The 72,089-nt window shown below is 43.2% G+C and overlaps 1 long non-coding RNA gene across 1 annotated transcript; it reads left to right on the top strand.

Annotated features, from left to right (window-relative positions):
- Positions 1 to 13,271: 13,271 nt before the first annotated feature.
- LOC142838778 (uncharacterized) lies at positions 13,272 to 59,176 on the top strand. Its single transcript, XR_012908630.1, has 4 exons — positions 13,272 to 13,354; positions 56,073 to 56,162; positions 56,942 to 57,195; positions 57,992 to 59,176. It is a non-coding gene; the product is annotated as an uncharacterized LOC142838778 (long non-coding RNA).
- The last annotated feature ends 12,913 nt before the right edge of the window (positions 59,177 to 72,089 follow it).

Below are 72,089 nucleotides of genomic sequence, written 5' to 3' on the forward strand. Positions count from 1 at the left end.
TAGGTGCATTTGAGCATGATGTGACAGCTTCCAGTTTCATTGACTATCACACCAGGGAAGTAGGTTTGCTCTTTAATCCTAGAACTTGACAAAAGAGCAGGGGAGTGGAAGTAAAAAGTGAAGTAGGGTGATTAAGGAGTATAAAAGCCAGTCAAAAAGAAAATCATGAGACCCCAGGAAGATGGAGAAAAATAAACTTTGTCTTGTCTACCCTTTTCTGCCCAGAACCATCTCTAAAAATGCCCAGGAGAGCCCCGTGTCATCTGTGAGTGGAAGAAAGTTATTTATAGAGGCCAGTTGGGACGAACCATGCAATTAAATAAAAATATATATTAAGTTATTACTTTTTTTCAAATAATAATCTTGCCTTTCTTCTAAGTGGATATACATCCATACTTTGGGAGTCTGACCAGGAAATTTAACAGTAAATAAATTGAGTTTAAACAAATAAAACTTTCAGGAGGTTGGGTGTGGTGGAACATACCAGTTAGCTTAATGTTTAGGAAACTGAGGCAGGAGGATCATGATTGACCAAGTTCTAAGCCAGTCTTGGCTACACAGCAACATCATAAGAGACAATCCAAGAGAAAAGGGATGAAGGAATGGAAGGATGGAAGGAGGGAGGGAAGAAGAATAAAAGGAAGAATGAAAGAAAGAAGGAAAGAGGGAGGGAGGGAGGGAATAACGGAGGGAGGGAGGGAGAGAGGAGAAAGAGAAAGGGGATGAGTAGGAGGGGAGGGGAAAGGAAGAGAAGGGTGGAAAAACTTTTCAACAAAGTTTATGTGATAGTTTTAAAGTCGTTGCTGAACTCTATCTCCTGCTTACAGAGCTCCACAGTGGTTAATGTGGTCCAGAGGAGAAAAGCCTGTTGCTCCGTGCTTCCTGGCCATGATCCCCTGTCTGACCACCACTCAGCACTCTGTCGCCCACTCAGAGAAGAAATGCCTCCTTATCTGAAACTGCTTCCCTTCACAGCTAAGGTGGGAGTTAACTCACCCGCCATCCAGACCTAAAAAGGTCAGTCAGACGCGCTCTCAGTCTGTATGTGGTATGTCGCCAGCAGTCAGCTTGGTCTTGATCCAACCTGATTGATGGCGTTTGCACGTGATCGGAGGAAAGAGCTCCAGAACTGACGGTGAGTTAGCCAGCTGCCAGATTCTCCTGTCTTCACTGAAAGAAACCAGGGCACATCTCTGGGATCCAAGTTCTATTTGTGTATTCACTGTGAATCTTCCTGGTCTATGTCCCCCAAGAGTAGCCTGAAATCGGAGAGACTCTGGCTTCAGTAGGACGGTCGCTAGTCAAACATGGATGCCGCAAACTGTGATATAGCTTGTCTTAGTCTATGTTCCAATGCTGTGAGGAGACACTGTGACCACGGCTGCTCTTACAAAGGAAAACATTTCGTTAGGGTAGCTCACAGCTCGGTTTAGTCCATTATCATCATGGTGGCAATGATGGCAGCGTGTAGGTAGACATGCTGCTGGAGAGGTAGCTGAGACTTCTACATCTGGATTGGCAGGCAGCAGGAAGAGACTGAGACACACTTGGCCTGGCTTAAGCTTCTGAAATCTCGAAGCCCGCCCCAAAGTGGCAAACTTCCTCCAACAAGGCCACACCTACTCAAGCAAGTCCACACCTCCTAAGAGAGCCAGCTCCCAGTTGACCAAACACTCTAATCTATGAGCCAATGGGGCCGTCTTTCCCAAACGACCACACAGCATGAGATATTTGTTTCTCTCTCCAGGATGGTGACATAGAATCATTACACTAGGGCAAGGGGCACACAGAGAACAGATGGAGAGAAACAGAGGCTGTCCAGGAAAAACCCTTCTTCAGATAGCCTGGGTAAAGCAGACCTCTAGAACTTCACCCAATGGCAGAGCATCAGGCTCTCGCTTGCTCTGCTCCCATACATAAAACTTCTTCTTCTACCACACATTTGCATTCGTATTTTGCATGGTAGATTCTGACAATCTTGTAGAGATATAAATTAAGTTTCATTCCTCTGACTGGAGGGTCCCAGTGGTTCGTATTGGCACTGACTCCATCTGATGCTTGCGTATGAATCCCTACATAGCTAAGCAGCAATCACAACCCAGAGAACAGTTGAGTAAACTGATTATCCAGTGTGCTTTGTTAACAAGGATGAATGATGTAGGCAATTGATAGACTAGCAAATTCACGGCGCTTCACAGAAGAACTCTTGATCTCTGCTTACCTACACAGATGGGGATTTGAAAGAGTACTGCAAAAGAGTGCTGCTTATGAAAGAAAAAATGTTTTAGACTATTTTACCTGATTTATATTGCTAGAGAACTAAAATAAATAAAAATAGAAAGTATAATAAGTTTTTTAAAACTACAGTGTGTGTGTTGGGTGAGTGTGTTGAGTGTGTGTGTGTTGAGTGTGTGTATTGAGTGTGTGTGTATTGAGTGTGTGTGTTGAGTGTGTGTGTTGAGTGTGTGTGTTGAGTGTGTTTGTGTGTTGACTGTGTGTGTGTTGAGTGTGTATTGAGTGTGTATGTGTTGAGTGTGTGTGTTGAGTGTGTTTGTGTGTTGACTATGTGTGTGTTGAGTGTGTATTGAGTGTGTGTTGAGTGTGTTTGTGTGTTGAGTGTGTGTTGAGTGTGTATGTTGAGTGTGTGTTGAGTGTGTGTGTTGACTGTGTGTGTGTTGAGTGTGTATTGAGTGTGCGTGTGTGTGTTGAGTGTGTTTTTGTGTTGTGTGTGTATGTTGAGTGTGTTTTTGTGTTGTGTGTGTGTTGAGTGTGTATTGAGTGTGCGTGTGTTGAGTGTGTGTAAGAGAAAGAAAGTGTGTATGTGTGTGCTTCTGCTGCCTACAGAGACCAGAAGACAACTGGCAGGGGTCAGTTTTGGCCTCTACCAAGTGGTCCTTAGTCTTAGCTACAAGCGTTTTTACCCCCAGAGCCATCTCATTGACTTTAAAACTGCTTTATATCATTTCAGATAGGAAATATTTGAAAATAAAATGGGCAATAATTACAAACTTTCCAAAAAAAATAAGAATACCAAAGCGTGTCCATAAAGTCACAAAACCCCAACCAAAGGACCATTTAATGTGCTCCAGGGGAGAGAGAGACATCACGCCGACATTTGGGCACATCTTACGGGGCAGGACTCCTTGAAATTCTTCACATAGCATGCCCAGGCTACATTTTAATTAAATGTCATGCAGAAGAGCTCAGCCTTTGAATCATGCAATTTCCCAGGACAATAAGGAAATTTCCAGGGAGAAACTGGAGCTGCCGAGAAGCCATTTCTGAAATTGTCCTTTGCTCTGTATTTCATGATAACGAATTATCTTGGCACTCAAGAAAGAGCCACTTAAATATTCCATCTCTGATAACATCGATGGCAAGCTTTGAGAGCATAATAATAACCGATATTTGCATATGGTAGCTATTTGAAATGATTTTCACATACTGCATCTCTTTGGAGCATAACATCACTGCAATGACGTCATATCACATGGTTTTCTGATAAACGAGAGCACTAAGACTCAATGTAATTAATCCTGAATGCTAAGGCATGGGGCAAGAATTTTAACCACAATTCCAAAACTTACTCTTAAACCCAAGAGTGCCATTTAATTGGCTTATGAAAACTATTCTTTCAGAAAAACCAGCAAAATTTTAGTGTTTTCTGTCACAAGCACTGGTGACAATTCTTTTATCTCAATTTAATTATTTTCCCTATGTACTTTAAATAAGAGTTCACCAAAAAATATCATCTATGTCCAGCACTGACAGATAAACTCCAAATGAAGAGCCAGAGAGGCATTGAAATAAAAGCCAACAAGTACTATATAACCATAAAAATATTACTTTTAGTGGGGAGGGGAGAATGGAAGTATTTTGGTGGTGCAAGGATTTGTGTTTTAAGAAGATGAAGCCTTAGAACTGTGTGTTGGTGAAGATTACACAGCACACATACACTTAATATGGATGATGGAAAAGTTTGTGTTTACTTCCAAACAATTAAAATATTTTTCAAGATGACTAGGTATTCATCCTTTGAAAAGTCTGAGTTCTGTGTAAATTAAGATTAACTATTAAGAGTCTTAATTTTGTATAGGTAATTATTTATATTTGGCTTGCATAATTAAAATGTGCTTTCTTTAAAAATAACAACATGAGGAAATATTCATGATGTGATATCAGAGTAGAGGAAAAATGCAAGCCATAAAAGAGTATGAAATCATGTCACAGAGTCCCCACTAAAATTTGCAGAAGTCCTAAAAAAGGGGGGGAGGAAGGAAGGAAGGAACTACTGTAATTATAGTTCTTAATAGTTTAGAAGCCATTAACTGGAGGCCTCAAAAAAACAGGATAGGAGCAGGTTTGGTCTCTAGTAGACCAAATTAATCAAGGGTGATTTTTATTTCCCTTTTTATACTTCTCTACCTTTTCAAAATACTAAATTATGAGCCTGTGGTGCTGTCTACAATGTTAACTGGCACCATAACTGCCCTATAATCACAGAGCTCATACATATTCTGCAAGTGATGCTTTTCCTTCATCATAAAGTTAGTAGCATGTGACTGTCATGCCACAGGCTACCTCCAAAAGCTGCCCAAGGTCTGAGAGCTGCCCCGGGGGCAGACGGACTACGCTGAGTGAGAAGAACACAGCCAATGCCCCCACCGTGCCTAACGCAAAGCCCACCAGGGAACTTCGCAGGTGTGCCCTGGAGTTCTCTTTGAAAAATAAACTAATATATCTAGATGTCACCAACTACAAAATGAGATAGGGATGTTACGATGTTTAGAAGGCTGGCAGTTTCTGACTGGAACAATATTGTCCCTTGGAAGCCATAGAGTCATTGTGTCCTTGGGACTGGGCTCTCGGCTGGGTTTCCCTGGTGTCCACCTCTCTGAGAAGAGAGAAGCTCTCCAGTGCCGGTATTCTTCAAATGACATAATTCTGTTTTTCTTCATGACTAAATAAAGCTCCATTGCATGTATCGGGCATGCTGTATATCTCTGCATCAGCTTATAGAGCTCTAGGCTGCTCCATAGTTGGCCATTCTGGAAGAGCTTCCTTAAACTCAGATGTGCACGTTTGTCTGAAGTGTGATGTCCTAGGTTGCCTTTGGAGTTCAAAGTTCATGCTGTCTTCTGTCCTTTAAGAACATAGCTCAAGCCAAGTTTGTTTTACATTTCCTGACTCTTTCCAAAAACGCACACCGCTCCCTATAGACTTCCATCTGTTTCTTTATTTCCTTTTCAATCTTCATTTTCTACTTTCAGAGTGTCCAAAGTGATCCTATTTTAGAACCGAAACGTTTGTGTTTGTCAATCAATTTTTTTCAAAGGTATTTTTCTAAATGCTTGGTTCCATGGAAGGAAAATTCAACAGGAATGAAAATTTGTCTTTCAGTCATCTTGGGACCAGGGGACATTTAGGGTTTCATGGCGATGCCACCAAGTGACAAGAGAACTTTCTGTTACTTCTGCAGGGGCCCGATGTTCAGTAAGAGCCAAGAACCAGCCAGCAGCTCTCTGACTCAGAGATGACCAGGCTCTTACTCACAGGACACACTCTTCATGTCACAGCAATCAAAATAGCAAGATGTTTATCTAGCGGACGAGGAGGGCAGAGTCCTGGCACGCAAATTACAGAGTTCTTACTCTTCAAGGGGCATATAAAGAGACAGCTCCAGAAATAGCTCAGAGCTTCATTACGCCCTAGCATTCTTTGGTTATATAGAACCTGCTCTAATTAAAAAGGATTTCGGGGAAATGCCCCTGTGGTCAGAGGCTCTGAAGAGAATTGCATTAATGGAAATAAATTAAAGCAGCAACAAACCAAAGACGTGGTCCAGTTCCTCTTCTGCTTCGACAGGTCCTTTCCCTTTGACCTGGATGAGCTTGCACAGTTTGTAAAAGAGCTCATGCTGGGAGAACCTGTTTCTTCTGTCACTGCACAAGCGAACGAAGTGCAAGGCTGTGGAGTCAAAGAAGCAGTCTGCTACTCCAGTGGGCATGGGGCAGGAAATGCCAAGGCACAAGAACCGGCTAGTTGGGGCCCGAGGGGCCCGAAGATCTGCGTCGGGGCATCATGAACTCGCTCGTATCTCAGAAGTCGATCTCTCGAATGTGTTCCATAGTCATTTAGCAGCCTTCTCTCAATTTCTAGAGATTTAAAACAAAAAAAAAATTCACCTTAACACTTTGAAAAGACAGGTCTATCTACTAAGCACGCTGTGCTTTGGGGACATTCTTTTCAATTAATCTTCACAGAGCTGGCCCAGTGGGGCCTGTGTTCACTGGCAAGGATCCGGAAGACGCCGGGCTGACCCGGCTACCTGGGATTGTTTGCTCCGTGGCTTGATTACTTCCCCCTGGCAGCCGCAGCTCCAGCAATTACAGCCACCTGTTTAGTGGTGCGTCCCTTATTCCCTAAGAGGCCCAAACTCCGCGTGTAGCTCCATTATCAGCTCACTGCTGTCTGTGGTTGAATTAGCATACAGGAGGGGGACCCCAACCCCAACCATCCGAGAACAATCCTGCATTCCCAGTGTGCTTTGATTTGCACACACTATGAGCCGAAAAAAGCAAAGGTTAAAAAAACTGGAATAGCATATGGTCTTTGATCCCGCAAGAGACTTGGAGCCTCCGGCTGCATCCTTTTATGTAATATGAGTGTTTTCAAGGGCCCTGCATCTCTCAAGGTAATGGTAGGTGCATCCAATGACAGGGAATGTGTTCTCTCAATAGCAGAGGAAACCTTCTCCGAACAAACCTTCCTTTTCCAGTGGTACAAGCTCACCAACAGGGCAGCAAAGCAAAGACAAACCGGGCATGTCATTGATCAGTCGCTGCTTTGATTGTGCCACACTGTGTCATAGTCACAGAGACAAAGACATTTCCTCCCCATAGGAAACAAACTCTGCCTCTCCGTTCAATCCACGTTCTTTACATCCACACCTGAAACGACGGATTTCGCTCCCAGACGTCAGCTACTCAAGCACAGCTGCAAAGCTCCAGAAACATTCTCTCCTTGGCCACAAAATAGCTTCAGTGTTTAAACCTTTCTTTATAGCTTGATGATTTGCAGATTTTTTTTCCTCCTTCTTCAGGCTGTTTCATCTTTTATCTTTTCTGCCAGGGTGTGGGTAGCAGAACCAAACCGTCTGTTGCAGCATAAAGGAAGTGGAGAAGGAGCCTGTACCTCACCTAGAAGATACTGTATTTAACAGAGAAAGCTGTGCTTGCTATTCCACCAAACGAAGCTACAAATTCAACCATAGTAAAAGTTACCCCAGAACTTGGTGAGCATCTGGGATGTCACTCCCTCACCCCCAATCTTATGTAAAAGACCTTGGGTCCATGCACCACCAACTGTCATCTGAACTATGGAAGTAAGGGCTGGAGGATTACTTTGGTTTTAAGACCCAAGACTAGAAGCAGCTTCTGTTTCATTTATTAAAACAAAAGCCCTAAGAATAAATGTGTGGGGAGGGCAGAGGCCTAAATGGGACCTCTGTATCATGCCTGCTGCCCCCAGGCTCAGAGATTAACGTGGGGGAAAGTTTGTGGAGCCGGAAGCAGAGAGAACTGGTACCTTCTGGACATGCCAGAGCCATCACAGCCACTAACTCAGCACCTGTGGTTCCGTGCACAGGGCCTACTCAGGGTCAAGCTAATTCACAGCCCAGCATGACTGGGGGAAGGGCTTGTGAGGCCCCACCTCTACTCAGGAGCCATTGGCTGTCAATAGCTACTGGAGGAGGGAGAGTCATGTATCTACAGGTATGTGGCCCTGCTAAATTGCTTATGTTTCAAGGAAGGGCTCCAAACCCATTCACAAGGACAGCACTGAGCTCAGTAGGTTTAAAAAAAATTAAAAAAGACATGAAGTTAGGGGTGGGTGGGCAGTAGGGGTTAGAGGAGACGAATGGAGATAGCTATGATTAAAATACATGTATACATGTATAAAATTTTCAAACAATAAATAAAAGGTATTGTGTTGAACAAGGAGAACAGAGACTTCCATGAGTTTCCAGAAAGAAAAGAAGATGTGAGAAGACAGTTTTGTCTTTGCTGGAAGTCTCATTTCCTTTCCTGCCATTATGTTTTGAAGACACCCAGGAAAGAGCAAAGTTGGGTCCAGGTTAGATATTATCATATCATTCATCTTTGATGTGATGGTGGAAGATTTTCTGTGTGTGTGTATGTATATATATGCTTGTGTGTGCATGTGTGTGTATGTATACATATATATGTGTGTGTATATGTGTGTATGTATATATGTGTATGTATGTATATGTGTGTGTATGTATGCTGATCCCATTATTTCCATGTCATAAAATGAGGAGGTTCAAATTTAGAAATTTAGAAAATTTAGAAAAAAAGAGAAATTACAGAACCAAGGTTGTATCTCAAGATGTTTCTTTGATTTTGTCTGTTTTTCTGTGACATGTCTAATTAGCCAGATCTTTTCACATGTAAAATTCAGGATGCTGGTTTTTATTATAGCCAGCCTTTAAGAGCACAGGATGCATGACCCTGGGCAGAGGCTGCTAGAAGACTTGAGAGTCTTAACCTCCCACTGACCCAAGGCTCCCTTTCTGTCATATGTGTTTTGTAATTCTTTCTTGGAAAACATGAAGCAAATTCCGAATGAACCCTCATACTCAACAAGCAAAACTAGATCAGAAAATGGAAGTAGTTGTATTAGTCAGTGCTGGGTAACAAACCTCAAGAACTGGTAAAAGTGAGCCCTGGTTTCTCATAAACTCAGGGTTAATGAGAACACTCTGCTGGAGTGACTGCACTGTGCGCCCTCTGCATCCTCCCAGCCCGTAAGATGCAGGCTCGGAGCTGGCCCTGCATCGCCCTGCCCAGCTTCACTGGCTGGAATTTCACTGAGTTACCAACTCCAGGGACAGAGAAAGATGGTTCCTCTCATGATGAAAGATGCTGAGTTACAACAGTGCGTGCACTCAGGCAAGGACGGAGAAATGGCCCACTAACTGCTTGCACTCACTAAGTGAACTATTATGAGGCCTTCAGGACCCAGAACCCATGCCGTTACCCCTCTATATGCAATTGGAACCATGCAGTGTTTTGTTTGTTTGTTGCTTTCTGCTGTCTTGATCATATACCACAGGCTAGATGGCATAAACAATTAAATACATTTCTCGAGCCTGGGTGCCAAGACTCTATAATGAAGGTGTTGGCATGATTGGTCCCTTCTGAGGACTGGCAACACAAATCTGTCCCATGCCTCATCCCTAGCTGCTGGTGCTTTTATGCCCTTATTGGTTTTCTTCCCTTGGCATACAGAGCTCTCACCCCAGTGTGGCCCAAATCAGCAGGAAGGGCCTTGAATGGCTGAAGATGAGAAATAAAGAGACAAAATCAATAGCAGGGCCAGGAAGTCTTGCATAAGCTGATGACTTAAGCCAAGGAAGTTTATGTACAGCTTCATATACACTATTTGCAGGGGTCAGGGGATGACTGACGTCAGTAGAGACCTAAGTCAGACAATGCTGGCCAAGAGAACAGGGGATACGGGGGCACCTCAGATACAGTTGCCTTAGGACTGATAACCACAGCACGGGGCAAGGGCGTAGAGCTTTGTTCCCAGAAACTGCACCAGAGACTCCTATGAGACACTGGCTACAGTGTCAAACAGGTCTTACCGCATCCATTCTTGAACAAGGACACACAACTAGCTTCCTTTTGTTCCTTTTTTAAGGCCTGGATTGATCTGGCTCCTTACACCAACATCTTACACTATCTTCAGAAAAATGTTCTTTCTTCCTCTGTTGCCCCTCTCCCATATATCCAAATTACCCCTTTTCATAAGTAAGCCAGCTCATACCGGATTACCAGATACTAGATCATACTCCAGTATGACATTAGCACAATCATATCAGCTACGATCCTATTTCTAAATAAAGTAACAGTCTTATGTCTTGGGGATTAGGAGCTTGAAGTTGCTAATTTTATGTTAACTGGGCTAAAGGGTGCCCAGACAGAGTGTTAAACCTGGCCTCTTCCTCCTCAAAGTCTACTCTTCCAGGGCATCCTACCAACAAACCGGCAGTATTTATCTTGAGAATTTCGAATCCAAACTGTCAAAGGGCTTTGGTTATACAGCTGCACATTTACACAGCTAGATTACAGGTCACTGGAAAGAGTTCACCTGTCATCTCTTTCTGTTCCCCACGTACCCCATTTCAGGGGATCATTACCAATTCAAAACTTAGTTTGCTTTTCATCAGGGCATGGTGGTGTAGACCTTAAATCACAGCACTCTGGTGGCAGAGGCAGATAGATCTCTGTGAGTTCAAGACCAGCCTGGTCTACATAGTGAGTCCCAGGACTATGTAGAGTTAGCCTGTCTCAAAATCAAGAATGAAAAACTAGTTTGCTTCTTAATGGTTGGTGCTTTAGTCCTTGGATTTTTTTTTAAATCAGGATAATGTTTTCTTTGAAATAATATAAAACAAAGCTTTCTATCCTGGCAAGTACACTGTGAGTCAGAGGGGGTGCTTCTTCTTACGTTTCCTCACCGATTGGAAGAGCATGCTGTGTCCTCAGAGCTCTTCCAGATCTCCGACCCCCTTACAGGAGGGGGCCTTATTCTCCAGTATTTTAGGGATTCCCCCGCTTAGATGTGAAAAACAGCATGTGAACAAGATAGGGGCAGCAATTAATCGGGTTATCTATATTCCAGAAAGCTTTGTCACGGACATCCAGAAAGTAATTACTCAAATTGAAGAGATTGGCAAGATTAGACACCTCGCCTGCAGGTATTGTAGCCTTAATACAAGTGTGAGCAGCCTTAATATACACCCCAAGTGTGAGCAGCCTTGATATACACCACAAGTGTGAGCGGCCTTGATATACACTACAAGTGTGAGCAGCCTTGATAAACACCCCAAGTGTGAGCAGCCTTGATAAACACCCTAAGTGTGAGCAGCCTTGATATACACCACAAATGTGAGCAGCCTTGATATACACCCCAAGTGTGAGCAGCCTTGATATACACCACAAGTGTGAGCAGCCTTGATATACACCCCAAGTGTGAGCAGCCTTCTTCAACTATCTTGGAAATCTTACCCAGCTGACATAACACAGTTCTCGAGGACTGGCCCTGGAGGTCAGCCCTGCTTTTTGCTGCTCTGAATTTTTTCGAAGTGCTGGGCACCTGGGGATAAGCACAAGAAAGTACTGGAAGATTTTCTCTCCTGAGTCTGCATCATCATTCCTCCACCTTCAGGGCTTTGTTCAGCCGCCCACGGAAACCACGCACGTCCAGGTGTCTGCCATGGAGTCACTCTGGTGACCACGCATGTCCAGGTGTCCGCCACGGAGTCACTCTGGTGACCACACATGTCCTGGTGTCCGCCACGGAGTCACTCTGGTGACCACGCACATCCAGGTGTCTGCCACGGAGTCACTCTGGTGACCACGCACGTCCAGGTGTCCGCCACGGAGTTACTCTGTTGACCACGCACGTCCAGGTGTCCGCCACGGAGTCACTCTGGTGACCACGCATGTCCAGGTGTCTGCCACGGAATCACTCTGGTGACCACGCACGTCCTGGTGTCCGCCACGGAGTCACTCTGGTGACCTCTGTCATTGGGGGATTTTCTGAGTCTCATGTTCCCATAAGAAGTAGGAAAGAGATTTGCCTAAAATGTCAAAAAAATTGCATGTTGAAAGGATGTGAGGAGCTACTTTACCTGGTTTCTCAATTCTAAGTGAAGAAACTGAAGTCCTTGAAGACAAAAGGACTTGGTAAAGACGCATTTGCTGTGGGACAATGGTCTGTACCCTGTCACTTGTATTTTAAATAAACACTGATTGGCCAGTAGCCAAGTAGGGAGTATAGGTGGGGTGACCAGGCAGGAAGTAGAGGCAGGGCAATGAGAATTCTGGGAAAAGGGAAGTTTCAGTCTGCAGCTGTCACCCAGATGCAAAGGAAGCCAGATACAGAGCAAGCAAGATGTGACTGCCTCACTGAAAAAGGTACCAAGCCACATGGCTAACACAGACAAGAATTATGGGCTAATATAAGTTATAAAAGTTAATAAGAAGCCTGAGATGCTAGGCCTATCAGTTTATAATTAATGTAGACCACTGTGTGATTCTTTGGGACTTAATGGCTGCAGGACTGGGTGAGGCAGAAACCTCTGTAAACCACATCCATGTATGTTGTTTTTCATACTCTACCTATATGTGCAAGAGAATTGCACTATTTACCTGTGTCATTCACATGACCTCTACCCCTAAGGGATATTGATTGCTTGATCTAGATGTTGCTAGCCCATGCTACCACAAGCTGGCCTGGCCAGCCACCACCAACAGCTTAGAACTCTCAATCTCAAAGCAGGACCTTCTCTCAGCGACATTTCTATTAAGAGCATAGCACAGACACTTTCAAGAAAGGAGAAATGAAAGTTTAAAGGGCTGAGCTGACTTGGTGAGTGAAGGTGCGTACTGCCAAGACAGATCATCTGGGTTCGATTCCCGGGACCCTCGTGGTGAAAGGAGAGAACAGAATCCAGCAGTTTGTTCTCTGACCTCTGAATGAGCAAGCACACACACCCCTCCTGCACATCTACTAGATAAAATAAAATGCAATAAAAATATTTTTAAAACACTTAAAATGCTCCTTTGAAATATATCAGTTTGTAAGTAATCTTAAGACTGAAGTGAGGCACAAGGATACAACATATTTGTGTTCTTCCCCATTTATTCCTAAGGTTTCCTATTGCTTTACACAGAACATGTCCACTGAATAAACCAATCAATTAATGAGAACATTTCCTATTACAGGAATCTGCAATAATAGCACATATGTTACCTCCAATTCCGGTTGGCTTGGAATTCCCCACCGCAATGAAATGAAATGCAGGTTCATTTCTATGCATATCCATCTCTACAGCAAAAAGGAAGAGCTAGAAAAACTAGGGATAGCCACTGTTCTCACGGGTGCATCTTGGTCTCCCAGTAATCCTGCTGCTCACGTGTCTCTCCTTGGTCTGTGGACCACTGCACAGCCTCAGAGAATGCTCATGGGGAAAGCAGCAGAAGTATTTGGAGCCACCTCAGAGGGAGCTCAACGCTTCCAGGAATTAAGTCACACATTGACAGGTGCTTCCTGTTTTCTCAAACACCTTGCCCATCTTTTGCACAACAAGCAACAGTTCAATCTGCAAGCCGTGACCCCCACAGGAAGTTGCCCACAAGCTCAGGTAGTTCTTCAGGCTCTTAAGAAGTCTTGAACATTCTTGAGAAACACCAACAAAAAGTGCAGTCATCTGTGAAGAAACAGATCTGGAGGAAAAACACCTTGGACTAGCACCGAGAGGGTGAGAACACTTTGCCTTGAGAGAGGATTTTACAAAGTACATTTTTAAAGCAAATAAATGTGTATTATTTAAATTTAGTGTTACCATGGGTGGAATTAAGAGGACCAACTACAAGTGGGTGATGTTTGTCATGCTTCTGATAAGAGGTGGAAGGGAGGGGAAAAGGCTTAGATCTCCTAGGAAGGGGGCTAAGGGGTAGGATGGGCCAGGTCCAGTCAGGGGAAGGGATTGCTCAAAAGATGTGCTTGTTTATGGAAGCTCACATATCCTCCCTGAGACTTCAGAAATAATCTGGAAATAAGTACAGAGAGCCTCTATCCAGCTGTTTTAGTAAGCTTTAGTTGAACAATTCTAGTAGCATGATCCCAGGGAGACTTGTTGGACTGGGCCTGGCAGGGGCTTTGTTGTCAGTTTGCAAAGGGATCTAGTCCCTTTAAAGATGTCCTTTATGTCAATGATGCTAACTCTCACACCATAGTTCTTGGACAAGTGACTTATCTTTTTAATAATAGAATAATGACAGGGGAAATTGTAGTTTCTGATAATGCTATAGGACTAGCTCCAGTAGGTGGTTTTTGTTTGCTTTTGCTGTGTTCTATTTTTACAATCCATATTGCCTAATGAAGGGAAATTACATGAACTTTTGTTTAGAAAATTGAAATTAAATTAAAATCAATATTCTTAAAGTAAACTTACCAATTGGCTAACAAAAGGGATACAGGGTAGAAGTAATCTCTTCCAGGTTCAAACATTGTCTCTGTGACATTCACCCATCTGAAATAGCTCCCATAAAGCCCAATAAGACCACCCGTAGCAGTGGATCAATGGGAGCTGTTAAGAATGATTGGTTTTGTTTTGCTTATAGCCACAAACCTAGAAACACAAACCTAGGATCATCTTCCAGGATAAACAGAAGCCTTCTGATCCTCACTTCAGACATAATAGGATTTGAAAAGCGTTCATGATTATTATTGTTATTATTATTTGAAGTTGCAAATTGTGTACACAGTGTTTCATCCTCTTTGACCTCTCTTGTGTGTTATGCTCAGTTTGTCACATGACGGTGCGTGATTATCTCATGGTCATGTGTGATTTTCTATCATTGTATTGGTACTTGGGTTTTAGGAAGACCCAGGAGTGAAGATAGTATGAAAAGGTACCATTGGCTCTCTAAGCTGATTCTGAGAAGAGACAATGGGTACGCTTCCATGGATTAGAAAGAGTTTGACAACAGGGCGGGGGTAGGGGCCCAGCTTCTCCCCAGCTCCTATATAAGTTCCCTCCCCTGGGAGTTGCCTCAGTCCAAACTCCACCTCCGAAAAAGCCCGTCAAATAGTGACCCCTCCCCATGGAAGGTCGGGACAACTCCTACAGGCCATTCACACTGCCCTCCAGAGAAAGAACACACAGTCTCCTTTCTCTCTCTCTTCCCCTCTCCATGTTTCCTTGGGGCCACCTGGGAGCATTCCATTAAACATGGGCACCTTTAATTCGGTTTGACTCGGTCTGATTGGGATTATTTGCACTGGCAGAGAGGCTCGCCTAAGAGAAAATACCTAACATAAAGATGTGGACTAAGCTGGGAAATGGGCAGAAGCTGAGAAGGTAGAGAGAGAGAAGTTCACAGATGACAGCGAGATACTGGGTACTATATAAAAATGGCCAAACCAAACAACTTTTGGGTGTGCATCAAAGCCCTCTTCTTTTCTCATGAGGAAGGGGGATGATGATGGGTGCTTGGATACCGACAGATAGATTGATACTCTCTGCCAGCCAGCAAAACTACAGCCTCCTACCCCCTGCTCTCTGCCTCCAACCTCATTCTCTCAGTTTCCCAGAGTCTGTCCTGCCTCCATGCCAACTCCGGCTCCAGGGCCAGCTTTCCAGATGCTTATCCCGCAGCTACCCTGTGTCTGTACCTCAACTAGACTGCATAGGAAAATTCTCAAAAGCACTGACAAAGCCAGAGCAATAGCATTTCAAATGTACAGTAATCGTACCAATTGTGTATAAGTTAGACAAAACAATGGTTGCAGTTTAGAGATGTTAGCCTAGAACCATAAGAGAACAGACTGATTTCCCATACGCTTTATTTATTTCTGACTTCACTGCAGTCAAGTCCCTCCCTGACTTCCTATGCCAGATGTGGACTCTCCCCCGGCCTCCTTATCATCAGAGCTCCCCGGTCTGGCCATGTCTCCATGCTGAGCATTAGCAGAGGTGGGACACACTTGCCTTAAAGTTTCACCACCATCTGCATGATTAAGACTCTCTGTGCTAAAAAGAGATTAGAACACTCTCATTCAGCATCTGTCCTTTTCAGTTCCTGCTATCAAGAGGGACAGCAATGGCAGAATCATGCTTTTTGGCTTTAAACCCCAGCTAAGCTACTTAGTTGGTTCCTTTATTTCTCATCCTTTGTGAAGCAAGGTGATAACAGCGTACAGTCCTCAGGACTTTAAGAGGAGGAGAATCATGGGTTAGCATCTGCAGTGCTGGGGGATGTACTATTACACAGTGAACCCCCACAGTCCCGCCTTCCTAACGCCATTGGAGGGGAATCGTGGGTTAGCATCCGCAGTGCTGGGGGATGTACTATTACACAGTGAACCCCCACAGTCCCGCCTTCCTCATGCAGTTGGAGGGGAATCGTAGGTTAGCATCTGCAGTGCTGGGGATGTACTATTACACAGTGAACCCCCACAGTCCTGCCTTCCTCATACAGTTGGAGGGGAATCGTGGGTTAGCATCTGCAGTGCTGGGGGATGTACTATTACACAGTGAACCCCCACAGTCCCGCCTTCCTCATGCAGTTGGACTTCTTCGAATCGTGTTCGTCTGTGACCTGTCCTAGAAGCTGTGAAATCATCTCCAATCTACCTTTATTCTTGTGCTCTATTGCCAGTGTCCCGATTCTTTCACCAGCTCTTTATTGCCGTATTCCACGGCCTCCTGGTTGTCCTGTTCTTATTCCTACATTCACTAGATTTATTTAAAAGCCAATGATGCACTGAGTGGTATTCCAGATGGGAGCAAATGAGCCTTTGGGACAATAGACACATGAAGAAGGCAATAGAGTGTGTGCATACTGTGAGAGGAAGTCACCCGCAGGGTTCACTGGTGGGACAGACAAGGAAGAGGTCAGACGCATCTCCTGATGTGGGAAACAGGAGAAATTAGCCTAGACCTGGACCCAGAGCAGCTGGGACTCCTGTTCCATTCCTGCCTCCTCTGAGCTCTAGGACCTTGGTACATTTGTTTTCCTTGTTGGTGTCTTTGTTTTCCTACAACTATACTTCAAGCACAGAAGTATATATATATGCTTATATATATATCAAAGTACTCTGATATCTTGCACTTATCTTCATATCTTGCTTTGATCATTCAACATTCATTTTTTGTTAGTTGTCCATGCAGATACAAATAATTTTCACTTTATTATTTTCACTTCTGTATAGTAGAGTAGACCACTGAATATTTATTCCAGAATATGTCCATCTTTTATCTTGTGATAGTTACTTGGGTGTTCCCAATGTTCCTTTATGTTTAACAGTGTCCTAGGGCTCCTACTGTTGTGAAAACACCATGACTAAAAGCAACTTGGGGAGGAAAGGTTTTATTTCAGCTTATATAACCTGATAACAGCCCATCATGATGGTAAGTCTGGGCAGGACGCTGGAGACAGGAGACTGTTTACTGGCTTGTTCTTTGTAACTTATGCAGTCTGCTTACTTATATACACCAGGGCCACCACCCAGAGTAGCACCACCCATGATGGAATGAGTTCTCAAAAACTAACCACTCATTAAGAAAATGCCACACAGCTGGGCGGTGGTGGCGCATGCCTTTAATCCCATAACTCAGGAGGCAGAAGCAGGCAGAGCTCTGTGAGTTTCAGGCCAGCCTGGTCTACAAGAGCTAGTTCCAGGACAGGCTCCAAAGCTACAGATAAACACTGTCTCAAAAAACAAAACAAAAACAAAAGAAGGAGGAGAGGAAGAGGAAGAAGAAGAAGAAGAAACCATACAGGTTTTCCCTGTTGGCATCATTTTCTCTATTGGGATTCCCTCTTCCCAAACAACTCTAGCTTGTATCACGTTGACATAAAACTAGCTAGCACAAACAGTGTTGCAATAATGCTTTTGGCGGTATCAAATGACCTTTAGATCTATGACAGAATAGATACACTTCAAACTGCACAAGACATTGTGCTTCCCCAGGGCTGTGCAAGAGATGCCATATCTTTGGGCATGCATGCAGTACTTTCACCCAGGGGTCTTAGCAATGGAAAGTTTTTTTTTTTCTTGGAGTTGATGATTGGTGCCACAGATCCCTACCAAACACACCATCCATAATGATGATGGGGATATCTTTACCTCCCAAGCATTGAGAGGCATTCCATGGAGGAAGGCATTCTCCCACTGTAGGCGAGATGCAGCGCATAGGGTGAATGGAGCAGTCTAGGGACTGAAGATGGGTTCAGTTACACCTTCATATACTCAGCAATCTCCTTACCCTTCTTCAGAACAGAGTCATGGCCCCCAGGAGAGGAAGCTTTATAAGATAATGAGTTAAATGAATGCTTTATTATCTGGTTTGGGTATAGAGCAAATCGGGCACAAAGCACAAAGCATCCAGGCTCATTAGCAGCTATCAAAGCATTATCTCAGAAGCTCATTGAGAAGGGCAATAGGCAGGTGATGCCATGGAGGTTTTATTCTCTTTCATGAATTCCTATTACATCTGCTATAATAAGAACCAGAAGTTTATTGATTAAATCAGCAAATCTAGAGTGTGTGTGTATGTGTGTAGATATGTAGATCTATATATGCATGTATGTGTGTTTATGTATATATGTATATAGGTGCGTGTGTGTATATATATACATATGTATGAGTATATATGTATGCATGTTTATATGCATGTGGTGCTTTACCCCAACTTGTCAAAAACCCCACCCCATTCATACAACTCCTTAAGACTAGGAGAAAACTGTGTAAACTTTCAAAACATTTGGGCAAATGTTCATGAAATGACCACGCAATGCATCTTAGCAATTTGTTAAGTATTCTGAATCTGAAAAAAAGTAAGGTACTCTAATACATAATCTTAGAATATAATTTTGGATGTAAAAAAAAAAGGACTCACACGTATGTGTGTAACACAAGTAACACTATGCATTCCAGAAGTTTAGAAAAATGCGCAACCATCCCTCACTCAGCAAACATGTGAGCAATGCTCCCTTTGCTGGAGATGACACGGGATCTGTAGTCCAAGAATGCCTGATATCTTCTCCTAGCAAGCGTTTATGTGGCACGTGTAAGAAATTTAAATACAACATGGATGGTAAGGTTAGTCCAGGGCCTGGAGCTGAGGCAGGAGGGCAAAGTGGGGCCACGGGGAGGAGCTCTGCCTCTGCTCAGAGTCAAGCATCCCTGAGCAACTGGGCTAAGCCGGAAGAGACATTTTTATTCTTAAGGCTCTGAACCAAACTCTTTGGTGAGCCAGAGCTGAACTCTTACTAGTTTTACAACCAGAAAGTTTGATTTTACACCATTACCCAGCAATGAAGCACACGTTATATGAAGTTCTTGCTACATCTGCACAGCTTGCTGTTCTGCTTCAGGAAGACACCTCTTCCAGCTCTCCTGCTCATGTCCCCTCTCAGTTCCCACAGTTAACGTTGGGCTTGGTGGTTTGGATGAAAATGGTCCTCTTAGGCCTGTAGAGGTGTGGCTTTGACAGGGGAAGTGTGTCACTTGGGGTGGGCTTTCGGGTTTTAAATTCTCAAGTCAGGCCCAGTGTTCCTTTCTCTTCTTGCTGCCTGACAAACCAGATGTAGAACCCTCAGCCACCTCTCCACCATGTCTGCCTGCATGCTGCTGTCGTCATGGTGACCCTTCACAGCAACCAAAACCCTAAGACAGGGTGAGAGTCAGGCAGGAGGAGGGAAGGAACTGCTTACTTCTCCTCTTTTGCTAGCAGAAGAAACAAAGAAGCTCAGGGAACCTGAACCTTGGCCATTCAGAGTAGTTAGTTCTGAAAGACCTTGATTTAAAAGTTTGTTTGTCCATTTCTTACCTTGTGACCTTGGCAACTTTGTTCCCTTGTCTTAGTCAGGATTGCTTAACCACCACAAGGCATAAATCAGAGTTTAAAGCCCTCACACAATCATTTGTTTTTGCTTCGCTCAAGAAAACATATTAAATTAAACAATAAAATAAGCTGTAAAGATGTCGGAACTAAAATATCAAGTAGAGAATTAGTATTTAGTGTGTGTAAATATATGTATATACTTCATCAGAGGACACAATAATAGAAAACCCCTTATTTACAATAACAGTGATGAAGATTAAATACTTGGGAACAAACTTCAAAGGAAACTTGGGGAACTAGTGAGGAAAAACATCCTTGAGAGATAGAAACATGAACTTGAACTAAGGCAAAGATGTTCCTGGGCTATGGGAAGCATGACTTTGTCTCATGAATATTCATCTCCCAAATCAGTGCATAAATTAAACACCATCCAAAAAAAATATGAGCAATAAATAGGCACATTGTGTATTCAAAACACATAGAGAAACCAACCAACAAACAAAAGTCTCAAAAACAGCAAAGAAAATACTAGAAAGAGCAAACCGAGGAAAGGCCAGCTCCACTTGATATTAAAACATAGTACAAAATCCTTGTAATTAAAACAATATGGTGCTGCTGGAAGACTGGATAAGCACACCCAGAGAATGTATCAGAAAGCCCAAAGCTAGATTCCTGTACATTTGGAAGCGTAGAACAGCAGATGATAAAAAAGGTATCACAAATTCACTGGCAGGAAACAAATTAAGGGGAGCTCTGAGTAGTTCAATAATCATAAAAGCAAAATAAATTTAGAGCATACTCCATGCCATATATAAGTGTGGCTCCAAATGAAACTGAAATATAAATAAAATTAAAATTACTGAGAGAAAACATGAATAAATTCCTTTTGAGCCTGGTTGCAAGAAGTACTTTCTTAGCAATAACTCATAATTTAGACACGTTATAAAAACATTGATCTGACTAAACAGAAATAGAACTTTCCTGAATGGCAGAGAAGATCGTAAGCAAAATCAGACTTGCAAAGTAAATCCACCCATATATAAAACACAAATATTAGCGCTACACAAAGAATTCTCAAAAGTACAGAAGCATCTGTCTTTTGTCAATCTACTCTAACACCAAAAAGAAATTTGACAAACATCATACCCAAATTAGTAAGTTTCCCAACCCTAGAGAGGTACAAGTTAGTAATTTTTAAGTTAATTCATGTAGATCCCATGATAAGGAAAGTAAATAAATAAACTAGGTAATTAGAGGCAGATTTCTTAGCTTCAGGGTCAGTCATCAAGAGCCCCATGGTAGCCGGGCGGTGGTGGCGCACGCCTTTAATCCCAGCACTCGGGAGGCAGAGGCAGTCGGATCTCAGTGAGTTCGAGACCAGCCTGGTCTACAGAGCTAGTTCCAGGACAGGCTCCAAAGCCACAGAGAAACCCTGTCTCGAAAAAACAAAAAAAAAAAAAAAAAAGAGCCCCATGGTGTTAAATTGAAATCAAATTAATGATGTGAATTCATGTTGGTACATTATCAATGAATAGATAATAGATGAGAAACAGATGATAGATAGCTATAGACAGATAATGGTCGATAGCCATGTATCAATGATATGTGTGTGTGTGGTGTGTGTGTGTGTGTGTGTGTGTGTGTGTGTGTGTGTGTGTGACAGAAGATGGTAGCAAACAGACAGACAATAGATAATAAATGGATAATAGATGGATATAGGTAGATGATAGATAAGATATATAGGTCATATATATACATATATTTAGATTGCATACATGTGCACATGTTTTTTAAACTTTCGTTTGCTTGTTGTTTTTTATTTCAAGACAGGGTTTCTCTGTGTAACAGCCCTGAATGTCCTTGCTTTGTAGACCAGGCTGATCTTGAACTCACAGGATCCACCTGCCTCTGCCTCCCGAGTACTGGGATTAAAAGTGTGAGCCACCACCGCCCAGCTTTTTAGGCTTTGTAAACTTGTTGATAACTATGTTTGATGAGAAACTGAAAGTAATAACTACAGTATCAATTAGCATAGCAAGCATCCAGATATTAGTTTCTAAATACTAAATATTACTTTTGAACAGAAGAAATAAAGGATCCTTGGAAAAATTACTAGTTTCTGTGTTGGAACAGAGAAAGAATAAGATTATCCTGGTATATCTGATGGTATAAACAAAAGCAAGCAAACAACTCCCCAAAAAACATCCAAAAAGATGAGGGCCTCACATTCAAAGGAGTCACACTGGAAGTGATACCTAATGATTAAATATGGGCCAATTTAAATGAAGTCAATGGTAACTGTGATAAATGGTAACATACAAAATAAGCATTTGGGACCACATCCTAATATAGAAAATTAGTTAATTAATGAGAGTAAAGGGGGCTCTTCTTACAAGAATTCCAGTTAGTGGATATAAGAGATGTTATCGGGCAGAAAAGTCATCAGTTGGAGATGATGCTAGGCCAATGTGCAAGGAAAAAATACAAGGATGGTGGCATAGTCATAAAGTGTCTCTCCACAGGTATTAACCAAGTAAAGAGCTAAAAATACCTATTTTACTGAAGGCGAAGGCAGAAGTCACAAACAATCCCACACTAGTTTGGAATTATGATTAATAGAATGGTTATTTATTTAAAGGGGAAAATCTTACAGATCACCGTCCCAGACAACAGCCCTCTGCACAATCAGGAAGGGAGTCTAGTCACCGGAAGCTGATCAGGAAGTAACAGAGAGAGAGGAGGGAAGTGGCTGCTTTTTTAAAGAGAGAGACCACGCCCCAATGGGCTGGTATCTCAGCGGCTATTGGCTGGAGGAGCGGAAGGACCTCCAGCAACATTTTACCATGAAGATAATCAGCAGGTGAGTGCTCAACATTAACATCACCAACAGTTTAAAAAATCAAGAAAATGGACCCATTGATAGGATGTACTGAGAAGCCCACAGTACAGCTTCTGAGGTATGTGTGTCAGCTACACTTACTCACTGCTAACTTGTTCAGTATCTACATCCTGGACAATACAATGGGCATTAATGTGCCAATTATGGTGGTGATTTCATAAGAGGCACATGTAGTTAGTAGTGTGATGTTAATGATAGCTTTCTCACTGTCAAAAACCTCATTGGAATTAAGGAAGACACTGCCATTTGGAGTTGGATGACAGATACATAGAAATTCTTTGCTCTGTCTTTATTTTATTATAGGAAAAATGATGGAGGAAGGTCATTGGTTAAATAAAAAGAAGCTGCTTGGCTCTCATTGGTTAGGAGATAGGTGGGAGGAGTAAACAGAACAAAACGCTGGGAGGAAGAGGAAGTGAGGTCAGACTCGACAGCTCTCCGCTGGGGAGCAGACGCTTCAGAGAGAGACTCCACAGCTCTCCTCCCAGGCAGACACACACGATGAAGCTCTGAACTAGAATCTTCCCGGTAAGACCGGTGCTCACAGATTGTTAGAGATGGGTTGACTGGGATATCAGAATTAGCCAGTAAGGGCTAGAGCTAAGGGCCAAGCAGTGATTAAATGAATACAGTGTCCGTGTAATTATTTCGGGGCATAAGCTAGCCGCAGCCCCGCCGCCCATATTACTACAGAAAAATACTAGAAAAATTCCAAAGAGTGGAAAGACTTCTAAGAAAGAAATGCCTTCTTTTGCAAATTTTGATTAGTCTGAAACTATTTAAAGATAAAAAGTTAGTACAAAGTTTGAAAAGGATAAAGAAATTGGAATTAAAAAAAACTTCCTAGGTACTGTTAAAAATTTTTATTGTAAAAGGACAACTTAACATCTGTCCGTGGAAAAGGATACCTCTCGAAATAAAAGGTTTAGTATGCCCTGTTTATGAAAATCATTAAAAATACACAGAATAATATATCTATTACATAATTATTCCCCAGATCAGTATGTTTCCTTTCTGACTCATTGACTTAATTTTCAAATTATTGCTTATATTGTCAGAGGATACCACCCACAGAATGATATGGTGTTTGGCAAATTAACTGAATGACCACTTATTATCCCAGGAAATTTTGAGCATCTTAGTTTAATCTTACATATTGTACATTTTTCTTGATGACTGATTTCAGAAATCTCCATTTTTGCCGGTCACCAGATGTGCCAAAGAAGGCTTGACTCACAGGTAGCAGGGACTCGTGGAATCGTGAGAATTTCCCTCTCTGTTTTAAGAAGACAAGTGGAGAAATGAGGCTAGGATTAATGCCATCCCTACTCTAAAGAGTTTGGGTCGGTCCTGCAGACCACACACTCTCACTTGTCTACGATTCCCTACCTCAAGTTCTTAGTATCCACTATATATATATATTTGGAGCTCTGATCCCCATACGCTCTTTACGTCAGACTCTAATTATGATGAATGCTGCCCTACTTTTTATAAGCACAAGCCCCTCAAAAAAAAAGCATGCCTAGCTGGCCAGAGTGTGGGTGTCTTTAGCCTGGTGTGATAAAGTGACTGGACTCCCATTCAGAATAACCATGTGCACCTCCCAGTGCCCACGTCCTGCTAGACCCTGCTGGGTTCCTCTCCAACGCCTCCTCTTGGAATTATCCTGCCTTACTGCATTTCCAGTGGAATCCAGTGGGGGAAGAGATGGTCTTGGTTTTGTTTCTAGTCCAGGAATTACTTGATCCTGAAAGTCTTACTCAAGAAGACACAATGAGAAATAGAATCAACACATCTGCCCATCGTGACAGGAAAAATCAGAGAGATGTTGTTATTTAATTTTTAGTGAAATGTTTTACTCCAGACTCCCAACAAAAACAGCAGAACTCCTGATTTCACCACCAGAGGGCAGAAAACATTAAGATATGGGGCAAACAAAGCCTACTTAGTGTAAGAGCCTCTCAATAGTAGTGTGAAACTTTAGGTGCAGGTTTCAGGCAATTAACTCACTCAGAAACCTGTGTGAATGAGGATGTTAAGGGATGGGAAACCTCCTGGATTTTTCAGGTCAATAAAATCCTCCACCATGCTTTCATGGCTCACTTTTATACATTTAATTACAATATTGATTTAAACATTTAAATATAATGTCAAGTAAAATTGTGATGATTCCCTCCAAGTGATATATGATCCTTGATATATATGATCCGTGATATATGATTCCAGAATCAAAGTGGCCATGATCTTGAGTCTGAGTCACATATGGATCAGTGAGTGTCTCTCAAAGCAGGGCCACAGTTCTCTCCCTGACCAGCAAATGGCCATGGAGGGTCCCAGGGATTGTCATGGAACAGAATAGTCACACTGCAGATCCAGCCCTGCCCTGGAACAATGAGGCTAAGAGCGTGTCCTACTGTGGTGTGTGTGTGTGTGTGTGTGTGTGTGTGTTTGTGTGTGTGTGTGTGTGTGTTTGTATGTGTGTTAGGGGTAGAAGCTAGTTGGAATCAGATAATACAAATGTCTCCTGTTCCATTTTTCATCATGTCTTTCTTCCTTTCTTTTTTATTTTGTTTTGTTTTTCAAACAGTCCTAAGTCCTGGCTATCCTGGAACTTGCTCTGTAGACCAGGCTGGCCTCAAAGTCTCAGAGATCTGCCTGCCTCTGCCTCCCAAGTGTCTAAAGTATTCCACCATTTCATTTTTATTTCCTAATGTCCCGAATTCCAGTCTCTCCTCCACTATAAAATGTTGTTTCTTTCTTTAGACCCAGGTGATGCTGAGGATGTTGTATTTGTGTAATATGTGTAAACAAAACCATCTTTTGAATCTGTTCTTATTATTGTGACACCTTTGGGAACCAAATTCTCCCTTAATGGAACTGGGTTAGTACAAAGGAAAAACCTGATTATAATATGTTTTGAGCCACCCAGGACCTGCTCAGCACAGGCCCTCAGAGACTGGTCCCATCATTTTGCTGTAAACACCAGTTAACCCAATTACTTACTGAATTCAAGTCAGAAGCATTTTGTTCTCTTCCAAACTTGAATGTCTCTCTGACTCCAGTCGTCACAAGGTCATATTATTTGGGAGAATATGTGAGGTTATTTGAGTGTCTACAGCATCCTGAATTTCCTGATATCCATGATGAAGTTGAGGTACACTGGGAAGATCCCGGCCCTAGAGATGGAGTTCTATTAGGACTTGGCCTGTGTCTCACAGGTTGCATGCGTGCAAACTTAATTACCAAATCAAATCTAGAAAGAAATGCAGTCTCTCTGCTCTTAATCAAGCTGCTTTTCTTCGGACATCTCAGGAGGATGAAGGAAACCTTGACCCTTGCCAGTACTGGGTAGTAAAGCCACTTTCCTTTACGTGGCCTCTCCTAAGATATAGATGCTCTGAGACAAATGCTCAGTCTGTCACACTTCCTCTCTCTCTTGCTACCAAAGATGGCAAGGTTGTGACTGGCTTCAGAATGCAAAAACAGCAAGAAGCAAGAGGTCCATCTGCAGTCTCTGGATGCTCAGCAGGTGATCTTGTCTCCTTCTCTGATGTAGCTCCGAGTCTACCAAGTCCTTGAAATAGTGTAGCCAATACTCTGGTCCTTAACATTTACTTCTGTCTGTGTCTTTCCACACTGCTCTTCTTTGCCTACATTCAGAGGGCCACCAGTTACCTGGTCTTTTTTATAACCAGTTCATCTGTTCAATATAGCTTTGAAGGAATTTTTCAGGGACTAGGGAAATCAAACTCCAGCTTCAACTATCTGGCCAGCTGCCAAGGCCATCCTTTCACCGTTACCTCCCACGATGACAAACAAAGCAAAACCAAACAAACAAAAACCCTTCCAACATACTCCTTGCCTCCCAGAGTTCTCAGCGGTGATGGGACCAAATGTGACTCTTATTCGCACTTCTCTGAGCTGGATCCATACACCGAAAGCCTGTTTGGCTGATGTCCTCTCCTGTCCCTTTTAAGTGACCCTCTGACTCAGAAGAGTAACCACGTGGTTCTTTCTGAAAGATTTCACTCCCTTGGAGCTGAGAGCTTTCATCCGCTCTTGGAAAATGGGCGACAAACCATTTCTCACATTTGCTTTGGTTTTTCCAGTCTCAAGTATTTCACTGGGTATGCGTGTGTCAGTGCACATGTGTGTGCCAGTGTGTGGAGGCCAGGGAACAACTCTGAGTATCTTTCCTCAGGAACCAGTCACCCCTCCCTAACTTTTTGAAATGGGGTCTTTCTCTGGCCTGGAGCTAATTTATGAGTACGCTAGTCTAGAGTGTTAAAGGCCCAGGAATCCAACTGTGGCCATCTCCACGTGCTAGGATTACAAGCATATGTCACCTTCTCTAGCCTTTTTATGCGGGTTGCAAAGACTGAACTCTGATTTTGTGTTTTGTTTTGTTTTGCTTTGCTTTGTTTTGTCTTTCAAGACAGGGTTTTTTTCTCTGTAGCCCTGGCTGTCCTGGAACTCACTCTATAGGCTGGGCTTGACTCAAACTCACAGAGATCCTCCTGCCTCTTCCTCCTGAGAAACACTGGTTTTTATGCTTCTTACAAGCAAGTTATGACTGAGCTCAATTTAGGCCTGAGTTAGTCAATTGGAAACATTTTTGAAAGAGATACTTCTATGTTTCATTGAGGCCAGAAGAAGACTCCCTGATGGTGCTTAAGAAACAAGCTCCATTGGTTCTGTGGCCGCAAGGAAATGACTCTCTCCCCTGTGTAATGTTAGAGGAGGACACGAAACTCAAAGGAGACCCGAGTCCAGGATGGCGCCTTTATTGAAGGTCTTCAAGACCCCAGCAGACCAGTGAAGCTATACCTGGCCTCCTGGCCAGGAAATCTGAGATCATACGCGTAGGCTGTTCTAATCTCCTAAATTTGTGCTGATTTCACGTAAGGTAGTATAAAAGAAAAATGCCATTGGAATTAGAACCAAACCACAGAGCACCAATATTCCCATTGCAACAGTGTAAACAATGAGTAAAAATCACAGGCCCCAAAGTCCTGCTAGGAGGATTTATGTCCTAGCCCCACCACCTCTCTGTGGTATGATCCTGGGCTGCTTATGTTTCTATGCTTTCATTTCCACATGATGAATTGAACTGAACCCAAGGGTGCTCATGGAATTAGTTCAAGGATTAATGGGTTTTTGCAGGGTCACTGGAAGAGCAACTGACACACGATAAGCACTCTGAGTCGTTAGGCATCCTTGTGTGAGCCTCCTCAGCTCAGCACCAGGGGCCCTAGGCATATTACAAGCTCTCTTTATGTCCCCCCAAATAAACATGAGTCATCACAAACACTCAAAACATTTGACAAAGGATCAGCTTATTAATGCATTGCCTTTCAAAACCAAATTCAGGTTAAAAAATGGATAAAGTCACAGAATAAGCCCTGTTTCTATTTTAAACTGCAGAGAGAGCAAGCAGAAGCATGACCACATCTGCAGATCTCACTGCTTCTTGCTATGGTTTAGATATGGTTTGAGTGCGTCTCTCGATGTTCATGCAGGGCAAGCTTGGGCTGCCTTGCGGTGGAGCTGAGGTGGGAGAACGTTACCAAGTGAGACTTGGCGAATGATAACTAGGTCATGGGGCTACATGGAGGTTAGTATTCTTCTCTCAAGGGAGGTCTCAAGGGTGCCACCCTCATCTCTCCAACTCCCTATCTCACCATGTTTTCTCTTTTGCACATGCTCATGACATTGTGGTACCATCTGCCATCACCAGACTCAAACAGATCCTGATGTTGCCGTGATCTTGAGCCTCTACAGCCATGTGCAAAATAAGACTCTGTTCTTTCTGCAGTACTCAGGACTGGGTTGTAGCCCCATAGCACAGGGGATGCTTTATTAACACTCGCAAGGCCCTGGAGATGCTTCATAAAGTACCAAGATTCACCTAGGATGATTTTATAGCGACATAAAATGAACTGAACCAATATTTCTTCTTCCCCAAGAATCAGTCATAGTCATCACTAAAACACTCATGAACAGCTTCCAAAATCTAATATTGTAATTGCTGTGTGTTAGTCCCAATGATTGTGCAACAAAATAAGATAGAATAAAAATATTTTATGATATATTATAGAGAGATAAATGGTCAGCTAGATGACAGGCAGGTGATAGATAGATGATAGGTAGATAGGGACATAGATAGATTGGTGAACGATAGATAATAGATACATGATAGATAGATAGATAGATAGATAGATAGATAGATAGATAGATAGATGATAGATAGATAGATAGATAGATAGATAGATAGATAGATAGATAATATATAGAGAGATGTATCTTATGATTCTGATGTTAAATTTGGGGAGAGTAAAATAAAAATAAATTGATTTGTTTTAAATCTCTATATTAAACAGTTTAGAAGATGGCTCATTTGTAATGTGCTTGTCATGCAAGCATGAGTTTAGATGCTCAGCACCCTGTAAAAACTGGGCTCATTGGTAGTGTACATCCATAATTCCACTGCTGGGAAGGCAGACACAGGGGGAGCCCTGGACATCGCTGGCCAGCCAGCCTATCCAGTCACCCTCCAGGCTCAGTGAGACATGCCATCTCAGAAAGTAAAGTGGAGGGAGCCTGGGAAGATATGTAGACTCCTGGCCTACACATGTTGACCTGCACAATATACATACACACACATACACACCCACACTACAAACGACAACAAAATTCTCTAATAAGAGTTAGTGCACGCATTCTGTAATAACAAGCAGATTCCTAAGTGTCAGTAGGTAATGATGAACAATGCAAATGAGTGTCTGTTCAGAAAACAGCTCTTGGCAAGGTTGAAGGGGAAGCCCTTCTTCACACAGCACCTAGTTCAGTAACCCAGACTCCTTCTACCCACGGCTTCCCCAGATCCTAGGGTTTCCCTGTTGCTTGCTTCTGTGAGATAAGAGAGAAATAGCGTCAATGAACACTGAGGGATGTGGTCATTGACAAGACAGAAAGGAGCATGAGTTTTCCCTTTCATCCCACTTAAGAGTCCCATGGTCACACCTCCCTGCAAGGGTATCTCTGCCATGAGCACCCCCAAGAGATTTCCATATATATGTGGCTGAAAGCTGCCATTTAAACACATGACTTCAAAGTCCATGTCATCTAGGTTCCTGCTTGTTTCTCCTATATATGCCTTGACTTTTTTCAGTTTCTCTTCTTTTCAATGAGGGTTAAAAATGTTGTGCATCTTGAGAATCATGTGACGCTCAAACCAGACGCTATGTTTGAAATCACTAGAAGCATAACTGTCATTCGATCAGTATATAAAATGCTTTAACTATGTTGTTTGTTAATCTGGGGAGCAAAGCAGCCATTCATTTCTGCTAAGCACTCAACCATATGACTGTTAGGACGAGCCTTGTGTTTCCATTGAGATTGGATAGACAGTGAAGGAAGACTCTTAAGTAAATGGCTGATGTTTTGCTGTCATGGAAGTTCCTTGGCCTAGGCTGCTGTCACTATGAGGACATTGAGAGATCTCTTTTATGACAGCTGGCTCCTCTGTACCCTAGGCTTTAGCACATCCTTAGTTAGTGTAAAGATGCCCTAAGAAAGCATTGCAGAGCTCCGTCTCAGCTGAGACTGTAATTCCTCAGTAGAAGAATACCTAAAGCTCAGAGGAAGAAAAACTATTTTAATTTTCAAACTAAAACTCCAAATGTCAAACAGTTGAAATGATTAATACTGTAGGTCTCAAACTGATAGTTGCAAGAATTGACAACTATAATGAACTCAGGTGATTTAAAAAAATTTTAGGTTTAAGTTTTGTACCAAACAAATGTGTACCACTTTGTTGGAAGAACTCCGAGCATCCCACAATGGGATCTGAGTTGCTTGGAGCTGTTGGGCATTGGATGTAAACAACACCACTGCTGATAAGCTTAAGGCTTTGACATTAACAACGTGAGTGTACACTTCACACAGTCTAACCCATGCATAAGCAGAGGGCACACTTGACCGGCATGCCTCAAAGCCCAGGAAAGCACAGTCTTCTTCTAGAAACAGATAATGTTCAGGAAGCCACAAGACTGTATCCATGGCTCATGCCTCCCCGGACTGCAATGAGGGATTGCCTTACTCTGATCTCCAGCCCTCTCAATTACAAGTCCAGCACGCCCTGTGCCACACACACATGCGCACTTCCCCTGAGCCAGTCACGCATATTTTGAGCTATCCTCCCCAGCAAGTATCTTACAACATGTCCTTTTCCATCTGGCTTCCAGGGTTCTACCCAAGTTTACCCCTTAGGCCTTTTCATGATGACCCCTGACTGACCTGTTATCCTGACCAGAGCCTGGCTCCTCAGAATAACTTGACAATGGAACAGTCCCGCTCTCCCTGTTGACTCTTCTAAGTGCTTGCCTTAGCTACTTCTCACCAGGAAAGTGAGACAAAGGGGACATTTGGGTACCCTCTGCATGACTCATGGAGTGGATTTACTTACTGCTCTAGGACCTTGAGATGTCCCTTCAATATTCCACTTCCCCTTTCCACCTCTACACAACAGGAAAGGCGACGGCTTCCTATAGTTAATGATTAGTGGTTATTTAACTCAGCTGTCCGGGTGGTACAATGTTTATTTAATTCTTTGCCATATTCTGGGTCTCTGCCAAGTGTTAAGTCATATTTAATCTTCATGGCATCCCTGTGAGATATTTATAGATGAGAAAATCAATAAAGAGTTGTTAAGGAGCACAGTCAGATGGGGTGTAGCCCCTGGATCTTACAGAGCCATTTGGGAACTAGTGTGGCAGATGGTTTTCTTGCTTCCTAGAGCACAGAAGTGATAGACCTGTCGTGACCAGAGGCACATGGAGAATAAACTCCCAAATCCCACACTGTTCATCCAGGTCAGCATTGCCTCTGTGCTGATTTTGGTGCCTCGGCCTGTTTTACACAAAGTCAATACTGTAAATTTACATGTGACCTAGTTTAATCTAACTGTGGGCTGTGGTTCAATTATTCAGCAATTGATTACTAAGAACTTAAGAGAGCTTTTGACAACTGCTGTAAATGCAGCCTTTCTTCTGTGGTCTGTCTCGCAAACTAACCTTGCTACTTCACATTCCTATGATACCCTGGAACTCTCCCAAATACCCTAGAGATGCAGAAGGAGCGACGCCCTGCAGATATGATGGGTATAGAAGAGGATCCTGGGTGAATACTGAGCTGATGCTTTGGCTAATTTAAGTTCCAAGTGCCATCCTTAGGCTTATTTTATGTAGTACCCTCCAGAAGCATTGGCACCTTGATTTTGCTTATCTATAACCTGCTTTCTTTACTTTCCATTTAATGGGTAAGCTCACATGAAGAAGTAAGCAGAATGATCTGGTGGGCAAGGATTGAGAGAATAGGCAGACCGTATCACACTGAGATCCAGAGTCATTTTGTGGTTCCTTCCCTGGTGGTATCATAGAACTCAAGAAAGAGGTTCAAGGAGGCTTCAGAGGCAGCCACTACGTCACGAGTGATAAGACCCACCGCCACATAAGCTGCTACATTCTTGTTCAGCCTACAAACCTAAGAGTGCTAGGACTAACGGGGATGGCGTAACAGTTTTCCAATCAAGCCTGGAATGTTGCCTTCCAGCTTGCTGTCTCTACTGCTCTGGAACGTTAGAACACATGGTCATCTGCTTAGCATTTGCAAGAACTGATGCTTCTTCATGTGGGGGTGCTAAATTCATCACCACAAAACACAAAGTGCACTCTCTGCTCCTGCAGTGGCAGTGTGGGAGCCTAGCCCGTGCGCCCTGGCATTATCCTTGACTCCTTTGCTCTATCTAGTCACCAGACCGAAAGTTTAGGTCGTTTGGTTTTTGTTTCTTTCTCATATTTTTTTTAACTCTACATGTCAAGTGTCTAAGTCACTTTAACTAAGGGTCTAAAAATAGCAATGGGTTTCTTAAAGATATTTTCCTATAAGTCTTCTTTGTACTTTGGCCATATCTGCCTACACCACCCCCTACACCCTTTCTATTCATTCTCCCAGAATCTCGTTTCCTTCCTCATGATAAGAACCTGCTGTTTTGACTAATAAGGGAAGCTGGTTTCAGTCTCTTTCCAGGACTGGGTAGATAAATTTGCAAACGATCCACCTTTATACTCTGTCCCACTTGGAATAGACCCTCCCCATCCCACAGCATCCTCGCGTGACTCTAAGTTCAGTACATGAGAGCTATCATGGATGGGGAGGTGTGTGAGTGGATCAGTCAGAGCAGACACCTTGCCACTGAAGAGGAAAAAGGACCAAGGAAATACTGCCTCTGGTTCTCCCTGTACCAGAGAAAGAAGACCAGCGGGAGCTTGTGTAGTCTTGCCTCTGCTAAGAACATTTCATGGGGAATCATGTCAAAACGGTTGATCTCATTTTGGGATGGAGACTCTGGACTCCTCCCCTTGCTGTTATCTTGTGAGCTCAAATTCAACTAATGCTAGTTGGTATCTATTTATACACCACTAGCCATACCTATTGTTACCACACCACGTGCATAGAGTATCCCCAGTGTGTGAGATGCACCGAGGGACCAGGAGGGCCATGTCACCGAGCACAGAAAGATGCGCGATGACCAATGAGAGCTTTGCTCTCTCTTCAGTGTCCCTCATTTTGATTTTGTTCAGAACTGTCTTGGGAAAAGGAAGAATTACAAAAGACAAAGCAGGCAAACTAGATGAAACCAGAAGAATGGAGACAAAATAGAACTCTCACGAAAGAAAATGGACAGAAGTGGAATGGCCGAGCCTCCTCAGTGCAGGTAGAGATGCTCCTACCATGGTGCTGGCATTGATTCAGAGCCGTGTGCACAGATGAACATGATCAATGTCCTATTTTATAAGGCTCATTGGTAGCAACACTTCCTCCCAGTAAGCGAGCAGAAGTTGAGGCTATTGGGTAACATTACCACCACAGGGGTCACCTCCCTTCCTACCAGCAGCTGTGTCTCAATTACAAAAATCTCCCTCCCGATTTATATTCAGTTTTCTATTAGTTCTTTGAGAGTTTCAATGTGATTTGATCACACTTAAGCCCCTCATCCAGCTTAGCAGGTCCACCCTTCCTTTCTTGCTCACGCAGATTTGTCTTTCTTCTTTCAACCCTTCAAGACTGGTTTGTGCTGCCAACTCTTCTTGGTGGCAGGATCTTCCAGTGGAGCATTGTCAGTTTATTGGGACTACATTCTTAAAGAACACCCCCCCCCTCTCTCCCAGAATCTAACAACTGTCAATAGCTCCAAGACTATTGGTAGGACTGTGTGCCCAGCTCCCCTACTCTATGCCGAGATTTGGACTGGCTAGGACTTACAAAAGCTTTGTGCAGCCAGGCAGTGGTGGCGCACGCCTTTAATCCCAGCACTCAGGAGACAGAGGTAGGCAGATCTCTGTGAGTTTGAGGCCAGGCTGGTTTACAGAGCAAGTCCCAGGACAGCAAGGGCTATTACACAAAGAAATCTTTCCTCAAAAAAGAAAAAACAAAACAACAAACTAAAGTTTGTGCATCCTATCACAATCAGGGTGAGTTCCTGTGTGCTGCCGCCCTATGGTGTCCGGAAGATAAATTCTCCTTGTTGTCACCACTGCTTCTGGCTCTTCCACTCCTCCTATCCCCTCTTCCAAAATGGTCCCTTGAACCTTCATATATATATGAAGCCTGTAGACATTAACTCCTGCTGAGCTCTCACAGACTGTTTGTGGGTTTAAATTACAATTCTCTTGTGGGTCTCCAGTCTATCAACCTTCCCCACTAACTTGTGGATGCACCAAGCTTCCACAATCACAAAACCCAATTCCTTAAAGCAAATCTATTACAACACACACACACACCACCACCACCACCACCACCACCACCACCACCACCATCACCACCACCACCACACCATCCTGGTTCTGTTTGTCAAGGAAACACTGCCCCTAAGTGATACACCAATTAAATGTAAAATGGCAGCCAAGTAAAGTGAGTCCCACTCCTTGTGGTTGGATAACTTGTGCCCTGTAGCCAAAGCACAATAGGGGACGAAAGGCAGTTAAGAGGCAGGTGTGGTGGCACATTTAATTCAAGCACTTGGCAGGCAGAGGCAGGTGCATCTCTTTGAGGTCAAGGCCAGCCTGGTCAACAGAGCGAGTTCCAGACCATCTAGGGCTGGTACACAGAGAAATCCTGTCTTGAAAAGCAAAAAAACAAAGCAAAGCAAAAATGACAGTTGTGAGCATAGGCGCTGAGAAAGCATGTGGGAATCAACACACTCAGTCTCGAACAAAGCCAGGGCCCCGGAAGCCTCCAGCTCTTCTTCAGGCCCTGTTGGGGCCCAGACAGACAGACAGCATGGTTTCTGCTGATGGTGCAGACAGAAGCTTCCTGGCAACACTGGCTTATGTGTTGGCATTCTTAAAGTAAAGCCACAAGAGACAGGTGAGAGAGCACTTGCTTCTGTAGGACAATGGCGATCAGAGGGGAGGAAAGAGCTCCATCCCCGAAGGATAGAATCTATGTGGGGTTTACAGAGGAAAGCCCTGTGTCGAGGTCCCAAGGGCCTTGCTACTTTTCCTTCCCGGGATGAAACAAGCCATTGTGAGCAAGTGACACCTGCCTCCTGGTGTCACAGATGCTGCTTTGAAGTAGAGTTTCTACGGTGTCTACAACCCGTTTCCCAGGAGCCAAAGCACGGCCATTTCTCCTTGACCGCCTTGTAGCTTACCCACTACTGCATACGTGAGCAGTTTGTATCCAGCTTCCCCAGGAAGAACATGGTGCTTACCATAGAAACACAAGAATGTAGACCAAGAAAGGGTCATGTCACCAAATCAGTAAATTAGATAGAAAAGAAATTATTTATTATACTGTCTTTAAAAACCAAGTTTGAGATTCAGTTCAACCATCATTAAAAGCAAAACCCCTTCTTCAGCTAATTTCTCCTCCAGAACAGTATGGGGCTTTCAGAACTGACGATTACTAGCTATGGCTGTTTCTATTGTTGCTGTTTTCTGATGCTGGGAGTCAAACCCCAAGCCTTGAGCCTGTTAAAAGAGTCCCCCTACCATTGAGCCATACCTAGACTCTAAGCTAACTTTGCTAACTTCTGGGTACCTCTATTTCCCTGTCTGCAAAATGAAGATAAGAAAATAGATATGAGAGGTCTTCTCAGAAACTGGTGTAAATTCTCCTCGCTACCTTTGTGGCTGACTCACTCCTAATGCAGGAAAAGTGTGCAAACAGAGGGGAAACCAACATTAGCTGTGTAACTATGACACATCAACACTTTACACCTTATTGATTTATTCACTAAGTTGCAAGAAATACTTCTGATAAGCTCCTGGAGATGAAAGAGCATCATGTGGACCCCCAAGGGGCAGATGAAAAGTCTGAGTGGTGGTGATGGTTGCTTTTGTCACCTTGACACAATCTAGAAAGACTTGGGGAGGGAGTCTCAGTCAAGGATTGCCCAGACCAGGTGGGTGTGTCTGTGTCTTTTAGTTGTGGTGAGCAGACCTGCTCCCATGGACTACGGGCCAGGTTTGGAATGAGTTTGAGGGGCCGAGGCCACTAGAGAGCTCACTGTGGTAGAATGGGGACTACTGATTTGAAGAGAATCTGAAAGAACCCTGCATCTCGGGGCCTCGATTTTAAGTGCTGGAACTTGAGATAAAAGGAAGGGGAAGGATTTTCAGAGCAGAACTGGGAGACTCCCATAAAGAAATGGGTGTGGGAAAGAAAGAATTGGCTCAAGGTACTCTCCAGCCTCTGGTTCATGCTTCCGGCTGGATAGTGGAGCCATTTACACTGAGTTACTTGAAGGGTCAGAATCTTCATAGATCTAGAAATCTCCCACAAAGTTCTCTTTGTGAATCCTGGCCAGAAAAGACTAGAGAGGTGGTTTACATAATAAAGTTGAAATTTAATGGCTAATGAGTTTGTCTTTCTGGAGATAGCTTGCCTTATTTAAATCTTGTCACTCACAGACTTAGTTAGGGTTCCTAGCACTGACAAAATACCACGACTAAAAGTAATTTGAGGAGAAGAGGGCTTCTTCCACCTCACGCTCCTGATCACATTCTATCACCGAGGAAGTCAGAAACTAAATAAAGCAGGAACCTGGAGGCAGGAGCTGAGGCGGAGGCCCTGGAACAGGGATGCTTATTGGCTTCCTCCTCATGGCTTGCTCAGCCTGCTTTCTTACAGCACCCAAAACCAACAGCCCAGGGTGGCACCACCCACAGTGAGCTGGGCCCTCTCATCTTTCACATCAATCATGAGCATGGACACAGGCTTGCACACAGGTCCATATGTGGAAGCGTTTTCTCAATTTGGAGTCTCTCTTCAAAAATGACTCTAGTTTGTGTCAAGTTGACCAAAAACTCACTAGCACATTGCCCATGTGACTTTCCTCGTCTACGGAGTTCCGGGCTCTTACAAGCCTCTGCTTTCAAAGCAGCCCATCAGATAAACTCTATTTGGTTCCAGGCCAAGCTTGAGCTCATGGTCTATACTTCGTTGTGTTTGGCTCTTCCTTTTTCCATGTGCAGATTCCCAGCTTTTTCTTCAGACGTTCTTTCCCACCAACTGCTCCCCCAGACACCACTGACTCCAGCCAATCCCATGGACCATGTCTCCTGCTTGTGTGCGCCCATGGTTCTCCATGGCTGTTCCCACTGTGGAAGGCAGCAGAACATGGTGTAGCACAGGGCTGTCTTCTAGGCAGAACTTCCAACCCTGGAGAAACCTGACCTTGTCTTACGCTCCAAAGATCCCAGAATGATGCCATAGTTCAAGGTCAGGAAGAAAATGTTAAATTTCATTGAATGTAACTAGATTAAAAGAGTAATATCCCTAGGGAACTCATCTGACCATTTCAGTCTCTTGCTTAATTAAGAGAATATGGATATGCAGATACAGCAAAACATACCTAAAGAATATATTTTTAAAAATCACCCTAAATGGCTATTTAGGCCCAAAGTTAACCTTAAACCAGTCATGCCAAACATAACACCTTTCTTATCTGCCTCTCACCTCTCCTTTGCTCTTCCTGAGTAATGTGGGGCCCATGCTTTTCCGAGGAACAGAGGAAGGGGCTGGGGAGGAAGATAAACTCCTACAACTTTACAAAACTCCCCCTCAGCCCTTCTGTTACAGCCTCTGCATGAGCATGCATGCTCAAGTCAGTCCCTCACCACACAGCCATGCAGAGCTGATCGGAGCAAACACGGGCAAATACTTCCTCCCCTGCACAACTTTCATTGTGAGATCCATGCTTTGTTAGATGCCCAGAAATAACACCATCACGTCTTGCTCACCTTAGTGTTTCTGGAGCCTTCCATGTCCAGGAAGTGTGTGTTTGGCACACTACCCATGTATTTTAAATGAAAGTAACTTGGTGAAGTAACTGTGTGAAGCCCCGAGGGAAACCTCCAAGAGGACTTTTCACTCCATACTCGAGACAAATGGACAAAAGCAGGAGCCATTTGACATGTACACATGGAAAGCTTTTCAATCCAACCACATCTGGATGCAAATCTAATCCAATCACTGCCAACTTCTTCAACCTTCATGAAAGACAAGAATGAAGATGATGGTGATGAAGATGCCGACACTCATGTGCCTACGGCTGTATGCCATCCTCTGTTCTGAGCGTTTTCTGTAAATCAGTCTATTTTATTCTTAAATAAAACAAAGGGAAAGAGGAAGACTCTACCATCACTTTGCAATGAAAGAACGTGAGGTATGGGAAGATGTAGCAGTTATCAGAGTTGGAAAAAAAGTATAGCCAGAATCTAAACCCAGGTAGTCAAGCTCCAGACAGTTATGCTGTGCTCTGCATCCTCTCCCAGGGCTCAGGAGCCCACCGTCATACTTATAATCTCTATTTCCTGGGCTGTAACAGGAGCCCAATAAGGTCAACCTCAGTGAAGCCTAAAGGAGATTGTGTAAATAAAACCCTGGATACCAAATAGCCATCTAGACTGAAGTGCCTTTAATTTTCAGCTTGCACTTATCAGATTCCTAAGAAAATGTAATAAAATCCTGAAGTATTAGCCTTCCCAAGGACAGCTAATACACAGGCATTCTAAATAAGCTAGAGCCATGGGTATGTACTTACTTGAGCTTTTCATTGATCTACAAGTGGACTTAGTCAGTGGAGACTTCTATCTCAGCATTGTCAAGTACACTGGTTTTTGTTACAGGAGTTCAATAGCCAACTGGAGTGTGAATCAAAAGTTGTAGTGCCCCAGAGGAAACCAACTCTTCAGATTTGAATAAGCTACTTGGAAAAGTCCTTGAAGGGTCACTAGAGTAGATCCAGTAAGAAAGAGGACGCTCAGTCTACTGAAGCATCGGCAAAGCCACCAGGCTTTGAGAACTTAGCCAGGACCAGAAAAGCACAGGTTCCAAGCAATGGTGGAGATGAACGGTACCTGGACAGCTGAATGGGGAGAGGCTGGTAAGGGCGCTGACTGTCACTATAGAGTGTAGGATGGATTCTCTGTGCGGTGGAGAGCGCTGGAGAATTTCTGAAATAAAAGGACTGAGATCTGAGCCTTAAAACATAATTGCTGCAGCCTTTAGTGGGGGTGGAAGTGGGGGTACAGGTTTCAGGAAGGTGGTGTGGACATGGAGGGCGCAATCATTCACTGGTTGCTGGCATACTTCTGTAACAAAAGCTGTGATTTATTTAATATTGAGCTAGCACACTTCACTAACCAAAACTGCCCTTAGATTGAAACATTCTAAAAATATAATACGTTCTACATTGATGTATTAATATATGCATCAAAATACTCCAATGTGTTAAAGTCCTGAGAGGTAAGGGCTCAAAGGTGTTTGTAACTGAATGAAAAGTGAGGTCCTTACAATTTTTAATGGAAGTTAAGATCGGAATTGAGGGCCTAACTGCCGTATATATTCCAGACATGTATAGACATATCTTTATCAAATTTTATAAATATTTCCCCTGAAAAAAAGGAATCTGGGCAGATGGAGCATAAGCAGTATATACATGTTAAGAAATGCAATGTCTTCAAGAGGAGCAAGTCGTTTTTTCTTTGTGTTTCCTTAAGAGAAGTCGATAGTGAAAATTCTCAATTGAAGTGACAGCAGAAAAAACCAGCCCAATATGAGCAAACAGGCAGATCTTTGTCAAAGCATCGAGTAACTACTTTCGGCTCACACCCCTGCAATGAAGTCAGAGGATGTTTCAAGAGACTAATAGGACATAGCCGAGCACATCCCCACAGTGCCATGCCATTACAGGGAGCAGAAGGGAACAAAGCTAATATTATAGCTCCCATCATGTCTTCCTCCAGAGACCATTTCTTCAGAGTGACTCCCAAGTCCATCTCTGCTCAGATTGACCACCCTTGGCAATAATGTAGGTTGATAGTCTCCTAAGACACATTTTTCAAAATCACACCTTGAATATTACTGTAAGCATTGTTCCCTCCTCTGATTTAACTGCACACATTTTTAAATGAGAATATTTAAAGCGATCTCTGTAATTTGCCCATCGTGTTTTTTGGGGCATATAAAAATCAAAACCACAAAGTGATGGTACTAATACCTAAGGGTCTTTATGTTCACCATGTGTTCAGCATTGGTTTGAGAGTTTTACATGGATTGATGGATTTAATTGTTGTAACTGTTGCCAGAGGCCATAATAATTTGTCTAGGTTTATGCTTGAGGAAACAGAGGCATTAAAGGGGTAATTATCTTTAGCACAGGTAATCTTCTGACCTCAGCTAGTCTTACTTCAGAAGTATGCTTCAATATATTCACTGGTCTGTGTTTTAAATTGAATTCGTCTCAAAAAGAAAAGAGTTTTGACTCCCGGAACTACAAAACATTGGCAAAAACAACCACAGCTAGTAATTGGCAGTTCTGCAATCCTCACACTGTTCTGAATGAGAAATTACCTGAGGAAGGGATTCTGCATTTAGCGATGGTTGAACTGAATCTCAAGCTTTTCCTCAAGGTTGCTGCAAGATTTTGTGACTAGAGAAGCATCATTCACAGCTACACCAAGGAATATATGGCTGCCTTTCTCTGCCACAAGACAGATCTGAGGAGTCAGAGAAGGAGGAGGAAGGGCAGGAGGAAGAGGGGAAGGGGGCAGCTTCAGTAATGATGTAAGTAAGCAGGTGAACAGCTTTAATTGTTAATTGGACACATCCTAAAATCACTTGAAAGATAGTCTCAGTAGTGGATTATCTACATTGGTTTGGTTTCTGGGGATTATCTTAATTAAGTGGTCTGGTAAAACCTAGCCCACTGTGGTGCAGGAGACTTGTCTGTATTCTGTCAATCATGTTTTAAATAAATGCTGATTGGCCAAGTAGGAAGTATAGGCGGGTCAACCAGACAGGAAGTAGAGGCAGGGCAATGAGAACAGGAGTATTCTGGGAAGAAGCAGGAAGCTCCCTCCCCACTCCTGCCCAGACTCTGAAGAAGCAACATGTGATTTGCCCCACTGTGAAAGGTACTGAGCCACATGGCTAACATAGATCAGAATAATGGGTTAATATAAGTTACAAGAGCTAATAAGTAGCCTGAGCTAATGGGCCAATCAGTTTATAATTTTATGGAGTCCTCTGTGTGATTTTCTTTGGGGCTTGCCAGCTGTGGGGTACCGGGAGGGACATTAACCCCAAAGAGCCGGCCCTCGTGTTGCACCACTGTGGGCAACTCCATTCCCTAGGCAGAGGTTTTTAAACTGTTTATGAGTGGAGAAACTGAGCTAAGAACAAGCTAGTGAGTGTGTGTATGCATTCATTTCTCTCTGCCTTTGATTGTGGATGTCTTGTAAACTGCCCTCTCTGCCCTCCTGCCTACTGTAAACTTCCCTGTAACTGTGGACTATAACCTGGAATGCTGAACTAAAACGAATCCTTTCTTCTCTCTTGATTTGTGTTAGAGTGTTTTGTAACCACAACAGAAATGAAACCAGATCTAGCCCAAGTAGAAGAAACATCCCAAGCAAAGCATCAACTCCCTGCTGAAATGGCAACTCTTTTCTCACTTCCTCAGTCGCCACTGGGTGTTGCTGACATACTCAAGGAGAAGCCAGCTAAGCTAGATGGTGCCTGTAGAGTACTTATTTGAGCTTTTCATTGATCTACAAGTGGACTTAGTCAGTGGAGACTTCTATCCCAGCATTGTCAAGTACACTGGTTTTTGTTACAGAAGTTCAACAGCCAACTGGAGTGTGAATCAAAAGTTATAGTGCCCCAGAGAAAATCAACTCTCCAGATTTGAATAAGCTACTTGGAAAAGTCCTTGAAGGGTCACTAGAGTAGATCCAGTAAGAAAGAGGACGCTCAGTCTACTGAAGCATCGGCAAAGCCACCAGGCTTTGAGAACTTAGCCAGGACCAGAAAAGCACAGGTTCCAAGCAATGGTGGAGATGAACGGTGCCTGGACAGCTGAATGGGGAGAGGCTGGTAAGGGCGCTGACTGTCACTATAGAGTGTAGGATGGATTCTCTGTGCGGTGGAGAGCGCTGGAGAATTTCTGAAGTAAAAGGACTGAGATCTGAGCCTTAGAACATAATTGCTGCAGCCTTTAGTGGCACTAGTCAGATTTCTGTCACGATAACAAACACCTGAGACCATGTATAAAGGAGCAAGTTTGTTTTGGCTGACAGTCTTGAAGGTTCTGGTCCACAGTCATTTGACCCTATTGGCATAGGCTTGCAGTGAGGTAACCCATCATATCACAGTGTGTATAGGGTTAAAAATCACTTGTCTTCTGGCTAGAAAGTAGAAAAACCCACTAGTCCCTTCAGAGACAAGATGTCAATAATCTAAACACCTCCAAAAAAGGCTCTACCTCTAAGGTTTTGGCTACCTACCAACAGCAGCAAGTTGGGTGAAAGCCTGTAACATATGGTCTTTGGGGGTTATTTAAAGTCTGAACAACAAAGCAAGGTAAGGAAGTTAGTGTATCATACTTGTATGGTATAGATACAATTTCTAAACAATCATTATTAGAGTCTTAAATTTTTACCTACCCTTTCATTACTGATACTGCTATCTCTATTACTACTGCTGCTTGCTGCTTCTAGGATACAAAATACTTGCATGTACACACACAGTCACATACACACACAACACATACACACACACAACCCATACATATATACACAACACACATATACACACAATAAACACATAAAACTTGTATACACACAGATACACACACAACACACATGTACAAACACACATACATACATACCACAACACGCACATACACAGTACACATAACACAACACATAGACACACAACAAACACATACAGAAATATACACACATAGAGATATACATAATACATACACACGTGCACATATATACACACATAGATACACACAGCACACATACACATAACACATAGACACACAAAAACACATATAGAAATATACACACATAGATATACACAACACATACACACAGATACATCTACATAAATACACACACAACAGATACACACTCATACACATACATACATACACAACACACATATGTAAACAATACAATACACAACACACATATGTGAACAACACAATACATACACACAAACACATATACACACAACACAAACATACACACATATACACATAATACATACACACATAGACACACACAACATACACATACACACAAAACACATACATATACACACATACATACCTCTCACTCAACTGTTCCTGTGGTTTGGGGAGCTTCTTTTACTGTCCACTGTAGCAATATCCATATTTCCGGTTTCATTGGCTCAGTTGGTTCTGCTTCCCCATACCCAGCCTCATGCCCTCTGCTCCTCCAGCCTTGAAGAGTAATGGCTACTTCCTTTGTTACCTTAGCAACTAAGCCGCCATTTTCTGCTAACTCTGGATGCGAAGGGACTCAGTGTTCTGTTTTCATTTAGGCTACTGTGATAAAACGCCCTGAACTTAAGAGAAGAAAGGGTTTATTTGGCTTACAATATCAGGTTATAGTCTACATAGAAAGTTCCAACCCTGCCAGTGCTACATGGTGAGACAGTCTATAAATAAATGAAAATAAACTGCCTCATAATTTTCTCTCAAACCCCATATTCCTACCTTGATAAAATATCTATTTACTTATATGTGCAAACCAGAAACACCCACTTTTCTCCCCACCTACATGTGATTCGTGAGAGTATCCTGTGGAGAGAATCCACACTTTTATCCATCTTCCATCCATTCTATTCTCTATACACAGAGGTACCATTATTTTATCAGCAACAACTGTAGACAGACTTCCGTGAGACCTCTCAAGAGTAGCCAAGTCAGTAGCTTTTCCTTTGCACTGCCCTTGGCTTTTCCTCGGCCCATTCCCATATCACCACCAAGAGGAGACACAATCTCAACTGGGTAGCTTAATTTGAGACATGCAAGACAATCAGGCACAATGGCATGACTGTAACATGTGATTGTGTGTGTAAGTATGTGTTCGCAAAGTGTAGTTCTTGCTTACGAATAAAGTAAGCAACTCCTTGTCTGCCCCAGGCCTCCTCTGTTTTAGAAAGAGAGCTGTGCATGCTAACTCCCAAGAAACCCACGTGTCTGCACGCCTGGCTAGAGAGCAGTGTCTGATGCTGACTGAGAGTTTCAGGGAGGCTGAGCTGGGGTTTCTGCTTCACTGAAATGAGCTGGAATTATGCTTTTTCCCCTTGACAAGTAACTAATGGGTTCAGATTAACTGGAAAGAGGTGACCAGCCCAACTATTTTACATGTTGTAATGAAGTCAGATCGCCCACAGTTTTGACAAAAATGCCAATTCTTTGCACTTTAAAATATTATCTTTCCTTGGCTTCCAGCCACCATGTTACCCCAGTTTTCCTGTAATTTTAATTTCTTATCTCTTTTGATGTGTCTTCTATCTCTCCAAACGCTGGAATACTCCAAATTTCTGTGTCTGGCCCTATTGTTTGCTCAATCGAATAGCCACTAAATGAATGACTTCATTGTCTAGCTGACCAAATTCATGATCAAATACAAACAGAGCTAGAACTCAAGGCCAGGGAATAAAAGCCTATGTTCATTATTTTAAAAACATTTGCTATGAGGAGTATGGTCATGCCACTGACTAGGCATCAGGCACAGGAGCATTTAAACATGCACAGGACTCTCCCATGAGAACTGGATCACAGAGATGAAAACTGAACCAAGAATAACATAAGAGAAAAATTGGAAAGATTTATATTTTCTAAAGACAGATACCACACCCCCCAAATACACAAGAAAATTATCAAGCCATGAATACTGACCAAAAGAATTAGATATATGTTCCCCACTGAAGAAAAGTAACAAAGGAAACAATGAAATTTAACACTGGTGGGATTCTCACAGGAACAGAAAGCCGGGAAATATGTGTCTGCCCTACACCAAATATCATTGTTGTGCCAGTGGGTGCCCACTGTAGCTCCAGAATCCATATCTCTCAGTGCTTGAGGACTGTGTGTCTTCCTGCCCAGCCAACCTCTGTTTGAAAAAGCAACGGGTATTATGAACTCAAAGAGAGAATCTTTATTGTTTATGCTATCCAGCCACTCATTTATTAATTTGCCTAGGCTGTCATAACAAATCAAAGCTAGGATGCCTAACTGGTTTGATGACTGAAGGGCAAGGATCATGATGTCAGCAGGTTTGACTTTTTCTGGAACATTTTTCTGAGTTAACCATTTTTTTTTTTTGGTTCTAAGTTGACCTTGCGTAAGTACATCCTTGCCACCTCTCTCGTCTGTAAGGAAATTGGCCATATTTGATTAGAGTCCTACCCTATGGCATCCATCAAACTTTGTTACCCTTTTAAAGGCCGCCTTCTAATAATAGCCATTAGGTAGAGCAGGGCTCCAACACAGGAATTGAAAGGGGCCATGATCCATTAAATCACCTCTGGCAACTGTTCCTGTTTCAGAGAACTGTACCGTCATTGACCAACTGCGCAGGCTCAACTTGGAAACTTCAAGATTCCTTCCCTGCCCATCCTCCTCTTCAGCACTCTATCCATGCTTGTTATATAAACTTAGAGATGTGCACACACATCTGTGCACCCAGAAAAGCCCCAATGATGGAAACAAAGAGATGACTTCATCCAAGTAAAGGCTGGGAAACCAGGAAGTTTAAGTGTAGTTGCTTACAAGAACATGTCCAACTTCCTTGGTAGCTATACCAAGGAAGGAAAAACGCCCTCTCTTTGTTACCCAAAAGTCCTTGTGGGAAGGCGGGGTCTTACATAGTCCCCCGTACTGTAAGATGGAACGTTGGGAGCCTAACCTTACAGGGTTCCCTTGTGCATAGAAACAAGTGCAGACAGTTCAACAGGACAATGGCCAGGTGGTGCTCAAGGGCACTCTACAAGAGCCATCCCTACCAAGCCCTGTCTCACCACCCCTGCTGTGAAAACGCATCCTCCATCACCCCCTTCGTACTGTATGATAATAGTCTCTTAACTGGTTTACCGTTTCCTCTCTTTTTCTACCACAGTTGTTTCCAGGAAATCCACTAGCCTCGTCCCGCAAAGTCAAATAGAGCCTGTCACTTTCCTAATGCAAGGGTCCGACTGCTTCGTTTTCTCGTAGCCTAAAGTCCATGTCTGTGCTACAACATTGTGTAGAATGGACTTGGAGCTACTGAGAACTGGCTTCATGCGGCTTTTGTTTGTGTTTTCATTGATTCGCTGCTCAAATGTAACTTCTGTGATGATGAATTTACCCGAGTTTTCTGTTTAAAGTACATCCCAACCCCATTCCTGTACCCTTCTTTATTTTCCCTCAAAGCATTTGCGACTGCCTATGTGTGCCCATATTGCATATGTATGTATTTGATGATCATTAGTCTTCTTACTAGGCTTTATATTTTATGAAGACGTTTTGTTTTCTGATGTACCTCTAGCAGAGAGAACAGTCTTTTATTCAGAGTCAACAAACACTAACTGGACAAAATCAATTGCGTCACTTGTAACATCCTAGTTTGCCACCTCTCCTTTTTCTGAGCTGTGCAATGCCTTCTTGTTGCTCTCTGGGTAAAACCCTCCCTCTTTTCAACTTCTCCCCTGACTGATTCTATCACAGCATAAGGTCCATCCTACACTAAGCCTTTTACAGCCGGAACAGTGCTCATCCCTATTTGACTCTAGCACAGTAGCTAAGCAGCCATAACCAAGTGAAGGAATTGCATGAATCAGACCGTGTACAGAGTCTTGACTTTACACCGGACCTGGTTAACATGTGGGTTAAATGATGGCAATACAATCAGTAAGATTTAGCTCACAGATTGTTTTGTAAATCGAGTTAATTTAACAAATATTCACACAGCGCCTATCCTGTACTTGACACTCCCTTAGATTGTGTGGATATTTTAAATGACTAAAATTACCAACGATTCATATTCGTGGGATGCATGCTCAAATAAAGGGAAGATTATGCAGTAGTAATGAGTACGGTTGAGAAGATGGAGCCAGAAGGAGAGTGGGTGTGTCTGGTGTCATACATACGTATGATGTATGTGGAGGTCAGAAAGACCCTCATAAAGATGATGACATGGAATGGAGACTCATCAGGGTTGAGGAGATCTAAGGACAGAACATTTCAGTCAGAAGCAACAATGAAAGAAAAGTCTCTGAAGAAATGCTATCTACAATGTCCACACAATGACCATAGTCTAGACCATAAAATCACTCTCAAAAACTTCACATGGGGGCTGGGGAAATGGCTCAACAGTTCAGAGGACTTGCTGCTCTTCCAAATGACCCAAATGAGGTCCCCAGCACCCATGCCAGGCGGTTTACACTGCCTGTAGCTCCAGCTCCAGGCATCTGATGTCCTCTCCTGGCCTCCCCTCTCACCTGCACACACGTCACACATTTACACGACGCTCACATATGCGTTCACATACTTAAAAAGTTATTTTTATTTTTAAGATCTGGAAAGGCTCATACCATGCACTCTGTATTCTTTATCACCAATGGATTAAATTAGTATCAATTTAATAAAAATGAATAATAGAAACTGCCTGTAAAGAATTTTTAATCATTTGGAAATAAGATAACATACTTCTAAACAAGCCATAAATAAGAGATGAAATCAAAAGAGAAATTAGGAAGTATTTTGAGTGGGTTGAAACTGAAAATGCATGCAAAATCCCCAGTATTTATAGAACTGCAGCGTTCATATTCAAAAACAAGAAAGGGGCGAGGTGTGAGCACAATAAATGATATAGAAAAATGTCAACCTCGCTGTAAACAGCTGGATTTTCAACCGGAAGTGGACAGTGGGAAATCGTGGCAGGATTTTGAGCAAGTCTTAGTAATCCTCTTCATTAAGAACATACGTTAGCACATTAGGTTAGAAAGAGGGAGGACAAACAGGAATGGAAACATAAGCATTCTATAGATGATGAACAGTTCACACCACAGTCAGAATTGTGCTAGGTGCCCTGAGGGGAATGTAGCGAAGCCCACCCGAAGCACAATGGAGTTGTATCCCTCCTTGTTTTTATTCCCTTTTAGTTTTATTACAAAAACCAAAGGAGTGGAACTTTAATGTAATGTGTTTGGTCCTAGCTGATGGTAGGGCCACAGATAACACAATATCTAGTCTCTTTTCAAAGCCATGGTCTCCTCTGAGCCAGCCACCTACCATGGTCTCCTCACTGATGTTACGCAGCTGCCTTGCATAGCTCATGAAGGGAGATCCAGGAGAAGCTCTGCCTTGGCAGAGTCAAAACTACTGGAAATGATGTTTGGGCCACAATTTACAGGCAACTGAAACCTTCTAGAAACGAGAACCAGAAGAGTTGAGGAAAACAGAGCTGATGCGGTACAAGGCAAGGAGACCTCGGCCCCGGGGGACTGTGTCTACAGACAGTTACTGATGTAATACATACAGGAAGGGTTTTTAGTGCCGTTGGCATGGGTGGCCATTTGTACTAAGTGCTTTGAGAAATGCCTGTAATCCAATACATTCCACGTTGGTGTTTGGGGTCATAATAACGGCGACTCCTCCTGCTCCTCTTTATCCTTTTCTTCCTCCTCCCTATCCTTTTTAGCCATGGTGAAGGTAGAACCAAGTGTCACCAAAAAGTTAGGCAAATTCTCTACCACTGATCTGAACCCCTAGCCCTAACTTACTTTACCACTCTTTGACAGGACAACCCAGTCCCGAGGTCCCATAGCTGGCACCCGGGGAAGAGTCCTGGGCGGAAGTGAATGCCATGTAAAGACGTCACCAGCCTCATCCGCACTCAGTCACTTCTGCTGACATCTAAATGTTTGCAGTTTCTGTTTAGCACCGAACCCTTCCACTTGGGAAAGCCCAGTTTGTCGGTGACATTTCCGGTCTGGTCACAAAGTCACCTACTGGCTGTTGTGTGCTCTAAAGTGATGTTTTCCAAAGATGATCATCATTTTGGAAACTGTGTGTGTTTATTGGTGTTAAAACAAAGGTGCTGAACCAAGGAATCCACACATGTCATCTTGAAATCAGCAGAGGAAATCATTGCCCATGAAACACATACAACATATGCATAACCAGTTTTGAGTGTTGCTGAGTTTTACCAGGTTCTTCGGAATGTGGTAGGTTTGGAATATTTGCAATAAATTTCTGGAAACCTTTGTGTCATTTTCCCTCTAGACAACGTTGCGATGTATATTTGGTTTCTTTGTAGACGCCCATTGAGGTCTACCTGACATTTACACGTAGGATAACAGCTTACTATTCATACCTTTAAATTCGTGTGGAGCTTAAAGCCCTGAGCTCAGCAGCATCAGGATAGGAAGGTATGGGAGCATATGCAAGAAGCATTTGCAAGAAGAAAAGGAATGAGGTGTTCAGAAGCAAAGGCCAATTCGTACTGGTTTGCTGCACTAAAGACGTCTTCTGCCTCCGGTACACCCAGTGTCTGGCATCAAGCCAGTGATTAACGTCAGCTTTTTCCTCGTTGTTGGAAATACTGTGATCATTTTATGCTTATGAAAATAAGATGGGGATGGTGATAATGTCAGCATAGACTTCTATTTCTTTACCATTTTTACTAGACAGGCTCTCAATGTGTTGCTCAGGCTGGCTTCATACTTATAATCCTTTTGCCTCACCTCCGTAAACACAGGCATTACAGACCTGTGCCCTCACACCCAACTTATAAAAAAGTATTTTGGAGAAGAATGAAGCTTGTTGAAAGTGTTCAAAGAGATACACTAACCAGTTACTTACTGTCATTTCTTGACCCTCGGTGTGCTCTGAAAATGTATCAACAATGTTAGCCCAGAAGAGTAAACTTTTTCTTTGACTATTATGAGTATGTGTTCTTCTAAAGTGAATTTACACATTCAAAATGACTCTAGTCAAAATTCCAGTGGCATTCCCCTGACGCACACACACACACACCAAAGCTCTTCTAGACTTAATCAGGAAACATACACACACACACAGACACACACACACACACAGACACACACACACAAAAACTAGAAGAAAAAGCAAAACAAGAAAAAGTAATAGAGAAAAGAAAGCAGAACTATTACAAAGATAAAAGTGAGATTAATGCTATCAGGCACAATATGTTACCTATATGCTCTGTTGCTTTCGAAATAAAAAATAGATTGATAGTAAGCTCTAAGTGAACTGAAAATGTCGAGGAAACAGAACACATCAAAGACAGCAGACAGTGCTAATAAAGGATGGAGCAGTCAATGAGAAACTGAAGCTTGTGCTGTCTGAGGAGACAGTGAGCAATTCGAGAAAAAAGCTTTTAGTTTTAAAGCCTCATTTTACTTTTTATTCTAAAATACATTTTAGATAATTAAGGAAAGTTACATGAAAGAATCAGAGAAAAATTAGTAAAAAAAGAAAAAGTAAAATCATTATTTACCCAAAATCTAGAGGTAAATGGTTTGCTAACTTTGAGAACAGTCGAAGGTGTAAGGAAGGCACTGACATATAAAGCAGACATAGTTTTCAGACTTTACTACATAAACTTTAAGCAAGCATTGTGAAATGCCCACAGAAACACTAAAAATGGACATTTTGTTGTATTATGAACGTATTATAAGTTGCCAAAAACTCTATAAGAACTCAAGAACAAAGGCAATGGGTTTTTGATCCTACTGCACGTACTGGTTTTGTGGGAGCCTAGGCAGTTTGGATGCTCACCTTACTAGACCTGGAGGGAGGTGGGTGGTCCTTGGACTTCCCACAGAGCAGGGAACCCTGATTGCTCTTTGGGCTGACGAGGGAGGGGGACTTGATTGGGGAAGGGGGAGGGAAATGGGAGGCGGTGGCGGGGAAGAGACAGAAATCTTTAATAAATAAATAAATGAAAATACAGAAGAAAACAAAACATTGATTTTATAATCAACCAATACCTGTGAAATTCCTGTATCCATTATAATGAACACATAAAATGCCCCCAAGATATAACCGGTTTGCTACCATATTGCATTTTTCTAATTGTTAATATAAATTGTTAATTGTTTCTAACTGTTAATATAAATTGTTAGTGTAAAGATGGTATCAGATGTTTTGTGTCATAAGGCACTAGTATCTTTGTCTTCCTGCTTTTTCTTAATTTTTTAAAGATCCTTAGTGATAAGCATGACATTTATACTTGGAAATTTTAAAGGGACAGCACATACCTCTAGCAATTAAGAAAAGTGTCTCCCCTGACTGGGGTGAGCGTTCAACAAGACCCACTGAGAACAACGTCAGCACCTCCCACCAAACACTGTTAAAGAGTCTACCTAGAGACAACAGCGGCTCTCACTGAGGAAGATGCCTTTCTTCTCGCAGCATCTGCTGGATGGGGAATTACTATCTTTCTGTCAACTTAAATGACAGGTAGAACATAGGTTTTAAGGACTGGAAGGCAGTTCAGTCTGCGCAAGCCTGGGGACCTGAATTCAGATCCCCGCACTGGAATAAAAGGTCAAGCGCAACAGAATTTGTTTCTATCTCCCACGCTGGGGATGGTATGGGGCTAGGAGCATCCTTGCAGCTCACTTGAGAGCTAACCTACCCCAACAAGTGAGACCCAGTCTCAGAAATACGGGGAAGAGCAACTGAGGAAGACAGCCAAACAATACCTCTGGTATGCACCCATGCACTCACGCATACTTGAGGACACACACGCACACACCACACACACGCGCGCACACACATGTACACACACACACATGCACCACACACACATGCACACATATATACCCACGTATGCATGCGCACACTCACACAACACACACATGCACACAGATGCACACATGCACACACACACACATATGCACACACCACACACACACACGCACACACAGACACAACACACATACACACACCACACACACATGCACACACACAGGCATACAGATGCACACACATGCACACATACACACCCACGTACGCACATACACACACACATGCACACATACGCACATACATGCACACATGCACACACACCACACACACGCACACACACACTCACACATGCACACACCACACATGGAAGAAGCATGTCTCACAGAAGAGCATATCTAGAGCATGTGTATCCAGCAGAGAGACTGCTACGGTTTCCCAGGCAGAACAACTGAAGTAGCAGCTATGAGTTCCTAGGAATTTTCCTGGAGTTAGGTTTTGTGTCTAAAGGATCAGAGAACATCTTACCATTTAGCTCCCTTTTGAAGAAAAGGAAGAAAGGGAGAGATGGGGGCATTGGATTTCTTCTGATAGAGGTGTTACGCGTGTAACCCCACCTGTGCAGACTGATCTGTGGAGGCAGCAGCAGGTGAGGAGGTGTGGGAGGGGCACCTCAGGTGCTCACTGAAATCTGAGGAGACACATAAGGGAGGACATCGCACAACAGACGGAAGGTTTGGGAAGCCACCTCATTCCTTACTCTGGAAGTCAGGGCTGGCTTCCTCAGTCCTTGTACTAGGGCATCAGCGAATCAGTCATATTCAGAAATTCATACTTTTTCCTTTGAAAGATCTATTTGGGGTTTGCTTAGAGTCACTGCCTCACAGAGACATTTTGGAGAATGTGTGAACCCCCAGGAATATGTAACTGTGAGTCGGATTGGAAATGAGTTCAGAATATGGGGTAGGGGAAAGCTGACCTCTGAAGTGCCTATTGTGGCATCTAAAATCAGTCCTATAAAATTAAAGCAAGCGTCCCTGTCTCAACCCTACCCAACAATGGTACACAAAGAAGGCGGGGAGTGCTTACTGCCACTTGCTGTGGGGATTTCCAGCTCAGGACTCCTGATGGAAGGCTGCCTTATATGAAGTGAGGACAGGACACTCAAGTGTTTGTATTTAGCCTTTCTTAATTCCCTGGAGCCTGGAAACAATGTAGGAATGACGGGAATGTAGAATGAAAGGGTCTGGGTTTTGTCTGCCATGCGTGAAGCCCTGTGCTTCATCCTCAGCTTCATTTGAACATCATATAAACCGGGTGGGCGTGGTGTGCACTTCTAAGCCCAATGCTTTGTTGGTGGATGAAGGAAGACAAGGTCATCCTCCTAGGCTATCTGGGAAGTTCAAGGTCAGGCTGGATTACAGGAGACTCTATTAAAATGAGTAAGAGGGAAACTAATTTGAAATCTATTGTCAGGACTGACCATTTTCTATAACCTTCCTGAGTCTAAATCAGCATTAAAAAGAAAAAAAATCCCTACAAACCTGATGTAGAAACACACACACCCACTGCAGAACAAATCGTTTATTAAGTGGCATGGCCCATGATAAAGAAAACCATTTGATGGTTTTCATTCATATACTAACTATAGACAGTAAGGGGAAACACAAAATATAGAAATAACCTTGTGCTGGCTAATCCTGCTTGTCAACCTGGTACTTTGGGAAGAAGGAAGCCCAATTGAGGAATTGTCTCCATCTGATTGGCCTGTGGTCATGTCTGTAAGGCATTTTCTTGATTGCTAATTGGTGTTGACAGGCCTGGCCCTTGGTGGGTGGTGCCATCCCTAGGCAGGGGCCCAGGGGTGTATGTATAAGAAAGGCAGCTAGCAGACTGTCAGCCTGGAAGCAAGCCAGTTTGTGCTCCAGGCTCAGGGCTGGACTGTCAGCTGGCGTAAGCCTTTTCCTCCCACATTAACTTTGGTTGGTCCTTATCACAGCAGCAGAAAGCAAACTAGGAAAGCCTATTCCACTAAAACAAGACAAGAGTGGTAAAAACCTACAAGATGATCAGATAGAAAAATCCCTTAGAAAACTGTCAGCCCTCCACAAATTAATAGTCAATGGAAAGTTCTATTCTCATTCTAATGTTTTGTTCTTAAACCACATGAAAGTTGTGAAAGAATTGATGCAAAAATAAATGGGGGATAATGCCTTCAAAGTAGTCCACAGCCTAAGCCTGGATGCAGTTGGGCACATGTGCTAGGGCAGTTACGTGTTACAGAAGAACCACTTAACTAATTCCAGGTTAGTAGGATCCTACTGATAGAACAGGCAAAGCTGCAGCTCCCAGAAAATATTCAGTTTCCTAAGACAACATAATAGATTAAAAATTAACTGTTTTGATCTACCATGGAGAAAAGTTAGATAAGTTAATAAATGGCATAACTGTAGACCAACATGGAAGGTAAAGTTTAGTAGTTACCTCACAAATAACAAAAATTTCAAATACACTCAGTGTATGGTGTGTGTATGTGTCTACAACATTTGGTTCTTATCATTTGTATCTCAACATTCTTCCCATCAGTTCGTATCACTTCATCTCACTATGGCCTAGTCACTTTTTAATGTAGTGGTTTATTTAACTTTTTTTTCCCCCAGCAACAGGGATTGATCCCAGAGAACAATCTTCCACTATGTCTTCTGAGGCATTGATGATACATTTTGCAAATTTTGTGTGTGCGCATGCATGTGTGTGTGTGCGTGCATGTGTGTGTGTGCGTGCATGTGTGTGTGCGTGCAGGTGGAGGACAGAAGACAGCCTCAGATGTCATTCCTTGGATACCTTTTTTTTTTTTGAGGCAGCATCTCTGGTTGTCCTGGAGACATCATCAAATAGGCTAGACTAGCTGGCCAGAGAACCGGGATCCCCGTCTCAACCTCCCATCCCTCCATCACAGTGGTTACCGTTCACACCACCATTACCCACTGTCTACATGAGTGCTGGGAATCCAACTCATACTGTCGCACTTTTTTTGTTTGTTTTTCAAGACAGGTTTTCTCTGTATAACAGCCCTGGCTGTCCTGGAACTCACTTTGTAGACCAGGCTGGCTTCGAACTCACAGATATCTGCCTGCCTCTGCTGGGATTAAGGCATGTTGCCACCATGCCTAGCATGATGTCGCACTTTTCAGGCGTGTGTGTTTTACCAACCATCTCCTCAGCTGACTAGTTTCTTTTTGATGAACATCTAGTTGTCTCAGATCTGGGTTTGCTAATGTTAGAGTCACAGAAGAGCAACATCAGACTGAAAAGGCTCAAGTTTGAAAGTCCTAGTAGGAATCGCTAAATTCCTGGCGTGAAATTACTCTTTGTAGATGGGATTGTTCTTTTGGTTGATTCATGGGCAGCTTCATTTACCCTCCCTTACACTCACTCCTATATTGTCAGGACAAGTATCCATTAGGCAGTTTCCTTGCTCATAACTGAAGATTGAGTAGGATTTCTAAGAACAGTAGGGATAGAACAGAAGTTCTTAGATTTCAGATTTGAAAAAAAAATAGGAAAAATGCAGTCATATAAGTACTAAATGAGACAGCAAAATCTGTTACACATACTTTAAAAGTATAGGAGATAAAATGGATGAAAGATTTCTTAAGATATAGAATATGGCTATTTTCTCTATATTAACCCAAATTGATTGAAATGCTAAATCTACGCAGAGCTAACATTTATGGTTATTATTGCTGATGATAACGAATTGTCAGAAGCAGGTTCTTCTACACCATAACAAAAGTCAGTACACTGTGTGGTCCTGAGATGAGGCTCCAGAAATGCGAAGAAGGGTTAGAGCCCACACACCTGCACCACGTCCTGCCGGATCGGTGCTTGGAGGATATTCTTCCCTGGTTCACTGATTTCAGGGATGCCCTCAGGAAGAAGATATTTTGCCAACAATTCTCTAAATCCTTGGAAGCCACAAGGTGGAAGGAGAGAACCAGTTCACCCCGGTTGCCCTATGACCTTCTCACGTGGACCATGCTGTGTGTGTGTGTGCATACTGATTTACAATGTTTTAAAAAAGAAGAGAAGCTTGCATATGCAGAGCCCTTCCGTGTGCCAAGCACTGGGGTGAAGCATGTGGCACCTGCCCTCTGTTTTATATTTGCTTAATACTCTACAACTCTGAGGCCCCTTCCAGTGTGCTACTCTAGTAGGAGGTAATCAGCACACAATGGAGTCCTTAGGGGTGTGGTTGTGAAAATGCCCTCGTGAGTAGAACAGAGGTTATCAGCACCTGAGGATGGGCCATAGTTGGCAGAAGCCACCTCACCAAGGTGTGACTGGAACATTATCTCACCACTAACATAACTGCAACCTTCCGCCAGCTTTCCCCATTGCCCACCTCTCCATGACAGCAGTGAGTGACTCACAGGGAACACAAAAGGCCAGTCCACCTCAAATGCTAACAGTGTTACTGCACCATGTTAGCACCGTGGTCCCAACCCTTTCCCTGAGACCGTCTGTCTGAGCAGCAACTCACCCTTTCCTGTTTTGTTCCCTTCTCGTTGATGCAGGCTTTGCTGAGGAATACTCCCTTGGGAAATCACTTGACCTGAAGCTTGACTTCTGGAGGACTGTGTCACCTCTCCGGCAAAGGGGATTGGGTATGTGGACCATATTTCTACCACACCTAGCAATTTCTAATCTTCACACATGAACCTGGCAATAACTCTTTAAATAACTATCACAGCTTCCTTTGACCAACAGACAAATTAAGATCAATGCAGTGAGTGAGATTCAGCAAGAAGGCAAATTCTAAAAAGAGCATTTAGTTCCTCAAAAGTAGCTATCCAGGGCTTCTCTTCCCAGAGGGTTGCCTTGACTACTCAACTTCAGGATCAGTCATTCCAACTTACCACACAGCTGCAAAAGTCATGTCCACCCTACAGAGATCCTCTTCCTCACTTTAGACACTGCCAGCCAACATTCCACAACATTCCAAGATAGTTGGGACACACATGCTTACACATCCTATATCCAAACCTTAACACTATGTCAGAATTGACCAAATGGAAGAAAATCTAATTAAACAGAGGGGAATGTCAAGCAGATACCAGTGAAATAATTTACCTCCCAAAGGTGATAACAAAATCTGAGATTTTGCTATAACTTAAGCGAAATCTTAAGAATCTTAGAAAGTGGAATCCAGGTAGAGGAAGTGTGCCACTGGGGCATGCCTTTGAATAAATATATTGGGACCCTGGTCCCTGGACACCACCACTCCCTGTCTCTCTGTCTTCTGTCTCTCTGTCCTCCCCACTCCTTTTTCCTCCTTTTCTCTCTTCCTCCCCCTCTTCCACTCTTCCTCCCTTCCCCCTTCTCTTCTGGCCACCATGAAAGAGCATTCTTTGTTCTATGTGCTTGATGTCTCACCTCCCCACAGGCCCATGATGACTGAGCCAAAGGCAGTCTCTGCAGCTGTGATTGGAAACAGCCACACCTTTAAGTGTTGATTTCGAATCTTCTGCCATGGTGATGGACAGCTGACCAGCACAGCTTCACTCTGTAAAGATGCTATCTAATGAAGTCCAGCTGTTTGAAATCCAAAGCCTCAATACCTTTAACTGTAGCAGAATACTGAAACAATGTCTCCCTGACACTTCTTCCAAATATTTCTCCCAGCACGATGCTCACCAGGTAAGCGATGTTGTCTTTAGTTCTCTGGATGTCTCAAAGTGCCATATCCTTTGGATATCTCCTGGCTGCACCTTTAATCTTAGGACATATGTATTTTTCTGCTTCCAGCTTAGTCTCTTGCAGGAGTCACAATGAAGAAAGGTGACCGGAGGTGGCAGTAATTACACCGTCACACAGATACCACTTTTTCTTCCACAGCCAGAAGACAGGGATGAACTGTGGCATCAGAAGCAGAGACGTGAGATTTATAGCTACAGGATTTTCAGGCTGAAAATGAAGAGGGAGAAGCGGTGTGGCAGGCAGGGCACAGGGGGCATATGAGCGCTTGGCACTGCAATAAGTCACTGTAAGTGAGTTACAGCTGCAGATGAATCTAGAAGCAGCTCAGTCCTCAGGGCCAATACCATCGCTATAGTTTGGTTTTCCTCACAGGTCTCAAATCTAGTTTGTTTGCAAAAAGCGCTTGCAAGGGTTTCAAGTAATCAACATGAAAAGATTGACGCATGAAGCAGGGTTGGTGCTCTTTAGTGCTCTCCGTCCACCATGGTGTCAGCACTCCTTGCATCTGTGCGCCTTGGTTCAGAACCATCCTAAACACTTCTTGAAAGGATGAAATCAACTTGGTCATATGGACATCTGCATTAGTGAGGATGTCTTTCTGTGATCTAGATGCACGCTGATACTGAGAACAACTTGCCACCTAGCAACACAGACTGGAAACCTGGGAGCTTGGGAGATGGTATTCTTCTAAAGAAAAAAAAAACTTGATTCTCCTTCTTTGGTCTCTTTCTTTCAGTTTTTTATTTCAATTCAGCGGATAAGACAACAGGGGTACAACTAAGATGAGCAGGAAGGACACCCCTTCCCAGAGCGCGTACCAGAAAAGATGTCTCCGCTTCCGCTCTCTTCACTCCCATCCTCAGCGCAGGCGAGCTGAAATCATGCCAGAGGAGCACAGCTGTATCCCAGCAAGTCATTCTCCGCTCCATCAGAAAGGGGGGTTTTGTGGACTACCAACTATTTTTACTTCATGTTCCATAAAAAGATTGTATTTTTTTGAGAAATTCCACAGAGGAGAAAGGACACTGGGGGACGAAGGACGTGACTCTGGAGGCTGGCAGGGTGTGGGGTAGAAACTTGTCCACTCGTCTTTGCCTTTCGTGTTCTTATTGCTCTCACTTCGGATTCCCGGATGCTTTCCTGTGCTGTTTTTGAAACCAAGCCATAGACATTTCTCAGAAACATGAGAACCACATCCAAGGGCGTCTTCTATTATCCCCTTTTTAACCTGAGCAGCCTTTGCCTGGCTTGCATCGTGAGTTTCTCTGTGTAACAGAAGTTAGAGTGCACCGCTCATGTGAGCTACGCAAATCCTTTTGATTTCAGGAGAGACAGTTCTCCTACAAGTGACAGCGCTACCCCTCCCTCATCTTTATTGTCTGACTTTAGACCGCGACACTTTTTTATACAGCAGGATTTCTTCTCTCATAAAATAAAGACGCTCTTTCTTCCCTGCATATGGTGGTAAACAGAAGAAAGGCCAGTTCTACTCAGATAAATACTGCTTACCAAGCAGTATAACCACACAGCAGAGGACTCTGTTTGAGATTGTGGTTTTAGGGTTCAGGCTATTTGAATTCCATTTGCTTAGCTGACTAATCTTTCTCTTTGATAACACTGGTTAGAATTTTCCTTAGATAGAGGAAAGGCAAAATGATAAGAGCACATTAATACGTTTGTAATTCCTTTAAAAGTCTCTCCGGCTACCGTGCAGAGAGCAGCCTAGGGAGGAAAAGCCCATCACAGGGGGAGACCAGTGAGGCAGCTGGTGCATGGGCCACATATGAGACAAAACCTGACTTGAGAGGTCAGCTCATTTATACAAGTTGTGGAAGTCAACAAGCATTTCACTGACGCCAACTTTACCTCCCTTTCCTACCCTACCAGAGGGCAATAAATCAGCGCAAATCAAACAGCACTGCCTTGCCTTCCTTCCATGCTAGCTTAGGCCACACGGTGGGCATGGCTTGGGTAAAGTACATGGTTCTTGGCCTTTGTTTCCTGATCTTGGGAAATGGAGCAAATGCCAGCACCTGCCTTGGTGAACTGTCCCGACTAACAGGGGACATGGACCTGCCTCCGTGAACTGTCCCGACTCACAGGGGACATGGACCTGCTTCAGTGAACTGTCCCGACTCACAGGGGACATAGACTTGCCTCCGTGAACTGTCCCGACTCACAGGGGACATGGACCTGCTTCAGTGAACTGTCCCGACTCACAGGGGACATAGACCTGCCTCCGTGAACTGTTCCCACTAACAGGAAACATGGACCTGCTTCAGTGAACTGTCCCGACTCACAGGGGACATAGACGTGCAGTATCCAGAATAGTTCCTTCCTAGAAGTAAGCATTGCCTACATTTTTGCTGACCTCATCAAGGATGTAAACGGGACAATGTGGCTCGTGGCCCCTAGAGGACAGCAGAGGAATAGTTATAGAGGTACACAGGGCAGGTGCATGCAAGTTACCAAAGATGAGGCGTTGTCTGAGGAGAAAAATGCTGAGGAGAAAGTTGCTACTTGGCATGCAAAATGGAAGCCGAGCCAGAAACAGTTGCATATTTGGTCTGGGGAGTCTTTATAATAGCCCAAAGATTGGTGTAGACAAAGATATGGGTAAGTGAGCCGCTAGGAGGGACCAGGCACAGCCTTGGGGACACACTTCTAGGAAAACGCACTCATAGGGCTAGCCAGCTGACCTTGGCTTTTGAGGCTGCGGCTGGGGACTCTGCTTTTTCTCCTGGTGACCTAGGCTTTCTTGAAGCATACCACATGGGTTACAAGTGTGAGTATCCAGGCAAGGACAGAAAGAAACCGCATCACATTTTGTGGCCCAGCCTCTGACATGATGTTTGTCACAAACCTGCCTATTTGAGGGGCATGGGATACTGGCCTCACTTATTTTGTTCATTTTCTTACATTATATATTTCTGTTGTTTTTTTTTCTTTGTTTATTTGGCTTTGTTTTACTGTTTGTTTTGAGTCAGAGGGTCACTATGCAGCCCAGGCTGGCCTTGAATTTATCAGCTCTCTGCCTTCTAAGTGTGAGGATATAGACATGTGTTCTCATGCCTGACTTTATACCTCACCGTTGATGGGAGAGTTTAGGGAAAATATTCTGGAAAAACATAACATGGGAAATATTTTGACCACTTTTTTGTTTGTTTGTTTTGTTATTTTGAGACAGGGATTCTCTGTCTAAGTCCTAGATATCCTGGAACTAACTCTGTAGACCAGGCTGATCTTGAACTTACAGAGATCCACCTGCCTCTGCCTCCCAAGGGTGGGATTAAAGGCGTGTGCCACCACCGCCCGGCTCGCCCATTATTTTTAAGACAATCAAGCATCAAGCAATTTCCTAGAAATGCATGCTAGAAGCTATCTTTGATTTTCATACACAAAGCATAAGCAATTGTGATTGAAAAACACACCCCAGGTTCATCCAATCTCACTGCCTGCACTGTCCCTAACAGCAGCCACCGGAGATGCAGCTTGGAGCAGCCTGGGTACCACTCAGTGGAGCAGCCTGGGTACCACTCAGGGCTCTTCCCTCAGCTGTAGCCAGGATCCTGACTGACTCTGCAGGAGAGGATGGCAGGATGGTCAGTGTGAAGATAAGTTCAAGTCCATTAAGGAAAGGATGTTTTCAAACACCCTCAAGGCAGGGATCAAAACCACAACGTGACATATTATAACGGTCAGGGTCTATTGAGAATGTAGAGCATACTTGTGCATGTGTGTGTGCATGCATGCGTGCAAGAATGTGTGTGCGAGGCAATGGAGAAGTTCCCTGGGAAAGTACCAGCCTAGGTTTCTGATACAGCAGAAAAACACAGTTGAAGCTTCAAGGATGCTTAACCACATAGAACCATTCTGGCCATCAGGAAATAAAACTGCCACAATTCAGCTACAATTTCCTCATCTCTGCAGGCTTAGAATGTTTAAATGATTTCATTCACACCTAGGTTTAAAGATTACATATTTTTTTAAAAAATTAAGTAATATTTTAAAATTAAGACATGATTTGGTTTGCTCGCATATCTTACCCACTTCTGCCTACCTCTCACCTGCCTCCCTCCTGCCTCCCACCTACCTCCTATTCACTTCTGCCTACCTCCCACCTACCTCTCACCCACTTCCCACCTGCCTCACTTCTGCCTCCATAGCCTCCCACATGCCTCCACCTGTCTCCCACCCACTTCCTTCTCCCTCCCACTGTCTCCCACCTGCCTCCTACCTTGTCTTCTTGCCTTTTCTTTTTCTCTCACCTCTTCCATACATCTACAACCCTGCACAGTCGCGGCCACCTCAGTGCCCAGTGCTTCCACCATGACCACACTCTGGATCTCAGCAGGCCTTTTGCTGCTGCCACTGACCATGGCTGATGCTCCATCGCCTTCTCTTTGTTCTTCTCTTTGTTCAACCCTCTAGTGCTAAAGGGTGGACAAAGAAAATAGCATTCAGGTAAGCTGTTTTACTGGGCCTAATGTTGCACTATCAAAGGGCATCATATGAGGCCAGCTCTTAAATAACACAAAAATGACCCAAGTTGTTTGATTATATTCCTAGGAAGTTGGGATCACATAATGCAGCATGACGATGAAGGAATGTGTTCAGCCAATCACAGCAACAGCTTCCAGTCCCACCAGGGAGGCCTCTCAGGGGAAAGGGATGAGCAATCACCAGCCTTGCATAGGATTAATCACAGGTCTCCCCCCATTGCACCAGTCACTTGCTTCTTGGAGAATTATGGAGGAAGAGAAGATGGCCCTTCTCCCGTCTTGTATGAGAATAGCGGCAGCCATCTGAGGTTCGCAGAGAATTGGGGAACCTGAAATCCTGTCTCCCGAGATGTGTGCAACTTGTACAGGTTAGTTTAGCTGAACTTGTGGTTGGAGCACGGTCTCCAGGAGGAGGATTTGTGGATTTATTTGTTGTGTTCCTTATAGCCGGGAATTAAAGGTGGCAAAGTTTACTCTAATATTATGGAAACTTGACGAATAAGGAAACACAGATCCACTGTGTTTAATAAAAAGGGAATATAGACCCACTGAGGTAAGGGGAAAGTCAGCATGTTGTCTTGAAGGGAGATGATGGATAAATGACTCTGGATTAGGAATGGGGTAATTGCTGATGAATTTGGGAAGGTTAATGTCTACAGGATGGTAGAAGGGCTTGATTAGAGCAGGCTCCCACAGATCAGGGAGAAAAGGTACCACAAAAACAAACAACTATTCTAGGTTTAGCTTTCTAGGTGAACCATTAAATTGAGCCTGCCAATAGAGGAGAATTGGGAATAAAACTTTTTTCAGACTAGCAAAAATTAGCATATTTATATGCTGATGAGAATAATCCACTATTTAGACAGTTCATGGTGAAGGACAAGGAAGCAATCATTGTGGGGTACATCCTCCAGGAGGCAAGGAGAAGGTTCAGTGCACAATGTGTTACAGGGCAGAGGAGCATGTGGGTAAGGAGAGGGAATGATGGCGCAAGAGGAAGCCATGGCTGGTGCTTTCTCTATGAATCATGGGTAAGAACGGGGCTTCTGCCAGCTGTGTTTTCACCAACTGGACACAAACCTAGACATAGCTTGGAAGAGTGAATCCTAATTGAGAAAATGCCTCCAATGGATTGACCTGTAGCCTATCCACTGTGGGCGGTGCCATCCCTTAGCAGATGGTCTTGAGGTGCGTAAGAAAGCAGGCTGTACAAGCCACAAGGAGCATCCTTCATGGCTTCTGCTTCAGTACCTGCTTCTGAGTTTCTGCCTTGGCTTCTCTCAACAGACTTTCCTTCCCAAGTTGCTTTTGGCCAGTATTTTGTCACAGCATTAGAAAACAGACTTAGATGGAGCTTAAAGAAGAGATGCCATCAAATCAGTTTTCACCCCAAATAGCCCCCCGAGTAAGTTATCCACTCCCAAGTGGTCATGCCTAAGCACATGTGTATATGAACAGCACCAAATAGATTCATCAAGATGTAGTATACACACATATGTGTGTGTGGCAGTAAGGAGAGAAAGGTGTTGTGAAGTTGAGAAGGAGTTGGGAAGGACATGGGGGGAGTAGTTGGAGTGAGGAGAGTGCGGGGTATAAATGTTGTAAGTACAGTACTCTAGTATAAAATCTCAGAAAATAAAAATGTTTTTAAAATCCTATAAACGAATTGGCTTATAGTTCTATGGGTTAGATGTCTGATACAGACTGTTCTCCCTGGAATAAGACCAGTGAGAGAAAATCAGTAGCATTGTCTTTCTCTGCAGGCTACAAGGAGATTCCATTTCTTCATTTCTTCCTTCTGCAGTTTCTGAAGTCCTCCCTCCTTTCTTAGTGAATGATCCCTGTTAGGACTTGAATCTGGGACAAAGAGCTGAGGTGGCTATTTAATATGTCAAAGCTAACCTGGCCACCAAGTTCTCCCAGCACCCTCTAATATAGGGGGAAGAAGACATCATTTTACATATGGATGACAAGGCAAGTCTGCTCAGGCATCAGAATATAGACAAATACCCAGAAAGAGTCCAGGCATAAATCTGGTGACCATATGAAGAACAAATGGCCATGCGGACACCCTGAGGAGCCACTAGCCTTCAGGTACTGAGTCTGGAGCACAGGACAGATTAGTCAGAAAAGACAGGATCAGAGGGGCATAGGAGCCCCCTGAAAGAGCCTGGGAGATCACTGAAAGTAGTACTTGGGATTTTATTTAAACCCAAGTGGACACACACTGAATACTTGTAGACAGATACTTGATGCTATCTGACTCACAGATAGCAGTCTCATTCCGGTTACTGCAGAAAAGTGGAAAGAATAACAAGGAAGCTGCTGTAATAAAGGCAGAAAAAGAGCACAGGTGCAGCAGCCATGGACTAAACAGTGATTAGATCACAGGTGCTGGAGCGTGGGATAGGCAGTGATTAGATCATTTTTTAAAATGCATCTTGACCGTATAGCACCTGTTGGAAAGTGTGAAGAACTGACGTTGACATCTAAAGAGAATGATTACATTCTTCCTGAGATAATGTAAAAATAATGATGTCCTTTACTGAAACGGAGAGGACCATTGGAAGAGTAAACTTAGGGTAAGCATGGAAATCACAAGGTTGGATTTGACCATGCTAAATTCAAGGCACTTTGAGAGAGTCAGTGGAGAGTTGGGTAGGTCAGTCTGGCGTTGGAGTGAGAAAGGTCTGGATTGGGGAGCTGATTTGGGAGAGCCAGTTTAATAGCTAGAATTACTACTGCCATGATAAGACCAAAATGAAAAACCACCAAAGGCTCTCAAGCATGGTGTTATCTGACCAACAAAAGGTGGTTTCATGTGGGTTACTGTGTTGAGAAAGAGCTGCTGAAGGGAAGTGTTTTGACCACAGCAATGAAGCTGATGTTTTAAGCAAAAGTCATGGCAACTGGGAGCAGTGGGGGCAAGCAGTTATGAGATTTTTTAAAAAAATAAATCTCAACTGTAGATCTGCTGGGGGAGATTTTGGAGCCTAAAGAAAAGTATTACATTTTGTCCTTAGATCATGTAAATATAGTAATTCACTTAGTTAGCTGAAAAAGCTTGAGGAAATGCAGATTTTGTATCTCAAAAGCTGTGTAAGAAAACCTAGTTAGTATTACTATTGCTGTGATAAACGTCATGACCAAAGCAACTTGGGGAGGAAAGGGTTTATCTGGCTTATACTTCCATGTCACTCTGATCATCAGAGGGAATCAGAACAGAAACTTAAGCAGGGCGGAAATCCTGCTGCAGGAGCTGATGCCGAGGTCATGGAAGGGTACTGCTCCATGGCTTGCTCTCCACGTCTTGCTCAGCCTGCTTCTTTTTAAAAAACCATCAGTGCAGGGATGGCCCCACCCACAATAGAGTGGGCACTCCCCCATCTATCGCTAATTTAGAAAATGTCCTACAGCTGAATCTCATAGGTGCATTTTCTCAACCAAGGCTCCCCTCTCAGACGACTTCAGCGTGTGTCAAGTTGACATAAAACTGGCCAGCACACCTGGTATGTCAGGAAATCAACCCACTGTTGAAGACTGGAAAGATTCAGTCTTTTAATGATAGAAAATTTTCCAAATTACATTATGAGTTCATTACAATCTCAATAAAAGTTCCAAAGGGGATTTTTGCGAAGTATTACAAGCTAATTTTAATTACGGAAATGACTCCCAGGCATGGGCAGTTCACTGGATTTATAGTATCGGGCAGGAATCTCCTCCTATTAAGAGGGCCTTGATTTCAATTAGACAGCTGTTGGTTACCTACAAAATGATGGTGCCGCCTCTGCACCACTGGAGATACCAAGCATTGATATAGGTCTCTCTGGCTTTACACCCAGCAAAGAATATTGCTTTTCTACCCTTGGCAGCCTGCAGAACATCTTCTGAGGGCCAGTCCTTAAAGAAGAGGTTTCCAGGTCAGTCCCAGCCTGATTCCTCCAAGCCCATATCTGAAGTATGTGGTATAATCAGCAATAGGATTTTTTTCTTCAAGTTCTAGGAAGAAGCCCAGGGAAATAGCAACAGCCTATATTGGTCTGGGAGTCTTTTGAACCATCCTTATCAGCAGTTGAAGGGAGGCCTCCCGTGTCTAGCACTGGGGTTTTTGTTATGGCCTGTGGAGGAACATTACTGCCTGTGTGATATGGGATATTTACTCCTGCCCTTTTCTTAAACCTACTGTATTCCCAAAGATATGTGTAGCTCTAACCTCTCAACAAAGAAGTTTCTTTTTGAAGCGGATCGAGGCTACTATAGAGATTTGCATCTGGTCAAAATGTACAGAATAAGTAATGGTGAGGTACCAAGCTCCAATTGATACATCTACTACAGGGCGTGGAAAGAATATTAAAGCCATAGGACCAGGGCACTTACTGCTCTATAGTGTCTACCCATGAAATCTCAACAATATGGTTCCTAAATGACTGGCATAATGACACCAGTCTCCATGTCATTGTGTATGTAGGGGGGGCGGTTTTTATAAGGCTCCACCCCCACATGAAGAGCAATAGATAATCAATTCTACAGAAGTAGGATCAATCTGATAGGTTATTCAATCCCAAAGGGTCAGCCCGAAACATACATTCATATAAGCAACACCAAAGGGGCTCAGTAAGTTTTACACACACACACACACACATGCACGCACACACTTAGTATTTGTGCAACCCCATGTTTTGAATATATAAAAACAATTCTAGCTGTGTTCCACAGAGCAGAGGCCAAGGTGGTGATTCTTGTCTGAGCCTTTATTGAAACATGCTTTTATGAGAAGCAGGAGGAGAGGAGAAGCATAGGATGCTGGAAGGCTAAGCAGGAAGCTGGGCTAGATGGAGCCTTGCTCACTCTACCCTTCAGAGATGTTGTGGGGCTCACATTGCATCAGAGGGAGTCTCTGTGTCTGCTTGCTATCTACCCAGTATACTCCACACACTATCCCCAGGATGGGGGTGGGTAACCATTTCTCTCTTTGACCAATAACTCCCCAGAGAAAAGAGCTGTTTTCCCCTGTCACCTCTAGCTGCATCATAAAAGATGACCTGGAAGAAGCAGGTCTTTTGTGTGCCCCCAATGACACCCTTCCATACAAAGATGCACACACATATATACCACATGCATACACACCCATGCGCTCACATGCTCACATGCAAAAGAGCAAAGAACTCCAGATACTTATAAAAAAAAAACTGGCAATACTATTAATCTAGAGACAGGACCAAGGTTAGAAGGTATTAACAAAATGGGTGTGATCTTTAAATTAGATTTTAAAACAATATTTTATTACTTCTATACTTGAATCAAAGCTTTTAAGAAAGAAGAATATACATTTTTCTCTAAGAAAAGGCTTCATTACTCCACTTCATCATCTTCTTGATTTATTTGTATGCTTATTAACCTGAAAGTTTATCAAAGGAGAACATGATAAAATGTCAGTGAGGCTTTAAAAGGGTTTATATTTCTTAGGTCAAGAGAATTACACAACATTCCAGGCAGATGTTATTCGAATATTCTGCTTAAGAATAATGTGTTCACTCACAGACCGGTGTGTGAACCATGTAAAATATACACAGATATGCACTTCATCCCAATGAGGAGACACTGTCCGCTCTCCCATTCCTCTCTGATTTTCATCAAGGGCTCTTAGTTCGAATGACTTCAGGAAGATATTAAAGCAACATGCCAATTAATGTCCTTTTCTGCCAAAAATTAGAAAAGAATTGGATACTCATTTTCTACCTTCTGATACATTATGAAAACTCACTTTACATCTTATTTGTTTTGTTTGCTGGTTTGCTAACAGCCAATATTACTTGCTATTTAGGAAGCCCTCCCCCCTTTTTCAAATAGTCCACATAACCATTGGATGGAATTTTATGCAATACCATGGTTTCAGATACCATATGTGGGCTGGTGAGTTCTCATTTGGATACTGTATTTAGCTGCCTGGTTGGCCTTTCAATCTTAATGTCTTCAATGAGCATCCCTAAAAAGAACTCTTTTTCCTTCCCATCTCACCTCAAGTACACCTGCTCCTTCTCCATCCTCATTTGGGTCATTTCTTGATGGAGGAGGGTCATATGTCTATTGGTTAATAAAGAAACTGCCTTGGCCTTTAATCAGACAGAAAATTAGGTAGGCGGAGTAAACAGAACAGAATGCTGGGAGAAAGAAGCCGAGTCAGGCAGACGCCATGCCTCTCCTCTCTGAGATGGAAGCAGGTTAAGAATCTCCCTGGTAAGCCACCAGAGCATGGTGCTACACAGATTATTAGAAATGGGTTAATCAAGATGTGAGAATTAGCCAAGAGGCTAGAACTAATTGGCCAAGCAGTATTTAAAAGAATACAGTTTCTGTGTAATTATTTTGGGTGTAAAGCTAGCCATGCGGGAGCTGGGCGGCAGGAAGTGGCCCACTGCTCCACACTACAATTTCTTATGCCAAATATATGGTCAATATTTGATTTCTTAGTCTCTCTGTGTCTGTCTCCTTCCCTCCCTCCCTATTTTCCTCCCCTCCCCCTCCCTTTGTCTCTTTCTCTCTCTCCCTCTGTATGTGAGCAGTTGTTGGTTCCCTGGAGATAGCATTATAAACAGTTGTGAACTGCCCAGCATGAGTGCTAGGACCTGAATTCAGATCCTCTGCAAAAGCAGTATTTACTTTTCATATGGGGCTCTGTCCTGTCAGCAAACAATGTTGCTATTGTGATATTGAGCTAATGCAACTGCTCTCTTTCTTCATTCATTCACTTCCCACTGCACACACCAGGCAGCGAAATCTTTTAAAAGTGTAAATCAGAGCATTGAATTTTTTCAGGTAAAATCCCAAGCAGCCTTCCATATACAATCTTAACAGTGGCCTTTAGAAATAATGAGAACTGTTTGGTGCCGTCGTTCCAGCTCATTCCAAATGCCCTTTCTCTTGCTGTTTTCTGGCTCCGCAGGGCTTCTGTGGGTCCACTGCATAGGCCAACCCAGGTGGTTTTGAAAGCTCTTGGTCATTCAGGTTGTTGTCTGATATCTATTTCTTGGAGATGAATTTAGATTCAGCGTCCCTTCCTCTGTGTTACCTTGGTTCTTCATATTTACCACCTCTGGTGTTTTTCTTGTTCACTCATTCACATTCAAACCTCTCAGAACTACAGACCCTCTGCAGGTCATACTCTTGACATAGTCAGAGATAGGCCTTAATACTCACTAGACAGATGAATAGATGGATGAATGCAGAGAAGTAAAAGGAACTGAGAGAGACATACTGGCTATAACCTTTGTCTCTACGGCATGTGATCTCCCTGTCTACTTAGTGTTCAAACAAGAGTATCACGTGACTAAGCAGTAAACTGTGTGGTATTGATTGCAAGTGAGAAAAGAGTTCAGAACAGAGTGTGGGAAATGCAGAGACCTACGCTCTGGGCCTTTCTTCCAGTATTTGCATGTGGCTCTAGTATGCAAATCATTAACTGAATGTATAGACTTTCCATTCCCATCGCTGTGGTTGCAGCAGGAGTTAAACAATGCTAGAACTGATGGTAGCTTCGGTATAAACTGCTTGTCCAGCCAACATTTTCCCAGTGCCTTTGTGTTTGTGTATGTTTTAAGTCTTTCTGACACTCCTCAGTAATTGAAGCTAACTTCTGCCCTCCTTAAACAGCAACAAAACTATGTCTAGTGATACAGTTTTCAGTTGAAAAGCAAGGAAGGACTGAAGAGTCTGCCTTAGCGAAAGAGAGGAGCCCAGGAGTGGAAGCTGGGTGATACTCACCACCTCTTCTCCTGGAACAACTTGAACACAGTCAAGAGGCCAAGGCCCACTGCCTCTGCTCAGATAAATGGCTGGAACAGCACAAGCAGTACTTCTTCCCTGTGGTTGTGCAGTGTCTGAAATTCTCAGCTTTGAAATCCTTAATCATGCTGGGTTCATGGTAATCTGCTCTCTTCTCTCAGAGATGCCTCTTGAACTCAGCTACTTTCCTGATGTGGGATTCCTTTCTGTATGCTGTGAATACCATTAGTTAATAAAGACCTGGCTTGGCATGGTAGGGTAGAACAGAGGTAGGCAAGGAAAACTAAACTGAATGCTGGGAGAAAGAAGGGCAGAGTTAGAGAGAAGCCATGTAGCCCCACCGGAGATAGACACCGGAACTTTACCCAGTAAGCCATAGCTTTATGACAATATACAAATTAGTGGAGATGGGTTAATTTATGAGTTAGCCAGAAATACACTTAAGCTATTGGCCAAACAGTATTGTAAAGAATATGGTTTCTGTGGCATTATTTTGGGGCTGAGCAGCTGGAAACGAACAAGTAGCCGCATACAACACTTTTTACTTACAGAAAGATCCCCCAGAGACACTGGAAGACGATTGGCTTTCTCATTTTCTAACATCCCAACTGTCCCACTCCATGCAACTTCAAAGGCCATCTGTGCACGCTGAGGGGTATCTGTATTGCATCTTATCAGGAAAGCCAACATTCCAGTGGGATTTCATTCATGACTTAATAAAATAAAACCTAAAATAAAGAACCTATGCAACCAGAATCACTTACTGTCCTCCGACCAAAACCCAATTGTTAAAAGAAGAGAGATTGGGGGGGGTGCAATTAGTTATAGTTTAATTACTCTTTTGTGGCATATCATCATAAAATATAAGACATAACTTTTTAAAACCAGGGCTGGAAACATTTCCTTTTATTTATAATGAAGCAGATGGGAACAGGTGCAGAGACCTACAGCCAGACATTACAAAGAGAGGGAGAGAAGAGTAAGAGAGGGAAGGAGGGAAGAAGGAAGGGAAGGAAGGAAAGAGAGAGAAAGGGAGGGAGGGAAGGAGGGAGGGAGGAAGTGTTCTTGGAACACACAGCTCTTACTGGTGTGTCTCCAAAAGTCCTTCCCCTTAGAGCTCGGGGAACCCTGAGGAAGAGGAGGCAACAAGAATGTAAGAGCCAGAGCAGGCAGAGGACACTGGGAAAGCAAAGTCCTCTAGATGCACTGAGCAGGCTTATGTGAGCTCACAGAGACTGAAGGAGCAAGCACAGAGCCTGCACAGGTCTGCACTAGGTCCTCTGTGTATATATTTTAGCTTTCAGATTAGTATTTTTATAGAACTCCTAAGTGTATAAATGAGTGGGTCTCTCACTCTAGTGCCTGCACTTAGGACTCTTTTCCTCGTGTTGGGTTCCCTTGTCCAGCCTCAATGTGGCGGTTTTTGTTTTAGTTCATTATGTTTTATTTTGTCTTGTTTGGTTGTTATCTCTTTTTTTTTTTTTTGATGAGACACTTGTGTGATCTTTTATTTTTTTCATTTCTATTTTTTTTAATTAATTTATTTATTTATTAAAGATTTCTGTCTCTTCCCCGCCACTGCCTCGCCTTTCCTTCCCCCTCCCCCAATCAAGCCCCCCTCCCTCATCAGCCCAAAGAGCAATCAGGGTTCCCTGCCCTGTGGGAAGTCCAAGTACCACCCACCTCCATCCAGGTCTAGTAAGGTGAGCATCCAAACTGCCTAGGCTCCCACAAAGCCAGTACGTGCAGTAGGATCAAAAACCCATTGCCATTGTTCTGGAGTTCTCAGTAGTCCTCATTGTCCGCTATGTTCAGCGAGTCTGGTTTTATCCCAGGCTTTTTCAGACCCAGGCCAGCTGGCCTTGGTGAGTTCCTGATAGAACATCCCCATTGTCTCAGTGTGTGGGTGCACCCCTCGCTGTCCTGAGTTCTTTGCTCGTGTTCTCTCTCCTTCTGCTCCTGATTTGGACCTTGAGATTTCTGTCTGGTGCTCCAATGTGGGTCTCTGTCTCTGTTTCCTTTCATCGCCTGATGAAGGTTAATATTCAGGAGGATGCCTATATGTTTTTCTTTGGGTTCACCTTTTTATTTAGCTTCTCTAGGATCACTAATTATAGGCTCAATGTCCTTTGTTTATGGCTAGAAACCAATTATGAGTGAGTACATCCCATGTTCCTCTTTTTGGGTCTGGCTTACCTCACTCAGGATAGTGTTTTCTATTTCCATCCATTTGCATGCAAAATTCAAAATGTCATTGTTTCTTACTGCTGAGTAGTACTCTAATATGTATATATTCCATACTTTCTTCATCCATTCTTCCATTGAGGGGCATCTAGGTTGTTTCTGGGTTCTGGCTATTACAAACAATGCTGCTATGAACATAGTTGAGCATATACTTTTGTTGTATGATAGGGCATCTCTTGGGTATATTCCAAAGAGTGGTATTACTGGGTCCAGGGGTAGGTTGATCCCGAATTTCCTGAGAAACCGCCACACTGCTTTCCAAAGTGGTTGCACAAGTTTGCATTCCCACCAGCAATGGATGAGTGT

The sequence above is a fragment of the Microtus pennsylvanicus genome, chromosome 20 (genome assembly GCF_037038515.1).
Source record: "Microtus pennsylvanicus isolate mMicPen1 chromosome 20, mMicPen1.hap1, whole genome shotgun sequence".
NCBI classification, from domain to species: Eukaryota; Metazoa; Chordata; class Mammalia; order Rodentia; family Cricetidae; genus Microtus; species Microtus pennsylvanicus.